At 39.2% G+C, this 72089-nt stretch overlaps 4 protein-coding genes across 4 annotated transcripts in view; 1 reads left to right on the top strand and 3 right to left on the bottom strand.

The window, feature by feature from the left end:
- LOC134302044 (arf-GAP with coiled-coil, ANK repeat and PH domain-containing protein 2-like) overlaps nt 1-1905 on the bottom strand; it is a 4902-nt gene extending 2997 nt beyond the window's left edge. Inside the window, exons 1-6 of the mRNA XM_062987037.1 lie at nt 1864-1905; nt 1660-1760; nt 1461-1563; nt 863-978; nt 601-652; nt 71-171 (exon numbers count right to left, since the gene is read on the bottom strand). Of these exons, the coding sequence (XP_062843107.1) occupies nt 71-171; nt 601-652; nt 863-978; nt 1461-1563; nt 1660-1760; nt 1864-1905 (515 nt within the window). The remainder of the gene's footprint in view (nt 1-70; nt 172-600; nt 653-862; nt 979-1460; nt 1564-1659; nt 1761-1863) is intronic.
- A 7558-nt stretch (nt 1906-9463) lies between these two features.
- On the bottom strand, nt 9464-13655 carry LOC134335128 (NACHT, LRR and PYD domains-containing protein 1a-like). Its single transcript, XM_063017580.1, has 7 exons — nt 13614-13655; nt 13289-13507; nt 12481-12736; nt 11657-11767; nt 11433-11553; nt 10135-10176; nt 9464-9965 (listed from the first exon to the last, which is right to left on the bottom strand). The coding sequence occupies exons 1-7, from the start codon at nt 13643-13645 to the stop codon at nt 9700-9702; spliced, it is 1047 nt and encodes a 348-aa protein (XP_062873650.1). The 5' UTR covers nt 13646-13655; the 3' UTR covers nt 9464-9699.
- An 18721-nt stretch (nt 13656-32376) lies between these two features.
- polr2f (RNA polymerase II, I and III subunit F) lies at nt 32377-39515 on the top strand. The gene is made up of 5 exons (XM_063017749.1): nt 32377-32511; nt 33860-33926; nt 34030-34160; nt 36918-36989; nt 39270-39515. The coding sequence occupies exons 1-5, from the start codon at nt 32492-32494 to the stop codon at nt 39358-39360; spliced, it is 381 nt and encodes a 126-aa protein (XP_062873819.1). The 5' UTR covers nt 32377-32491; the 3' UTR covers nt 39361-39515.
- A 6949-nt stretch (nt 39516-46464) lies between these two features.
- Nucleotides 46465-62079, bottom strand: sox10 (SRY-box transcription factor 10). Its single transcript, XM_063017482.1, has 4 exons — nt 61926-62079; nt 51187-51808; nt 47907-48160; nt 46465-47796 (listed from the first exon to the last, which is right to left on the bottom strand). Exons 2-4 carry the CDS (start codon nt 51606-51608, stop codon nt 47075-47077), a joined length of 1398 nt encoding a protein of 465 aa, XP_062873552.1. The 5' UTR covers nt 51609-51808; nt 61926-62079; the 3' UTR covers nt 46465-47074.
- Nucleotides 62080-72089: the final 10010 nt, after the last annotated feature.

Genomic DNA, 72089 nt, shown 5'->3' with positions numbered 1-72089 from the left:
ATTTAATGTGGCCGCGACGTTTCATAAATACATTAAATTCTGGTCATGGTCCCTGTTCAGCTGGACTCACTTTGTAGGTGTGATGATCTGGAAGCAGCAGCAGCGTCGGGTTTCCTCACACGGTGTAACCAAGCACAGACGCAGATCCTCCACCATCACGGTGGTTTTATTCTGCACACACACACACACACACACACACAGTATTTAATTAAAAGTCTAATTACAGTCTGAAAGAGGACGGGAGCTTAGTTTTATTTGATTCATCATTTAATCGTTTCATTATTAACAGAACTTGCTGTGACAGCATCAGGACGCCAGATCCTTTATATTTAAATCTTATTTTTATTGTGTTTGGGTCGAGCTTTCCATGTACAGCAAACACTTGCTGGTGGAGGTAATAAAACTACACAGTAAGCAGCCAGTGAATGATGGTGTTTAAGGAAACGTGTTTGTTTAAAAGGATTAAAGATGATTTTCTTTACACAAGATGATATTTGAACAGGATGCTGCAGTGTGCAGGAGAGCTTCAGTAAATCTGCTTCATACATTAATATGATTCTTATTTTTTATATCATGAACATGAGGACTTGTTAGACTCACCTTAAACTTGGACTGGTAGAGAATCTGGTGGTTCTTTATGGAGAACCAGCGTCTGCAGAGAAGAAAACACACAGAACTTAAACATCCAAACATCTGCAGGATACTGAACTGAACCCTGAAATCAAGCAGAAATCAAACCCTCTTGTTCTGCTCAGTAAAGACGTTTTAATCACCTACAATCATTTTACCTCAACGATACGATGAAAATCATCCTGATACATATTAAAGTAGAATGAAAAGCTTTTAGTTCTTCTCCACAAACCTGCTCCATGTTTTAAATGCATTAGTGGCTCTCTTGAACAGAAAACCCTCCATCATGATCCCATCTTCAGCCTCCACATCATCATCATCATCATCATCGCTCTTCAGCTCGGCGTCCTGAGGAAACAGTTCAAAGCCACTTCAGTAAAACTCAATAAAACACGTCTACATTTAATGAAACCTCTCATGGTCTAATATCTATAAATATTTCTATTAAACAGTTATAAATCAAGCTTGGTTCTCCGGGAGCTCAGGTCGATGTGCCACGCCCCTCTCTCGAGGAGTACACGTTAGAGGTTGGTCAGTGAAGCTAATGATCCACAGCTGCTCCTCACTGCAGGTGTGATGCTCAGGGCGTTTAAGGGAGCAGCTTTGGATCCTTCAGCGGAGACGAGTTTTGACTTTGTCCTGCTTTTGGTGTAACTACTCATGTTGGTCGACGGCTTCAGGTTAAACATCTCAGATTTAATCCCACATAATCCGTCATTTTATTTTACTTCTGCATTGAAGACAATAAAGGATTTAAAGATCCACCAGCAGAAATGTGATCTTGTGAGAAAGTGATTCTAGTGATCTAAAGTGAATAGAAATACAATCACCTCCTGATCTGATGTGGTGCTGAAGGCTGTGATGATGCTGCTCTGTGTGGCTCTGATCCAATCCTGTCTGATCTTCTCTGAATCAGCCTGGAGCATCCAGGTCCTGATCACACACACACACACACACAGTGGATTATTTTCTAATATATGAATGAAACAAACTCTCATTAGAATGGAATTGCTGCTGAACTGGACTCACTTTGTAGGTGTGATGAGCTGAAAGCAGAAGCAGCGTCTGACATCCTCACACTGTTTAACTGAACACAGACGCAGATCCTGCACCAGCACGTTCACGTTATCCTGTGTACAAACACAAAGCTCACACCAGAACTCATCATCACATCATAACACATCATGACATGTGACTTTAGTCCTCTCAGGCCCTGATTTAATACAGATCTACAACTTCATCACATCTACATTCAGGATTTAAACGTGCAAACATGATGGACATGAAAAAGTGCTTCTGTTCTGACCGGGTGCTAGCATAGCATTAGCTATAGAACTGTATGAATGTTTCTTTAAGAATGAGAGAAGTCAAGGATTGGTGTAGGAACAGATTCTGTGCTGGTGTGAAAATGAGCATTTAAGATCATCTCAGGTAAATAAAAGTCATGTGACTGACGTTTAACTTCTTCCTGTAGACGATCTGGTTGTTCTGAATGGAGAACCAGCGCCTGTAGAGAGAAACAGCACAAATAAAACACCACAATGATACTGAACGCTGGTTTAGAGCTTAAATCTGTCTTTTCTTCTCTGTTAAACTGATTTGTAGGATCATTAATTGCAGGATAAAGAATTAATTGTAGAATAAAACATTCATTTATATTAATAAACTGCTATTAGAGGACAGAACTGTGGCAGCTACTGAAACAGTCGATTCTCCCAGCAGCTCTTTATATACACGACAGATAAACTGATGTTACAATAATCATATTCACTGTATTTTAATTCATCATAATGAAATAAATAAAGTATAATTATTATTATACAGCTGTTGTTCACTATAGAACATCACAGCATGTGGTCGATTTTAGCTTCCTGTTAGCTATACATTTATAATATCGTGTTAATGGATATTTGTAGTAAATCTGAACATTTTATTATTAGATTAACAGTTATAAATAAAAGTAAAAATAGTTTTTAATGATATTCAGCTTCAGTAAGAACATTTGTAACAAACACAGCCTGTAATTTACTGTGAATTTAAAATGTAATTAAATTAAAGTGTATTTTAGATGTTTAAAAAGAAGCTCTTACACTAAATGTGATGTTTAAAGAGAATAATTCTGTTTAAAATCATGAATAAATGTGTTTTAATGTGATGAAGGTAATAAAGTTGAAGTGTACTGAGGTTGTAGCCTGATTTCACTGCTACACAAATAAAACAGATGATTTTCTGATGATTCTGATTTAATAACATTAAACATGATTTACATTCACGTCTACAGTGTTGGCTAAGCCGTGTGATTTTAGCTCAACACAAACCTGCTCCATGTTTTAAAGATGTTGTCCATCCTGATGAACAGATAACCCTGCTTCATGGTACCGTCCTCCACGTCCAGATCATCACCCGAGTCGTCCTGAGGTGAAACTTTATTAGAAACTCGATTAAAGAGTCTGAATATGGCTGAGCTCCTCATTATAGAGGCGTTAGTTTCAGCAGATCTCTTCTCTTGATCCTCCACCATGAGAGAAAAGCAAAATGCTGAAGCTTCATTACAGTCAGACTTTAGAACACGGTAACACAGAGATGATGTCACAATACTCAGCAGCTCAGTTCCACGTCCTTCACTTCCACTCACCTTCACTTCTGTGTGCTTCAGTACATTCAGCTCATTTTCATCAACCGCTTCATCCTGGTCAGGGTCACAGTGGGTCCAGTTCCTCTGGAAAATACCCTGCATAGATCACCAGTCCATCTCATATACCCAACACCCCCCTGTTTTACACCACACACTCAGCTTAATTAGAGTAGCCAGTTATGCATATATTTGAGAGGTGTGAGGACACTGGAGCGTCTAAAGCTCTTCCTGCTCACATAGTAACCTGATGATAATGTAGTCAGGTGGTGCAGCGTGGTGCAGCGGTAAAAACACACGCTGGAACCAGAGCTGGGATCTCGGATGCATCGTATCACGTGAACAACGATTGGCCTGTTGTTCAGATATGGGTGGGACTAACCCGGATGGGGTCTCTCTCTCATGACTGGTGCAATTACAACTTCTGCTGGCTGATTGAGAGTGCTGTCAGGGTGTGTCTCTCTATACACAACGCTGAGCTGCACTGCACTCGTCAAAGTGTAGGTGATAAGATGCATACGGCTGCTGCCCACGTGTCGGAGGGGGCGTGGATTAGCTTCATTCTCCTCAATCAGAGCAGGGATTGGCATTGGTGGAGAGGAAGCATGACATGCTAAAAAGGAGAAAAAGGGGTGAAAATACATCAACAAAATAAAAGAAAAAAAGAAAATAAAATAGTGAACAGCACATTAAACACTGATTCTGTCGACATATTAGCTAATTTTATTGTTTCTCCAAGTCAAACCAGGATGGGTTCAGGTTACGACTTTGACTGGCTGCTACAAAACTTGAATCTGTTTATTATTGTTATTATGTTACTCAGAAGTGAAGTCATGGTTTGGATTATTTATCTATAAATCTTTCAGATCATTAAAGATCATTAAAAGTGCATGTGGTGCATGACTGAAGGAACCAACATGCTGAGGCAGATAGAAACTGAAACTACAAGTTGGGCCATTTATATGGATACACCTAAATAAAATGGGAATGGTTGGTGATATTAACTTCCTGTTTGTGGCACATTAGCATATGGGAGGGGGGAAACTTTTCAAGATGGGTGGTGACCATGGCGGCCATTTTGAAGTCGGCCATTTTGGATCCAACTTTAGTTTTTTCAATGGGAAGAGGGTCATGTGACACATCAAACTTATTGAGAATTTCACAAGAAAAACAATGGTGTGCTTGGTTTTAACATAACTTTATTCTTTCATGAGTTATTTACAAGTTTCTGACCACTTTAAAATGTGTTCAAAGTGCTGCCCATTGTGTTGGATTGTCAATGCAACCCTCTTCTCCCACTCTTCACACACTGATAGCAACAACACAGAAGAAATGCTAGCACAGGCTTCCAGTATCCGTAGTTTCAGGTGCTGCACATCTCGTATCTTCACAGCATAGACAATTGCCTTCAGATGACCCCAAAGATAAAAGTCTAAGGGGGTCAGATCGGGAGACCTTGGGGGCCATTCAACTGGCCCACGACGACCAATCCACTTTCCAGGAAACTGTTCATCTAGGAATGCTCGGACCTGACACCCATAATGTGGTGGTGCACCATCTTGCTGGAAAAACTCAGGGAACGTGCCAGCTTCAGTGCATAAAGAGGGAAACACATCATCATGTAGCAATTTGAAATATCCAGTGGCCTTGAGGTTTCCATTGATGAAGAATGGCCCCACTATCTTTGTACCCCATATACCACACCATACCATCAATTTTTGTGTTCCAACAGTCTTGGAGGGATCTATCCAATGTGGGTTAGTGTCAGACCAATAGCGGTGGTTTTGTTTGTTAACTTCACCATTCACATAAAAGTTTGCCTCATCACTGAACAAAATGTTCAGCAAATCCAACACTGAACCAGTTTCACGAAACTTTGCAAACAGTTTGCTAACTGTAGCATGGGAGATGGGTGGTCTCGTAGGGTGTCTTGCATTGAAATCTGCTGCAATGACCCGGGTACTGCGTTCACCAGACATCAACACAATTTCTATCCGCTCCTCACGTGTTAACCTCTGCGACATGTCAATGGCTGTAAACAAGAAGAAGCTTGTAAATAACTCATGAAAGAATAAAGTTACGTTAAAACCAAGCACACCATTGTTTTTCTTGTGGAATTCTCAATAAGTTCAATGTGTCACATGACCCTCTTTCCATTGAAAAAACTAAAGTTGGATCCAAAATGGCCGACTTCAAAATGGCCGCCATGGTCACCACCCATCTTGAAAAGTTTCCCCCCTCCCATATACTAATGTGCCACAAACAGGAAGTTAATATCACCAACCATTCCCATTTTATTTAGGTGTATCCATATAAATGGCCCACCCTGTACATTTGTTGATGTATAAATCTTCAGCAGAATGATGATGTTACTTAATCAAACTCTATAGTGCAGATCTGGTAAATAAGCACAGTCAGTACTGTACGATGCCGAGCGTTCTAATTATTATGTTCAGGTGTTTCAGTTACAACAATTCACAACACGTGAATAAAATCAATCACATCTAATAGATTCTATTCTACAAACTTTTTGGCAACAGTTTGGGGAAGGCCTGTTTCTATTCCAGTATGATTTTGTCCCTATAAAGACGTGGTTTTATAAGCTTGGTGTAAAGATACTTCAGTGGTCCTGACCTTAACCCTTTAATGGTCTCACCAAGTAAATAATGTTTCAAAAATAATTTCTTTGAATTTCTTAGTTTCTTGGGACTAAACCAACAACATACAAATTCATATTTTTATACTAGTGCCCTCAGTATTTTTAATGAGCCTCGACCAAACAGTTCAGATGATCACAAAAATGATCCAGCTTTCATGGATGATTTTTCAGCTGCAGCTTAACACACGTCAACCAAGGAGTAGATACGGCCCAAACAAGATCATTTTGTGGGAAGCCATTCTAAAGAGGGGAAAGCTGTTATAGTCCCCCCTCAAAAAGGTGTGGGGTGCATCTTAATATTAATGCACATTGTTTTATATAAGATAGGATAGAATCTTATATATCCTATCCAATATAGGATATTGGATAGGATATCCAATGCCTCCCATGGCTTCTCCTACCACTCCTATGCAGATGACACTCAGCTTGTTCTGTCATTTCCTTCTTCAGACACGCAAGTCTCAGCTCGCATCTCAGCATGTCTGCGAGATATCTCACAATGGATGTCAGCTCATCATCTAAAACTTAATCCCAGCAAGACAGAGATGTTGCTCATTCCTGGAGATCTGTCTCCAACCCAGGACCTAGTCATTTCTCTGGATGACTTCCTGATTAGACCATCTGATAAGGTTAGAAGTCTTGGTGTTGTCCTGGATAACCAGCTGACCTTCTCTCCTTATATAGCCAACATGACGAGATCGTGCCGGTTCCTCCTGTACAACATCAGGAAGATTCGGCCATTTCTCTCCAGAGAAGCTACCCAGATTCTGGTGCAATCACTTGTAATCTCTCGGTTGGACTACTGCAACTCCCTCCTGGCAGGAGCTCCCATGGCCACTATTAAACCCTTACAGCTCATTCAAAATGCAGCTGCCCGTCTGGTCTTTAACCAACCCAAACACTGCCACATCACCCCACTGCTGCGTTCTCTTCACTGGCTTCCTGTAGCTGCACGCATTCAGTTTAAAACACTGACGCTCGCCTACAAAGCCAAAAATGGACCAGCCCCAAGCTACCTTCGGGGTCTAATCAAACCCCGCTCTGTACCACGCAACCTCCGAGCCTCTAGTCTAGCTCGACTTGAGCCTCCATCCAGGACTAAAGGAAGACAAGCATCAAGGCTGTTCTCTGTTCTAGCGCCCAAATGGTGGAACGAACTTCCTCTGTCTGTCCGAACAGCTGAGTCTCTTGCTGTCTTTAAAAAACGATTAAAAACACACCTTTTTACTAAACACTTAGGCTGATTTGTACTTATTTACTAACACTTTATTCCAATCTTTTCCAATTAAAAAAAAAAAAAAAAAAAAAAAAAAAAAAAAAAGGCACTTTGGTTCTAACAGGTTTTAGCAGAGTTGTGTTCTTCGACTGTTGTCTATCTAAACTTAAGGAATGAAATGTTCACTATGGAAGCACTTCTGTAAGTCGCTCTGGATAAGAGCGTCTGCTAAATGCTGAAAATGTAAATGTAAATGTAGAATGAGATGAAGTAGGATGAGATAAGATAGGATGAGATGAGATAGAATAGGGTAAGATAAGATAGAATAAGATATGATAAGATAGGATAAGGTAAGAAAGTACAACCCCAATTCCAATGAAGTTGGGACGTTGTGTAAAACATAAATAAAAACAGAATACGATGATTTGCAAATCCTTTTTAACCCATATTCAATTGAATTCACTACAAAGACAAGATATTTAATGTTCAAACAGATAAACTTTATTGTGTTTTGCAAATATTCACTTATTTTGAATTTGATGCCTGCAACACGTTCCAAAGAAGTTGGGACGGGGGCAACAAAAGACTGGGAAAGTTGAGGAATGCTCAAAAAAACACCAGTTTGGAACATTCCACAGGTGAACAGGTTAATTGGAAACAGGTGAGTGTCATGATTGGGTATAAAGGGAGCATCCCCGAAAGGCTCAATCGTTCACAAGCAATGTTCACCACTTTGTGAACAACTACGTGAGCAAATAGTCCAACAGTATAAGAACAACGTTTCTCAACGTGCAATTGCAAGGAATTTAGGGATTTCATCATCTACAGTCCATAATATCATCAAAAGATTCAGAGAATCTGGAGAAATCTGTGCAAGTAAGCGGCAAGGCCTAAAACCAACATTGAATGCCCGTGACCTTCGATCCCTCAGGCGGCACTGCATTAAAAACCGACATCATTCTGTAACGGAAATTACCACATGGGCTCAGGAACACTTCAGAAAACCATCGTCAGTGAACACAGTTCGTCGCTCCATCTACAAGTGCAAGTTAAAACTCTACCATGCAAAGTGAAAGCCATATATCAACAAAACCCAGAAACACCGCCGGCGTCTCTGGGCCCGAGCTCATCTGAGATGGACTGACACAAAGTGGAAAAGTGTCCTGTGGTCTGACGAGTCCACATTTCAAATTGTTTTTGGAAATCATGGACGTCATGTCCTCCGGGCCAAAGAGGAAAAGGACTGTCCGGATTGTTATCAGCGCAAAGTTCAAAAGCCAGCATCTCTGATGGTACGGGGGTGTGTTACTGCCCATGGCATGGGTAACTTGCACATCTGTGAAGGCACCATTAATGCTGAAAGGTACATACAGGTTTTGGAGCAACATATGCTGCCATCCAAGCAACGTCTTTTTCAGGGACGTCCCTGCTTATTTCAGCAAGACAATGCCAAGCCACCTTCTGCACGTGTTACAACAGCGTGGCTGTAGTAAAAGAGAGCGGGTACTAGACTGGCCTGCCTGCAGTCCAGACCTGTCTCCCATTGAAAATGTGTGGCGCATTATGAAGCGCAAAATATGACAACGAAGACCCCGGACTGTTGAGCAACTGAAGTTGTACATCAAGCTAGAATGAGAAAGAATTCCACCTACAAAGCTTCAACAATTAGAGTCCTCAGTTCCCAAACGCTTACTGAGTGTTGTTAAAAGGAAAGGTGATGTGACACAGTGGTAAACATGCCCCTGTCCCAACTTCTTTGGAACGTGTTGCAGACATCAAATTTTAAATGAGTGAATATTTGCAAAAAAAAAACAATAAAGTTTATCCGTTTGAATATTAAATATCTTGTCTTTGTAGCGTATTCAATTGAATATGGGTTGAAAAGGATTTGCAAATCATCGTATTCTGTTTTTATTTATGTTTTACACAACGTCCCAACTTCATTGGAATTGGGGTTGTATGAGATAGGATAAGATAAGATAGGGTGAGATGACATAAATAGATAAGAAATATTAGATATTATACAATGAGATGAGGTAGAATAAGATAGGATGAAATAAGATGAGATGAGATATCATGAGATAAAATAAGATAAAATAGGATACGATGAGAAAAGACGAGATAAGACAAGATAGAATAGGATATGATAAGGTAAGATAGGATAAGATAAGATAAGATGAGATAAAATAGGACAGAATAAGATAGGATACGAAGAGATAAGACAGTATAGAATAAAATAAGGTAAGATAGGATAAGATGAGAAGATAAGATGAGATAAGATAAAATAGCCTTTTATTATCCCACAGGGAGAAATTTGTTACGTTACAGCAGGTTTCAAGAATATACAGATATAAAACGTGTTTATACAGATATAAAAAATAAAAAGAAATACAATCATATAAAAAAGATATATAAAACTATATATATAAAATATCACAAGAGAAATATAAAAATGTCCAACAAACTCATGGCCGGGTATCCACATAGTTTCGGCCATATTCATATTCTGTTTAGGTGATAAATCTCTCTGTGCTGTTTGTATTTTGTGTTTGTGTGTATCTCCTAAGCCCTGCTGGGACCAGACTCCAGATCATCCAATAAGAAAGGTTCCTTCTCCCTGAGAACCCTGTAGAATTCTTCTTTTATAGTTCCTGAGTTGAGAAATGTGTAAAGCTTCCTCATCTGATGCTGAGAGGTTTTATTAGCTTTAATCTCTTCATACGTTTCCTCACTGATCATGTTTTTACTCAGTAATCTGTCTAATATCTCCATCACTGACGTCACTTTCTGAATGAGATTTTCTCTGTGTTTCTCCACAAATTCTGCACCTGAAATAAAGAGAAACATCAGATTTGTACAGTTCAGTGTTTTACAGACTAGTAAGGGAACAGCCTTGTGCAAAAGTTTGGAGTTTCTGTTTGGAATTTACATGGAATTGATATAAACTTTTACACAGGACTGTAGGGATTAAAGCTGGACTAGGTCAGAAAGGTTTACCTGCTGTATTTACAGTTGTTGTGGCTTCTTTTGAGCTATAACCTGATAAAATAGAACAAAAACAAGAATAACTGCTGTGTTATGTTATAAATGTTAGTTACAGCTGAAGTTAAAATATACATACACAGCATAACATGAACTTCTCTTACAACATAAATCATTTTAGTGGAACCACTGATAAATAAAATCCTCTGCCAGCAATTAATCTTCATTTTGAGGAACATCAATCAGATCCAATGGGTTAAAAACTGATTATCCTGCTGCACCACCTGAGCACCCTTAATGTATGTTAGCATACAGCCTCTTTTATTAAGTTATGTTAATACAATTACATATATAAATTATACATACATGCTAACATATATAGATACAACATTTAATACCATATAAAATTAATCCTTTATATAATCCTATACAATTAATCCTATGAATCCGATATATTTAGTAAGTGTACATACACATATTTTATTATGGGTATTTCATATATGTTATAAACTTACATCTACATTTGTAGATGATGTATGTTATATTAATATATCACCTTACAGCTAACATGTGTGGAAAAGTCATTATTGATACAGGGGCATATATGTCATATATTACATTTCAGTGTGGGGATGTTCAGAGCTGTTCAGTTGAAGCAGCCGATGCCGATTCATGAGTCGACTGAGTTGTTCAGTTTGTCGTTTGTGTTTCAGTTTAGAAGTTACGCCATTATTTGCACTCATAGTAAACTGGTCAACTTTAGTGCACCGATTGCATCTAACTAACCACACATTGGGATTCGGATCTAATTGTCAGCAGTTGGGATGTTACACTGGTCACCATAATGTATTTTTAAAATCTGCAATCTAATTCTGACACATTCCAGTGCACAAGTCTTACAAAAAAGCTTCACAGAAGAGGAGATGATATTGAAGCTAAAGGTAAAAGGAAGCTATTCTATATAGATGCCTATGGTTTAGCAAAACAGGTGTCCCAATACTTTTGTCCATTTAGTGTTTGTTTAGAGAAAAATATATTTAAGCCCAATAGCTCTGTACTGACCTTTTATTTTCTCTTTAATACAAAGAAGATTGTTGAGATTGTTGGGTTTTGCTTCATCACTATTTTAGATTATCTTGTTTTTAACTTTCTTCTTTAAGTTTGAGTACTTTTGATATGATAAACCTTATAACCTGCTCATGAGTAAAGTTTCACTTGAGTTTTATTCATCAGAAAATAATGATTTACTCAGGTGTGAATAGTTTAACCTCTACAGCTCAATGCACACAAACACAACAAAAACACTTGTGTACCTGTAAGAAAGACCCAACGTGGCCTCCACACCATCAGACCATCTTCTTCTAAAAGACCTAGTCTGATATTTTTGACTTTGTCTTTAATCAGCACCTCAAAAGTGGGGTGAAATATCTCAACCTGCAGAAACCACAGACAGCTATAAACCTGATCCCAGAATATAACAGATCAGCCTGTTGCAGTGTTAATGATTATTCATCAGTTTAATGCACTGGAATTTTACCTCTGGCTGGAATTCATGGGGCTCACATGATGGTCTGTATTTTTTACCTGGGGTCAGGTGACATTTGGAACTTGCCGTAATGTACCTGATGCCTTGATGTCGTTTTTGCACCTTCAAGGGTGAAAACAAAATTTAATTATTTTAAAACCACCATAAAAAGCCAGGTTACAGTTTGCAACATCACATGGGAACAAAGATCCTACTTCCTGAAAAAAATGTCCTCTGGTCTAATAAAAAATGGAACTATTTAGCCATAATGACCATTTTTATGTATGAAAGAAAAAGCTAAAGAGCACCATCTCAACCGTGAAGCAAGAGGTGGCAGCAGCATGTTGTGGGGGCGCTCTGCTGCAGGAGGGACTGGTGCACTTCACAAAACAGACGGCATAATGAGGAAGCAAATTATGTAGAGATACTGAAGTAACATCTGAAGACATCAGCCAGAAAGATAAAGGTATATTTGGGTCCTCCAAATAGACAATGAACCCAAGCATACTTGTGTTGTTGGCTTAATGTGGATAAATGGATTGAGGAGAACAAAGTAATGGAGAGGTAATCACAAAAACCTGACCTGACCTAAATTCCATGAAAAAATATGGGCAGAACTGAAGAATGGGGGGGCCAAAATATTTGTGGAAGGCTAACCGAAATGTTCAACAATGTAACAGGCAATGCTACCACATACAAAGAACATGAATGTAAACTTATGGAGCTACTAAGAATATGATAAAATAATTATCACCTTTTTCATTACTGTATAAGCAAGCAAAACTGTCTGTTTTACCAAAGAAATAAAGTATAAAAAATAAACAAAGGTGTTTTACCTCCTCCACTGGAACATTTCCTGGGAGTAAATGCATGTTCAGTTTATTTATTTCTATATCAGGCATTTCTTCACAGAAGAGAAGGATTTGTGCAGTGATGGGACTAGCAGAGAAAATTAGATTAATTATGACACCGAAGAGGGAGAGATCCTGGACGTCTATCACCACATGTGTGTTCGTCACTTCTCGTGGCTGGATGATCTCTAAATTACTGCCAGTAACATGTGCCACAGCCAGTCCAGTCTGGTTTTGCCCTGTAACATCTGGAGCACAAAATCTATTCAGATCAACAATTTACAAACCTAGATTGTTATATGAGCCATGAGTGAAGACAACATACACATCTACATACACATCTAAGAATGTATGTAATAGAAAGAATCTTTCTTCAGATCAGAACACTTACGTCTTTGTACAAAAGACTGATGACTTCCCAGTGCCCATATAAATAATGGGGCAAAATATCTGCGCCCATTAAGAAGGTGAATTGTTTGGTAAGTCAGTGCTGTGCAGCTTTAAGGTAGATAGAAGGTAGATATACACTTGGTAAATATTAAAGCTTTCTATTTGTAAACCTGTGTGGATCCCAGTTCATATTAAGCCATTTTAGATCCTACACTGGCTCCTCGTGTATTTTAAGAACACATTATTTACTGCATTAACTATTTTATATTAACACAGTTTGGACACTTTATAAAGGTTTGAAGACCAAAAATAATGTAATTATATTATGATCAGATGTAACTAAACAACTAGTTTATCACATTTTAAAGAAAATAACATATTGTGAATGTTAATCAAAATAAATGTACCAAGTATCTGGCAGTGTGGGAGGTGCAGACGACTTATTGAACCTTCAAAGCAATCGATACTGTACAGGGGTCCAGCAGGCTGCATTTGGCATAAACCCTCCAGAAAGCTGTTATCCCAGGACACCATTTTGTACAGCACCTCTCCTTTACCTTCCATCTCAAACACCAGGTTGGTAATTTCACACTGAAACAGTCCAGCATGACGGCAACAGAATCTACAGTCCAATAAACCCGAACAAAATGTCAGTAAGTATATCTGACTGTTGTACAGTTAAATACATCATTTATTTAAACAAGTGAATAAAATAACAGAAATGGTACCTGTAAGCATCACCCACTTCAGGAGAGAACATGTTTTTACCTGCTGAAAGCTGTTAACAGAAGAACAAAAGGAGAAAACATGAGTCTTCTCTGGGATGGAGGCATTAGCATTAGGTCTTACTAGCATAAATCCACTTTAGGTGGGAGTCCTTCTATATATCACAGTTTGCTGGTTCCTTGGTTGTAAAACGTTTTCTCTGAAACTGTGATAACAGACCCAGTGGCCCAGTGTTTCCACCAGCGTACAATAGCAGCACATTTCTTTCTTTCTGGAAATTACCCAGCTTTAGGTCTCTAGTTGGCACTCCCAGACGGCGCTTTAGGTCTCTAGTTGGCACTCCCAGACGGCGCTTTAGGTCTCTCATTGCCGCTCCCAGACGGCGCTTTAGGTCTCTCAGTGGTTCTCCTCGATAGCGCTTCAGGTCTCTCGTTGGCGTTCCCCAACTGCCCTTCAGGCGCTCCCAGACGACGCTTCAGGAATCTTGTCGGCGCCCCCAGAGGGTGCTTCTGGTCTCAAGTCAGAGCCCCCGAAGGGCACTTCAGATCGCTCGTTGGCACCCACAGATGGGTCTTTAGGTCTCAAATTGGCACCTCAAGCTGGTGCTTCAGGCTCCTCGTCAGCGCCCCCAGAAGGCGCTCAAGGTCTTGTTTGCGCTCCTAGGCGGTGCTTCAGGTCTCCTGCCAGCAGCCTGTATTCAAGCACTCTTGTCATGCCTGCCTCAGGGTCCAGCACCTCCTTTTTGTTTTCTTTTTATTGTTTTTTTATTTAGGCACGTCAGCAGTTATGCCTACAGGGGGCACTACTGTCACGATTGGAGCTTCTGTGCTCTGGAGGGACTTGTTCAGGTGCAACGCCCACCTCTCTGGGAGCACTATCTCCTGCAATGCCTCATACATGATTGGTCCCTTCGGCTAATTAGCTTCAGCTGCCCCTATTTAAGAGGAGAGCTGGAGAACAGATGTTGGTTTCTGTGACTCTGACTTTGGATTTGTTCTGGTTTGCCTTTGCCATTGTTTCCTAGCTCTGTTTGTATTCTTTGATCTGGTTTGTCCTTGTTTTTGCCTTTGTCTTTCAGTTTAGTTCTGTTTAGTCCAGTGGTTCCCAAACTTTTTCTGTCACGCCCCCCTTTGGAAGATGAAAATCTGTCATCCCCCCCCCCCCACGTCCCAACAAAATGTTGACAAAAATAGGCAAGTTTTCACTTTTTTGATATAACTTCAAAGATCATGAATGTTCCTTTCACCTTTATTTCAGTCATTTCTGTTGTACTTGACTTTATCAAACCACTTTTTGACATCACTGGACTGCTCCTTCAATCAGTTTGCTGTTTCAAAAATAAAAAAAAATGAAATAAAATTTGCAAACACTTTGCAAAAAAGATAAAGTTCAATCTGTGCCAATTTGTGAGAGTTCAAGTCTTATCAGTGTATTAGTGGCTGTTTTTCTTTTTATCACCGTCAAATACCTCTTCATTCTATACATCTAGACCAGGGGTTTACACACTTTCATGGCTTGAGATCTACTGTTTCAGTCTTAAGGTCATCACCATCTACTTTTTACAGTCCCCTCATCATTTTTCAAAAAAGCTTTGAAGCTTTTTGAAATGCGCTTTAGTTTCTGTAGTGATACAGGGGGCCAAAAAGTATTTAGTCAGCCACTGATTGTGCAGGTTCTCCTACTTAGAAAGATGAGAGAGGTCTGTAATTTTCATCATAGATACACTTCAACTATGAGAGACAAAATGAGAAAAAAAAATCCAGGAAATCACATTGTAGGATTTTTAAAGAATTTATTTGTAAATTATGGTGGAAAATAAGTATTTGGTCAATAACAAAAGTTCAACTCAATACTTTGTAACATAACCTTTGTTGGCAATGACAGAGGTCAAACGTTTCTTGTAAGTCTTCACCAGGTTTGCACACACTGTAGCTGGTATTTTGGCCCATTCCTCCATGCAGATCTCCTCTAGAGCAGTGATGTTTTGGGGCTGTCGCTGGGCAACTTGGACTCCACAAATTTTCTATGGGGTTGAGGTCTGGAGACTGGCTAGGCCACTCCAGAACCTTGAAATGCTTTTTACGGAGCCACTCCTTCGTTGCCCGAGCGGTGTGTTTGGGATCATTGTCATGCTGGAAGACCCAGCCACGTTCCATCTTCAATGCTCTCACTGATGGAAGGAGGTTTTGGCTTAAAATCTCACGATACATGGCCCCGTTCATTCTTCCCTTAACACGGATCAGTCGTCCTGTCCCCTTTGCAGAAAAACAGCCCCAAAGCATGATGTTTCCACCCCCATGCTTCACAGTAGGTATGTTGTTCTTGGGTTCTTCTTCTTCCTCCAAACACGACGAGTTGAGTTTTTACCAAAAAGTTTCATTTTGGTTTCATCTGACCACATGATATTCTCCTAATCCTCTTCTGGATCATCCATATGCTCTCTGGCAAACTTCAGACGGGCCTGGACATGTACTGGCTTAAGCAGGGGGACACGCCTGGCACTGCAGGATTTGAGTCCCTCTCGGCGTAGTGTGTTACTGATGGTAGCCTTTGTTACTTTGGTCCCAGCTCTCTGCAGGTCATTCATCAGGTCCCTCCGTGTAGTTCTGGGATTTTTGCTCACCGTTCTCATGATCATTTTGACCCCACGGGATGAGATCTTGACCCCAAGGGAGATTATCAATGGTCTTGTATGTCTTCCATTTTCTTACAATTGCTCCCACAGTTGATTTATTTACACCAACCTGCTTGCCTATTGTAGATTCACTCTTCCCAGCCTGGTGCAGGTCTACAATTTTCTTCCTGGTGTCCTTCGACAGCTCTTTGGTCTTGGCCATGGTTGAGTTTGGAGTCTGACTGTTTGAGGCTGTGGACAGGTGTCTTTTATACAGATAACGAGGTCAAACAGGTGCCATTAATACAGGTAACGAGTGGAGGACAGAAGAGCTTCTTAAAGAAGAAGTTACAGGTCTGTGAGAGCCAGAAATCTTGCTTGTTTGTGGGTGACCAAATACTTATTTTCCACCATAATTTACAAATAAATTCTTTTAAAATCCTACAATGTGATTTCCTGGATTTTTTTTCTCATTTTGTCTCTCATAGTTGAAGTGTACCTATGATGAAAATTACAGACCTCTCTCATCTTTCTAAGCAGGAGAACCTGCACAATCAGTGGCTGACTAAATACTTTTTGACCCCACTGTATTCAGCTCTACAGAGCAAGTGACTGATAAATCACACTGACCTTATTCTGATGATTTGCTCTAAACAGTATCAGTCAGGTTTATGTATCTGAACAGGAGCTGCTGATGCTCAAGCAGTTTTTCAGGTGTTTATCAGTAAGGATGGACCCATAGTTAGGGCAAAGGCTGATTCAGCTGTCAATCATGTGGAAGTTCCAAACTGTCCAGCAGAGGCCCTCGACTTCATATAAATGTCAGATTGTAGAGTTAAAATTACAAGAAAACATTATAGATGCTTTATGCGGACTGAGGTGTAGTTATGGTAACAACCCGCAAATTAAACAAACAGTGACATTTCATGTTAGTCACGCTGACCTGTTTGAATGAGGAACGATGTACCAGCGTGTACTGAGCAATTAATGTATTGGGCTCCCCGATCTAGACTCTCTGTCAGAATGAATCCTGACACACCTGAAAACACGGTTTGTTTATCGTCCACCATAAAAAAAATCCGCTTAATTTCAGTCAGATGCGCCCCTTTGTTGTGCCCCACACTTTGGGAACCGCTGTTCAGTCTGTTCAGTCCTGTTTTAGTCTGTTTACCCTGTTTAGCCTGCTTGTCTAATTCAAGACATGTCTAGTTCTTGTTTAGCTTAGCTTAGGGTTTAGGTTCATGTTTCATGTGTTTAGGTAAGTGGTTAGCATTAGCATAGGTTTCTTGTATGTTTAGATAAGTGTTTAGATTTAGCGTTAGCATTTATCTTAGTTTCTCTGTGTTTAGCCTTTAGCTTAGCATAGTTAACTTGTTTGCGTCTTGTCTTGTTATAACCTCTCTTGTGTTTGAACCAGTCTCGTGATTCCCTGTCGTGTCTGTTATTATTTTTAAACTATTGTGGTTCATTTACATCTCTGCGTGTGTCCGCCCCTTTCTTGTCCTGTCATAGCCCAGCGTTACAATGTGGTCAATTAAATACTTGTAATAAACTATTTACAAGTCAGGAGGCACATAAAGATTTTTACACATAACAAAGATTTACATCAGTATGAGACTTGAGTCAAGACATAGACTTTTCTGTACTGGGTGTTAGCATGAACGACTCTTACATTTACAGACGCAGGACTCGATGTACTTTGTGTCATCCAGTCTTTAGTCAAATTGTCTATGTAAAGAATAAAAAATACAGTTAAACACGTTTAATCTCTTGGTGAAAGAGAATTTGCTATTTTTTACAATTATTTTGTATTAATTTTATTTTATTAATTTGCTACAGTTGCTATTTACTTTTATAATCACACTTATAATGCACATATTTCATTTGTCGAAGTCATTTGTTCATAACTTACCTTTTTGTCTTAATCTTGGTGCTGCTCCTGCTGCTCCTGAGTATCTGATTTTGAAAATGTCAGTGTTGTCCAATATATTTGCATGATTTATACATGATTAATGTAAGGCTAAGAGGAGTTTGTGAATGTAACTCTATATTGTGGTGTTAAACAAAAGTTTGCTAATATAATTTGCCCACATGGTTCTATCAGCCATCAGCTGCCTGAGGGAACAAGATCATGGTTGTTCAGCTTAAGATTGCGCCCATGCCCTTTTATATACTAAAATACCTCCTGATTCCTTGAAGGGTTTAGTGATATTCTGCACTGTAGAGGAAAAATATGAGAATCTTTGTTAATTGTTCTTTGACTTTCATTGTTTTTTTTTTTGCATTTTCTTTATGCATTTTATCCCCCTTTCCTACTTTTTTAGCGCATACAATGGCCCATCCGGTTTAGTCCCATCCATTTCTGAACAACAGGCTAATCGCTGTTCATGTGGCCGTGCAGCCTTAGCCGGTTCCAGCTTGTGTGTGTGTGTGTGTGTGTGTGTGTGTATATATATATACGTGTATATATATATATATTGCACATCCCAAAGATTCGCAATGGGGTTCAGGTCTGGACTCTGCGGTGGCCAATCCATGTGTGAAAATGATGTCTCATGCTCCCTGAACCACTCTTTCATAATTTGAGCCCGATGAATCCTGGCATTGTCATCTTGGAATATGCCCGTGCCATCAGGGAAGAAAAAATCCATTGATGGAATAACCTGGTGGTTCAGTATATTCAGGTAGTCAGCTGACCTCATTCTTTGGGCACATAATGTTGCTGAACCTAGACCTGACCAACTGCAGCAACCCCAGATCATAGCACTGCCCCCACAGGCTTGTACGGTAGGCACTAGGCATGATGGGTGCATCACTTCAGCCACCTCTCTTCCTACCCTGATGTGCCCATCACTCTGGAACAGGGTAAATATGGACTCATCAGACCACATGACCTTCTTCCATTGCTCCAGAGTCCAATCTTTATGCTCCCTAGCAAATTGAAGCCACTTTTGCCGGTTAGCCTCACTGACAAGTGGTTTTCTTAAGGCTACACAGCTGTTTAGTCCCAATCCCTTGAGTTCCCTTCACATTGTGCGTGTGGAAATGCTCTTCAGTCAGAGAGTCAGAGAGGTTTTATTGTCATTTCAGCTACATACAAGTACATATTGAAACGAAACAGCGTTCCTCTAGGATCACGGTGTAACACGGTACAAAAAGTGCAAGACAATACAAAAACAGTGTAAATACAACAATAAATACAAAAAATCCTATAATAAATAACTACAAAAGATATTCCTAATTATCCCTAATCTAAACAAGTAATTAGAAGACAGGACTAGAGACAAGTGTTAGTACATGATGGTGAATAGATGGTACAATGGTTCATGAGGTAGTGACATGTACATTAGCAGCGTAAAATTGGCAATGCCGATAAGGTGCCTAAAAAGTAAATAAGGTGCAAAAATACAAGTAAGGTGCAGAAATTACTTGTGCAGTTCCAGGAGGTGTGCAAAAATTGCAAGTAACATAGTCAATACAGTTCAGTGTGTGGCAGCAGAAAATTTCCGGAGGAAATTGTTATAGTACTGAATTGAGGAGTCTGATTGCCTGAGGGATAAAACTGTTACACAGTCTGGTTGTGTTAGTCCGGATGCTGCAGTATCGTCTCCCAGACGGGAGCAGAGTAAAAAGTCCATGTGATGGATGGGTTGGATCGTCCACAATGCTGAGAGCTTTGCGGATGCAGCGGGTGTTAAAAATGTCCGTGAGAGATGGAAGAGCGACCCCGATGATCTTTTCAGCTGTCCTCACTACTCGCTGGAGAGTTTTGCGGTCCGACGCAGTACAATTTCCGAACCAGACAGTGATGCAGCCGCTCAGGATGCTCTCGATTGTTCCTCTGTAGAACGTGGTGAGAATGGGGGGTGGCAGATGAGCTTTCCTTAGTCTTCTCAAAAAGTAGAGACGCTGCTGGGCTTTCTTGGTGATAGAACTGGTGTTGAGGGTCCAGGTGAGATTCTCTTCCAGATGAACACCGAGAAATTTGGTGCTCTTGACGATCTCAACAGATGAGCCGTCGATGTGCAGTGGGGAGTGGTCCCTTAGTGTCTTTCTAAAGTCAATGACCATCTCTTTGGTTTTATCCACGTTCAGAGACAGGTTGTTGACTTGGCACCAGTCCGTTAGATGTTGTATCTCCTCTCTGTACGCTGACTCATCGTTGCTGCTGATGAGTCCCACCACAGTTGTGTCGCCTGCAAACTTAACGATGGAATTCGAGCTGTGCATTGCTGTACAGTCGTGCGTAAGCAGAGTAAACAGCAGTGGACTGAGCACACAGCCTTGGGGAGCGCCGGTGCTCAGTGTGGTGGTGCTGGAGGTGTTCTTACCGATCCGGACGGACTGAGGTCTCAGTCAAGAAATCCAGGATCCAGTTGCAGAGAGAGGTGTTCAGGCCCAGCGTGCTCAGCTTTCCAATTAGATGCTGAGGAATGATGGTGTTGAATGCTGAGCTAAAGTCTATGAACAGCATCCTGACGTAAGTGTTCTTTCTGTCCAGGTGTGTAGAAGCCAGGTGAAGTGTAGTGGATATGGCGTCGTCCGTTGAGCGGTTAGGACGGTACGCAAACTGCAGTGGGTCCATGGTGGGAGGCAGTAGGGTTTTAATATGCCTCATGACTAGTTTCTCGAAGCACTTCATGATGATAGGCGTGAGTGCTACGGGACGATAGTCGTTGAAGCATGACACAGATGACTTATTTGGCACGGGTACGATGGTGGTCGTCTTGAGGCACGTTGGAACGATGGCGCTGCTCAGGGAGATGTTGAAGATGTCAGTGAATACATCTGCCAGCTGGTCTGCACATCCTTTGAGCACTCGGCCAGGAATGTTGTCTGGTCCAGAAGCTTTCCGTGGGTTGACTCTGTGCAGAGTTCTCCTCACGTCCGCTGTGGTGAGACGAAGCACCTGGTCGTCACAAGGTGGGATCATCTTCCTCGCCAACATGTTGTTCTGCGCCTCGAACCGAGCGTAGAAGTCATTCAGCGCATCTGGAAGGGAGGCATCACTGTCACAGACGGGTGGAGTCGTCCTGTAGTTGGTGATGGCCTGGATGCCCTGCCACAAGCGCCGTGTGTCACCGCTGTTCTGGAAGTGGCTGTGGATGTTCTGGCCATGTGCGCGCTTTGCTTCTCGGATTGCCCGGGACAGTCTTACTCTCACTATTAAACATCCCTGAGTTCTACTGGAGTTTTTCTACTATTTGATTTCACCAAACGTTTAAGTGATCGCCGATCACAATCATTCAAGATTTTTTCGGCTGGCTGGCTGGCTGGCTGGCTGTATGTACAGTGTATCACAAAAGTGAGTACACCCCTCACATTTCTGCAGATATTTAAGTATATCTTTTCATGGGACAACACTGGCAAAATGACACTTTGACACAATGAAAAGTAGTCTGTGTGCAGCTTATATAACAGTGTAAATTTATTCTTCCCTCAAAATAACTCAATATACAGCCATTAATGTCTAAACCACCGGCAACAAAAGTGAGTACACCCCTAAGAGACTACACCCCTAAATGTCCAAATTGAGCACTGCTTGTCATTTTCCCTCCAAAATGTCATGTGATTTGTTAGTGTTACTAGGTCTCAGGTGTGCATAGGGAGCAGGTGTGTTCAATTTAGTAGTACAGCTCTCACACTCTCTCATACTGGTCACTGAAAGTTCCAACATGGCACCTCATGGCAAAGAACTCTCTGAGGATCTTAAAAGACGAATTGTTGCGCTACATGAAGATGGCCAAGGCTACAAGAAGATTGCCAACACCCTGAAACTGAGCTGCAGCACAGTGGCCAAGATCATCCAGCGTTTTAAAAGAGCAGGGTCCACTCAGAACAGACCTCGCGTTGGTCGTCCAAAGAAGCTGAGTGCACGTGCTCAGCGTCACATCCAACTGCTGTCTTTGAAAGATAGGCGCAGGAGTGCTGTCAGCATTGCTGCAGAGATTGAAAAGGTGGGGGGTCAGCCTGTCAGTGCTCAGACCATACGCCGCACACTACATTAAATTGGTCTGCATGGCTGTCACCCCAGAAGGAAGCCTCTTCTGAAGTCTCTACACAAGAAAGCCCGCAAACAGTTTGCTGAAGACATGTCAACAAAGGACATGGATTACTGGAACCATGTCCTATGGTCTGATGAGACCAAGATTAATTTGTTTGGTTCAGATGGTCTCAAGCATGTGTGGCGGCAATCAGGTGAGGAGTACAAAGATAAGTGTGTCATGCCTACAGTCAAGCATGGTGGTGGGAATGCCATGGTCTGGGGCTGCATGAGTGCAGCAGGTGTTGGGGAGTTACATTTCATTGAGGGACACATGAACTCCAATATGTACTGTGAAATACTGAAGCAGAGCATGATCCCCTCCCTCCGGAAACTGGGTCGCAGGGCAGTGTTCCAGCATGATAATGACCCCAAACACACCTCTAAGACGACCACTGCTTTATTGAAGAGGCTGAGGGTAAAGGTGATGGACTGGCCAAGCATGTCTCCAGACCTAAACCCAATAGAACATCTTTGGGGCATCCTCAAGCGGAAGGTGGAGGAGCGCAAAGTCTCGAATATCCGCCAGCTCCGTGATGTCGTCATGGAGGAGTGGAAAAGCATTCCAGTGGCAACCTGTGAAGCTCTGGTAAACTCCATGCCCAGGAGAGTTAAGGCAGTTCTGGGAAATAATGGTGGCCACACAAAATATTGACACTTCAGGAACTTTCACTAAGGGGTGTACTCACTTTTGTTGCCGGTGGTTTAGACATTAATGGCTGTATATTGAGTTATTTTGAGGGAAGAATAAATTTACACTGTTATATAAGCTGCACACAGACTACTTTTCATTGTGTCAAAGTGTCATTTTGTCAGTGTTGTCCCATGAAAAGATATACTTAAATATCTGCAGAAATGTGAGGGGTGTACTCACTTTTGTGATACACTGTATATGTATATATATATATATATTCATCATTGGATGCACATATATATATATATATATATATATATATATATATATATATATATATATAATATTAGTAAATATTACAAATTTACTTCTTTATTCTCTTAGTTAATCTATTGTAGTTCCTCTTAAAAAAATTAGTTTTTTCCATTTTTACTTCTGTACCTCTTTTGAGCCTATTGGTTTTAACCCACCTGAGTTGAGACAACTTCTATAGCGCCTGCTTGGCTGAGTGGTCGAGTGTTTGGCCAGTAATGCACTCTGAAAGTTTCTTAGTTAATTATCTGTCCCATGAAGTCTGGTAGCTCTCCCAGTTGAGGCACCTGTGTGATACACAGGGGTTCGGTGTTCAAATCCCCCATCAGGCGAGCACCATTACAGAAAGACCCAGCTTAGCAGTCTGATCTGGATTAGGTAAAGGCTGCCTTAACCAACCAGGGAGCAGCCGTTGGGAGGCATGAACAGGAACCCTGCAACAAATCATGTAGCCATTGCCCAGGCTATCTCCTGAGGTGTCTGAACCCTGAGATACAGGAGGCAGCATTGGTAGCTGCAGCAGGCCCTGCCCCTTGACCAGAACCACACTTGCCTGCCCCAGAGCGCTATACAGGTGAATAAGGTGCTTTCTCCTGCAGTGCTTGTTAACGTGCTTGTTAACTTTGTTGTTAGCAAGTTGGGCTTGCCCTGAAATGACTGGGTCTTCATTCCCTACCCATACATCTGGAGTGTTCTTTCACACCATCCTCTTGTGGGGGACCTCAGAGAAACATCTAGGAGCCTTTGTGGACTCTGGGACCGCAGGAAATTTTGTGAACCTTGCACTAGCCAGAGAATTGGGTCTAGTCTTGGTTAATCTAGAGGAGATACTGCCTATCTCTGCTATAGGTGGGCAATCCCTTGAACTAGGGGTGGTCACAATACAGACCTCAGCTCTAAGGAAAACATGCTAACTCTGGGTTGGCAGAACAACCAGACACTTTCATCCCTAAAGAATACAGGGACCTTCTCAATGTTTTTAGTAAAGTAAAGGCCCAGGTCTTGTCTCGCCATCATTCCTTCAATATGGCCACTGAACCCTTTTCAGACACTAGTACAAAAAACGGTACTTTCTGCCCCTCATGACCTTAGCCTTTGAGGCACTGCAGCAGGTGTTCTTCTTCACCAAGTTGGACCTGCACAGTGGCTACAACTTGGTGCGTATCTGGGAGTGTGATGAGAGGAAGACCACGTTCATTAATCCATTGGGCCATTATGAATACTTGGTCATGCCCTTCAGATTGATGAATGCACCAGCCATCTTCCACCAGCTCGTCAACAAGGTCTTGAGGGAGGATCTTGTCTTGTTTATCTAAATGACATCCTGATCTACAGCAGGACAATGTACGAACATGTAGCCCACATCAGATGAGTTCTCCAACTGCTGCTGGAGAATCACTTGTATGTGAAGCTGGAAAAGTCACAGTTTCATGCCTGGTCCATCTCTTTCTTAGGGTTTGTGGTTTTCTATAACCACTTGGGCATGGACCCATACAAAATGTGGGCTGTGGTGGACTGGCCCCGCCCAGCGTTGTTGAAATTTGTACAACACTTCCTGGGCTTTGCAAACTTTTTCAGAAGATTTGTGAAGAACTTCAGTTCTGTAGCTGCACCTTAGCTGGCCCTCACTCGTAAAGCCCCTGGGTGGTTTCCGTGGATCACGTAGGCTCAGGAGACATTTGAGGCCCTCTACTCGTCTGTTAGGAGGTAAAGCCTTTTGATATAATTTCCTCTGTTCCTTATAAATCTTGAGGTACCCAGTGTTTCCCCGGCAGTCTTTTGTTTTCCCACTCAAACATTTCCCCAAAATGGGTGTTTTTTTGTATTTTCCTTCTAAACCTCTTTTGAGCCTACTGGTTTTAACCCACCTGAGTTAACACCTTCTATAGAGCCTGCTTGACTTGGGTGCTTGGAGTGTTTGGCCAGTAACACAGAGGTCTGTGTTCGAGTACCACTCAGAAAGTCTTTGTTTTTGAGTTTAGTTATCTGCCCCACAATCAGACTCCTAAGCATTTAGGTCCTACTCCTAGCTAGTCAGGTCTCTCACCTAGTTAATTCACCTGTGTGGTATGCAGGGTTTTGGTGTTCAAATCCCCCATCAGATCATTACAGTAAATGTATTTGCATTTTCTGTGCTTTCCCAACTTTTTCTGATTTGGTGTTGTAAACTCGTGCTAATAATGAACACTGTTGGTTAGTGAAGTGTAATTCTAGTCAGTTGTTTATAACTTACCCAAATCTCTTAACCCTCATCCTGCTCCCGAGTATCTGAAAGTGAAGTGAAAGTGTTGTCAAATATATTTGCATGATTTAAACGTGGTTAATGTGAGGATACTTTTTTTTAAACAGTTTTAAATGGAATTTGTGAATGTAAAAAGTTAAAATCAGGGCTGGTCGGTTGTTTTAAAGTCTTTGAGTTTTAAGGTATTTTTTCCCATAAGGACGTTTGGGAAACCTGTTAATGAGTCCATAGTCCTGTGGACTTGCATATATTTTAGGCTCATGTAATATAATGAGATTGTTTTTGACACTAATACACACTAATACAAAATCAGTTAAAATAAAAAAATACAATAAAAGCTGCACTTTAGCTTTTCTTCTTTATTGTTACTTTATGCCTCTTAATAACAAAGATGCTTGGAATGGTGAATGCAAAGATCTTGCAATGGTGCTGAACAAAGCTGTTTATTGTTAATTAAATAATACAATTAAATAAATGAATTTTTAAAAAAGCTAAACATGTTTCATTTAAGAGAAACATTGAGTTAAAGGGAACTAACTTCTCCACAAAGTGCCTCAAGTTTCAAAATTTTTGAGTTTACAACGTTGAGTTAGAAGGTTCCACTATATTATTTTTTATTATTATTATTATAATAATTATTTATTTATCATACAAATCCCTTCTAAAAAAAGTGAAACATTTTAGCAAAAGCAATAAAACAAGAAAATGTGATTTATTAACCAAATGTGCTGGTTCCCCTTCAAAAAACAAAAGAGAGGCAGTCAGAATCTCAAAGCTTTTTAAAACCAGGACTGTTTTACTATAACTATCCACTAATTACACTAATGATGATTACTGTGTGTGTGTGTGTGTGTGTGTGTAAGTTACTGAATCAGTTTCGCTTTGGTTACCTGGATTAGGCCTGTTTCATCATCAACATCTTCAGAATCAGAACTGCAACAACAAGCATCACGTTTCATTCGATTATTCACACACAGAAACAGAAAAATATACTGGATACTCCTCTAAAAAATTTGATGAATGAAAACAGACAGATGTCAATTTCATTACCTTTTGCAATGAACTGGAACATTAATTGAGGCTTTCTCGACCATCATCAGTGCCCAGCAAAACAAAGTCATTTTAAATGAATGGGCTCAAATTCCCACAGACATAAAATCTTGTGAGAAGCTTCTCAGAAAAGTAGCTGTTGTTACAGCTGAAAGATCACATAGAGGTCACTCTGTTTTAATACAGTTTATTTTTGTAATGGGATGTACAACAAGCACATGGTTAAATGTCCAAATACTTTTGGCCATATAGTGTATTTTAGAAATGGGTGTGCAGCCAACATTTGTATATGTATGAGGGAGAGACACTTGATTTGAAACTGTGTTGCACATTTTATTCATTGTAAATATTTATTATCAATTTCTTAATCATTTACTTTGTATTTGACATTGTTGATATGCAGTATACATTTAGTACTAAAAACATGAATAATTGGAACAGCTTACCTGGATATACTGCTTACTCCAAGATTACTCCAAGGAGAGATCCTTTCTGTGTGGATCAGATTGCTAGATCAGTTATTCTCCATCAGTGATGTGTTTATAACACAGTGGTGGACATTTGAACTCTGGTGGCTGTGTGAATGCGCTGGACTTCCAGGCTAAAAGTTGTGGGTTACATTTTTGGGTCTGCCAAACAGATTCTGTGAGGCTTTTAAGTAAGTTAATGCCCTTAACTAAAAGTGTCACTTATTTTAATTCTGATTTAGCATTGTTAGTATTTCCTCTTAATGTAGTCATATGCAATTCCCAAACCGCTTCTTTGCTGCACCCAGCAGGTCAATAACACGACTGACGGCTCGAGATCTTAGCATTGGTGCACCTCTGCGTCTTTATATCCAACACTGAGACATTTCTAATGTTCTCTAATGTTGGTTCCATCTCTAATCAGAAGCTAAAAGCTGCTTCTCCAGGTTTAGAGTTTATCTTCAGAACCATTAACTGATTAGTTCAGAGTGATCTAAGAGCTCTGCTGTGGTTTATACTGTTTCAGAATGTCAGACAGATCTAGAGCTCTCCTGCATTTTATGAAAGTATATCATGAGAGAAACCCCAGGGCCCATGCCAAGGACAGTATCACAGGTCCATTGAGCAGTTTATTGTGTTTGATTGACACAGAAATGTGGGGCAAGATTGAAAAATACACTAAAGCAGAAGCTGAACGAAATAATAGTAAGTACAAACTGAAAGCTGATGAACTAAAGCATTTATGTGGCTCTTTAATTTAAGATTAAACCAGATAAATACCGTCTGCTGACCTGAGAAATTTCATTTTTATAAAGACAATGTCTCCACAGTAATTTGGAGATAACATGTATTATCTGCACAATTTAAAAGTAAAAACAGTTTACTGAAAGGAAATGATTGATGCTCTGGTAAATGGTGTACGTTTCTTTTATTTACTGTTGCAATCAGAAATATTCACCCCTTTCACCACAACTTTTTGGACATCAGTGTTGTGCTTCATGGAGAGCAGCCATGAAGTTCTTGGTTGTTAAGTAATCTTCTGATGGTTACCACTGACACACACATCTCAGCCAATCATCGGGTCAAATTTCGGGCTTTTCTCCCACAGCCAGACAGGTTTGCTTCTGCGCCATAAGTATGGAACTTCTACACTATACTTCCAATGGTATCTCTAGGAATGTTTCACCTATTTATAACTGTCACCTTTCAGGTGTTACCCTACCAAAAGAAAATACTGAATTGTGCGATGATTAAATGACTGTTGTGATAACTATGGGTGGGAGAAGGATTTAAATGTTAGAAGTAAACACTAGATGTCAGTGTTTCAAAACTTTATGATAGTTCCCAATTAATTTGATGACAAGAACATGAGGGACTCGGTCACTGTCAGTCTGCTTCAAAATAATAAAACTTGCCATGGTCCAGTCATCATGGACTTCGTCAGGTAATGGAAGGAGTCCAATTGTTACAGGTTATGAATAAAGACGCGAAGACGTAGCTGCGTGAACATGCTGCTGTATTCCATAAACATAAAACGAAAACTACCGAAGCCCCCGACAACAACATGGATGCTTTCTGTATCATAATAAATGTCCACAGCCATGGCTTGCACTTTAAAACAGGCATTCACCTAACACCACCCTTCCGCTGAATATATCTAAAACCAACTGTTTTGGACCTGAGGCTGTAGATTAAATAATAAAAACTAGGGTAGCACTGTCGCCTCACAGCAAGAAGGTCCTGGGTTCGATCCCCAGGCGAGGCGATCTGGGTTCTTTCTGTGCTAAGTTCGAACGTTTTTCCTGTGTCTGTGTGGGTTTCCTCTGGGAGCTTCAGACAATGAATTGGAGACAATGAATTGCCCTATAGGTGAATGTATGTGTATGTGTGTGTCTGCTCTGCAATGGACTGGCGTACCGTCCAGGGTGTTACTGTGTGCCTTGCGGCCACTGAATAGCTAGGATAAGCACCCGGAGCGCGACTAATTGGATAAGCGGATAAGAAAATGAATGAATGAACTAGAGTCTGTTCAAAAACAAGACACGTCCTCCACAGGGAATGTGAGACTCTTTATAGTCTTCTAATATTTTAAACACAGTGAATGTTTGGAATGATTTACTCTTGCACTTACCCCTGTTCCTTGTTTGCATCTGTTTTATCTTTTCTTCTCTTCTTCTCGGCTGTTTGGCCTCTAAAATCTTTGGTTCCATTTCAAAGTGGACGCCACTGTTTTCTGCCACCATCTCATCAATCTTCTCCAGCAGCTCAGTGACTTGTGTTTCATCGTAACTCCTCTCAGTGTTGAGGAAGTGATACCTGTTTCCACATTTTTCAGCCAGCCACTGCAGAGCGTTTCCTTCACGCTTAATCTTCTGCTCTACGGTTCTGACTTCAAGCAAGTCTCCAAACCAGTCTCCATGGGTGAACAGAACTATAGTGTAACTCCAGACTTTCTCACCAAAGAGCATCAGGTATCCAGTTAATATTTCTTTATCTTTCTCTGTGAATGTACAGTCTGCATTCACCTCCACTATTACAGCGTGAGGTCCTGGAGGACACAGAGTAACACTGTGGACCATCTCAGGTTTAAATAACTCATTTCTCTTCTCTACAGGTACATCAATGTTCAATTCTGGAGCTTCAACCAGAGTGATCTTCCTTCCTGCTACTTCAGTCACTTTCTTCACACTTTGCCCAGTTCTCTCAAACTCAAGTGTTTTACTGCCCAGGATGTTGGTTTCTATTGATCTCCTCCATGTGGGAGTATTTCCCATAAAGAAAATCCTCAGCTCTGGTAGATGATGCTTTAAACCTGCAAAGAAAAAATAATTTCATGTCAGAACTGGTCAAGGTCTACACAAGTCATGTCATTTTGACCACAAATAAATTAATAGGAAACCTTTTAACCTTTAATAGGAAACACCTATTTATAGCTGTCACCTTTCAGGTGTTACCCTACCAAAAGAAAATACTGAATTACGTGATGATTAAATGACTGTTGTGATAACTATGGGTGGGCAAATGATTTAAATCAGAGGTCTCTAACAGGCGGACCGCGATCCAGGTCCGGACCCAGAAGCTGTCCCATACAGACCCGGACCAACATCCAGAACAGAAGGTTATGATTTTAAATCTGACGGGGTGCTTCTATTTTAACCGACGCAGATTTTGTAGTCTTTGCTGTAGAGGTTTAGTACAGACGAATTGCCACGTGAGACCACTCAGCCAATCAAGTCTGTGCATTCCGGCCGGTAAACACTGTGACTCTGCAGTGCAGACTGATAAAAGACTTAGAGGCAAGTTACATGTGAAAACACGGTAGAGAGAAAAATAAAGATAGCAGACGTAGAAAAAACGAAGGAAGAGATACAGACGACTGCGCCGGAGAAAGTTGAGAAGAAGACGAGTGAGACAAAAATGGAGAGAAAAATAAGGAACAAATGGCGCTCTCCAAAAAAACAAAAGTGGACAGCGAAAACAGAGCATTTCATCTGGAATAGACTCATTTCTGTTCTTACTTCCCAATTTTTTTTATTTTCTCTTATTTTGATAAGAGAAAGGTTTGATAGGATGGGGCAGTCCAGGTCCTCCCTGTGTGGAGTTTGCATGTTCTCTCCGTGCCCGCATGGGGTTTCCTCCGGTTCTCCGGTTTCGTCCCAAATTCCAAAGACGTGCAAGTGAGGTGAATTGGAGATACAATATTGTCCATGACTGTGTTTGGGGGGGGGGGTTGATAATCTGAATTTGTCGAACTGTAAGTATGACAAAAAAGCAAAAAAACAAAGAAATCTGTAAGGGGCAAATACTTTTTCACAGCACTGTATATATTTGGGCAGTACGGTGGCTAGTGGGTAGCACTGTCGCCTCACAGCAAGAAGGACCTGAGTTTGATCCCCAGGTGGGGCGGTCCGGGTCCTTTCGGTGTGGAGTTTGCATGTTCTCACCGTGTCTGCGTGGGTTTCCTCCGGGAGCTCCGGTTTCCTCCCACAGTCCGAAGACGTGCAAGTCAGGTGAATTGGATATACTACATTGTGTAATGAGTAACTACTATTTCTGTCAGGAATGTAGCCAAAGTGTACAACATGATTCACAATCATAATTCATAATATGTACAATAGTATTTATATTTTCACAAGCATTTAAATCAGATGTAAAACATGCAGATATGAGGCGGTAATAAGACACAACCTTTGGATTTTGGAAGGAAGGATCTGTTCTATAGTCATTTTTTCCTTTGGGTATTTCTAGAACATCCAGTCATGTCCTATAATATCTGAAACATCATCTACAATATACAGAACACTAAATTACCACGATGATGATGAAAATGTACTGCTCAATATCATAATAGATCTAACAAACTAAACTATAACAGTTTTATAACATTTAGAAACGGAGCCTAAATCAGCATTTCTAATCGTATGTGTGTAAAAAGATCATGTTCAATATAAAACTAACAATTCCAGGGTTTAAAGTGAACTAGAGTAAAATGTGGTATTTGTACCTGAAAACGACATTTGGACTCTTTACTGAGAGCTGATGAGAGAGAACACGATGCAGTAAAATCCTTCAGCACAACTTTCAGTTTCAGCTTGCCTATGCATCACAAAAGCACCTCATACTAAAAACTACCATCTGCATTGTGTTGTAACATCTGTGGGTTTTTTTTCTTTTTGGGTAAAGGAAGAAACTGGTCTGTTACAGTATACACCTTTTAAAGTGACAGTAGCAACAATCTGTTGATTCATGGTATTCAATGTATATTATTGGAAAATTATGTCTCAATACCAGTTTACAGAAGGAAGAAACCAGTTTAACAAAGAGTATTATTATTATTATTATTATTATTATTATTATTATTGTTGTTGTTGTTGTTATTGTTGTTATTATTATCATTATTATTGTTATTGTTGTTATATTATTATTATTATTATTGTTGTTGTTATTATTATTGTTATTGTTATCATTACTATTAACATTATTATTATTATTATTATTATTATTATTACTATTAACATTTTTAACATTTTATTATTATTATTATTATTATTATAATTTTATTAGTAGTATTATTATTATTACTATTATTAATTATTTTTATTATTGTTCATTTTACTATTATTATTATTATTATTATTGTTATTATTATTATTGTCATTATTAATATTGTTATTATTATTATCATTACTATTATTATTGTTGTTGTTTTATTATTATTATTTTATTTATTAGTAGTAGTAGTAGTAGTAGTAGTAGTAGTGTTATTATTATTATTATTATTATTATTATTATTATTATTATTATTATTATTAAAGTCTGAGCGTGTATCAGCTTGTATTATATTACAGGTAGGAACTGTAGTGTAGAAGCGCGACTTCCTACACGGAGGTTTTAAAAGTGAGCCACACGGGAAGTTTAGTGTGAGGAGTGTGTGTGTGAGCGGGAGGCTTTATGAGATATTTATTGTGATTTTTATTGTGATTTATAAAGGTTTAAGTGCTGCTATACGGTGAGAAGAATGTCTGATAATGAAGATAAGTGAGTATCTGCTGCTGTGTTGTGTGTATATGAGGTGAATAAGAGAGCATGTTGATGTTGTGAGGTTGAAACACGCTGAGCTGTGCTGATGTTTTATACACTGTAATTATTATTATATTATTCTCTCCTGTTTATCATTATAATAAAGGATTTAGATCTGTTAGTGACTCTACACTGATCTGTGCTGATTCAGCCTGAATAGAAAGGATATAAATCAGCTGTAAATAGGTGGATGTTGCTGATAAGTGATTCACAGCCTTGGTGTGGAGCTGGTGTGTATGATGTGTTATGTCACACTGGCATTCTGATAATTTACACTAAACCTTGTTTCTACACTCACTGTCCATTTTATCAGCTCCACTTACCATATAGAAGCACTTTGTAGTTCTACAATTACTGACTGTAGTCCATCTATTTCTCTGCATACCTTTTTTAACCTGCTTTCACCCCGTTCTTCAATGGTCAGGACCACCACAGAGCAGGTATTATTTAGGTGGTGGATCATTCTCAGCACTGCAGTGACACTGACATGGTGGTGGTGTGTTAGTGTGTGTTGTGCTGGTATGAGTGTAGTTTTTAAACACCGTGTCCACTCACTGTCCACTCTATTAGACACTCCTACCTAGTTGGTCCACCTTGTAGATGTAAAGTCAGAGACGATCGCTCATCTATTGCTGCTGTTTGAGTGGGTCATCTTCTAGACCTTCATCAGTGGTCACAGGACGCTGCCCACGGGGCACTGTTGGCTGGATATTTTTGGTTGGTGGACGATTCTCAGTCCAGCAGTGACAGTGAGGTGTTTAAAAACTCCAGCAGCGCTGCTGTGTCTGATCCACTCATACCAGCACAACACACACTAACACACCACCACCATGTCAGTGTCACTGCAGTGCTGAGAATCATCCACCACCTAAATAATACCTGCTCAGTGGTGGTCCTGTGGGGGTCCTGACCATTGAAGAACAGGGTGAAAGGGGGTTACAAAGCATGTAGAGAAACAGATGGACTACAGTCAGTAATTGTAGAACTACAAAGTGCTTCTATATAGTAAGTGGAGCTGATAAAATGGACAGTGAGTGTAGAAACAAGGAGGTGGTTGATCAGTGTATGTAGTCTGGACTGTAGCTGCAGATGCCAGTTCCAAGTTGTGAATGTGCTGTGAATGTTCTTTGCAGCATTGAGGAGGAAACCAGTAACACACAGTGAGACTGTAGTGTAGTGAACACCGTATCTGCTTCTCTGCTGACGGAAAATCAAACGCTGTGTACCTGAGGTGTTACGTATATGACGTTTTCCTTTATTTATGAGTGTAAACAATCTAATCCATGGTGCCGCGTGTGGTTGACAGTTTCGACGGAGATTTCGATGACGCGGAGGAAGACGAGGGTCTGGACGACCTGGAGAACGTAGAAGATGTAAGACCGTTAATAAAACCAGCCTGGCTGTTGTGTGGATGAGACGTGCTGGTGTAGAAGGTGGATTGAACGGTTTCTGTATCGTGTGTGTGTGTGTGTGTAGGAGGATCAGGAGAACGTACAGATTCTACCTGCAGGTGAGGGACAGCAGGCCAATCAGAAGAGGATCACCACACCCTACATGACCAAGTATGAGCGAGCGCGAGTACTGGGAACCAGAGCGCTGCAGATTGCGTAAGTCACACACACTCTTACACTCACTCTCTCTCTCACACACTCACTCACTCACACACACACACACACACACTCACACACATACAGTGTATCACAAAAGTGAGTACACCCCTCACATTTCTGCAAATATTTTATTATATCTTTTCATGGGACAAGACTATAGAAATAAAACTTGGATATAACTTAGAGTAGTCAGTGTACAGCTTGTATAGCGGTATAGATTTACTGTCTTCTGAAAATAACTCGACACACAGCCATTAATGTCTAAATAGCTGCAACATAAGTGAGTACACCCCACAGTGAACATGTCCAAATTGTGCCCAAATGTGTCAATATTTTGTGTGACCACCATTATTATCCAGCACTGCCTTAACCCTCCTGGGCATGGAATTCACCAGAGCTGCACAGGTTGCTACTGGAATCCTCTTCCACTCCTCCATGATGACATCACGGAGCTGGTGGATGTTAGACACCTTGAACTCCTCCACCTTCCACTTGAGGATGCGCCACAGGTGCTCAATTGGGTTTAGTCCATCACCTTTACCTTCAGCTTCCTCAGCAAGGCAGTTGTCATCTTGGAGGTTGTGTTTGGGGTCGTTATCCTGTTGGAAAACTGCCATGAGGCCCAGTTTTCGAAGGGAGGGGATCATGCTCTGTTTCAGAATGTCACAGTACATGTTGGAATTCATGTTTCCCTCAATGAACTGCAGCTCCCCAGTGCCAGCAACACTTATGCAGCCCAAGACCATGATGCTACCACCACCATGCTTGACTGTAGGCAAGATACAGTTGTCTTGGTACTTCTCACCAGGGCGCCGCCACACATGCTGGACACCATCTGAGCCAAACAAGTTTATCTTGGTCTTGTCAGACCACAGGGCATTCCAGTAATCCATGTTCTTGGACTGCTTGTCTTCAGCAAACTGTTTGTGGGCTTTCTTGTGCGTCAGCTTCCTTCTGGGATGACGACCATGCAGACCGAGTTGATGCAGTGTGCGGCGTATGGTCTGAGCACTGACAGGCTGACCTCCCACGTCTTCAACCTCTGCAGCAATGCTGGCAGCACTCATGTGTCTATTTTTTAAAGCCAACCTCTGGATATGACGCCGAACACGTGGACTCAACTTCTTTGGTCGACCCTGGCGAAGCCTGTTCCGAGTGGAACCTGTCCTGGAAAACCGCTGTATGACCTTGGCCACCATGCTGTAGCTCAGTTTCAGGGTGTTAGCAATCTTCTTATAGCCCAGGCCATCTTTGTGGAGAGCAACAATTCTATTTCTCACATCCTCAGAGAGTTCTTTGCCATGTTGAATATCCAGTGGCCAGTATGAGAGAATTGTACCCAAAACACCAAATTTAACAGCCCTGCTCCCCATTTACACCTGGGACCTTGACACATGACACCAGGGAGGGACAACGACACATTTGGGCACAATTTGGACATGTTCACTGTGGGGTGTACTCACTTATGTTGCCAGCTATTTAGACATTAATGGCTGTGTGTTGAGTTGTTTTCAGAAGACAGTAAATCTACACTGCTATACAAGTTGTACACTGACTACTCTAAGTTATATCCAAGTTTCATGTCTATAGTGTTGTCCCATGAAAAGATATAATGAAATATTTGCAGAAATGTGAGGGGTGTACTCACTTTTGTGATACACTGTACTTACACACACACACTCACACACACACTCATACACTCTTACACACACACACTCAAACTAAAAATAAAACTCAAAAGAAGCTTTATTGGCATGACAAATAAGGACATTCACAAACACTTATACACACACACTTACACTCACTCACACTCTCTCTCTCACACACACACACACACACACACTTACACTCACTCTCACACACAGGGCGGCACGGTGGCTAAGTGGGTAGTACTGTCACCTCACAGCAAGAAGGTCCTGGGTTTGATCCCCAGGTGGGGTGGTCCGGGTTCTTTCTGTGTGGAGTTTGCATGTTCTCCCCGTGGGTTTGCTTCGGTTTCCTCCCACAGTCTAAAGACGTGCAAGTGAGGTGAATTGGAGATGCTAAATTGTCCAGGACTGTGTTTGATAGAACCTTGTGAACTGATGAACCTTGTGTAATGAATAACTACCGTTCCTGTCATGAATGTAACCAAAGTGTAAAACATGATGTTACAATCCTAATAAACAAACAAACACACACACACGCACATTAATTATCATTATTGTAATTAGTCGATTGTTAAGGCACCGAGGAAACCAAGCTACCAACTTTTATTTTGGAATGTGCTGATGTTTGTTTGTTTGTTTATTAGGATTATAACGTCATGTTTTACACTTTGGTTACATTCATGACAGGAACGGTAGTTACTCATTACACAAGATTCATCAGTTCACAAGGTTATATCAAACACAGTCCTGGACAATTTAGTGTCTCTAATTCACCTCACTTGCACGTCATTGTACTGTGGAAGGAAACCGGAGCACCCGGAGGAAAGCACGTTAATTACACTCTCCAATTAGTGTTCAGTTTCCGTTCCCATCTTTAGATTAGCCTCTAGATTAGTTTAGATCGTAGCAGCCCATCGAACAAGGGTACGCGAGGTAAGATGTAAAAGCTGGTGCTTCAGGAGGATGAAAGAACTGAGGTGGCTTCTCATAACCCTCCCAAAATTAGCAGCTACAACAATCTGCACTATTTATTTCCCACATTGCTTTGTTAATCTCATTAAGCTCGCAAGTGCTGGTTAAGTAACATCACCTTCTGTCCTGACAGGATGTGTGCACCAGTGATGGTGGAGCTGGAAGGTGAGACGGACCCGCTGCAGATCGCCATGAAGGAGCTGAAGTACGTCCCTCACACACAAGTTAATATAGTTCTAGTATTAGTATCGACTGTACATTCACACACACACACACACACACACACACACACACACACACACACACACACACACACACAAAGTCTTGACTTTGTACTTATTTATACATGAATATAAACAAACGTGCTTGTGTGGTGCAGCGGCCTGTTATGTTAGCCCACCAACGCTTCAGAGTTCCAGAGTTCCAATATCAGTGGTGCTATTGACCGGCAAAGCACCAAACCTGTGAAGTTTGAGAGAATTGGGACATTGAATGGAACATTTATGTACCTGTAGAGAAGATAATTGAGTTATTCAAATGTGAGATGGTCCACAGTGGTGCCTTACTGGCTTTTGGGAATTCCTGCAGTGGTGAATCGAAATCTGTTGTGGGTGTCTACATTGTTTTTGACAGATCTAACCCTCACCACCAGAGGGCAGACTTACCCAACTGTTTCACTCTGTAGCATTAGTGTTGAATCCGGGTTTGAAAAGTATGTGGACAGTCATAAAACCATGAGCTGTCATATAGAGTTGGCTTTGTAGCACATCCCAAGGTCTTCCACAAAACTTTGGAACATGTCTGTGAGATCTTGTGCCCATTCAATCAGGTACTGATGGTAAACCAGAAGACATGGCTTTCAATTGTTCTCTCTCTGTTCAAAAAACTTGGGGTTAAGGTCGGGGCTCTGTTAAGTCCACTGGAGTTTATCTACACCAAGTTTATGAATCCATGTCTTCCTAAACCTCGCTTCTTAAACCACAAGGGTACAGTCATGCTGGAATTGACCCTCGAAATGACCCTCCCCAAATTGTTGCCCTGAACTTCGCTTCATAACCACAAGGGTACAGTCATGCTGGAATTGACCCTCGAAATGACCCTCCCCAAATTGTTGCCCTGAACTTCGCTTCATAAAGCACAAGGGTACAGTCATGCTGGAATTGACCCTCGAAATGACCCTCCCCAAATTGTTGCCCTGAACCTTGCTTCATAACCACAAACGGTCATGCTGGAATTGACCCTCGAAATGACCCTCCCCAAAATGTTGCCCTGAACCTCACTTCATAACCACAAGGGTACAGTCATGCTGGAATCGATATGACCCGCCCCAAAATGTTGAAAGAACTTGAAAGCATGTAATTACTGTTATATAATTGAATTGATACGCCTGGTAGCATTGGGTGTGGCTAAAACACACAAACTCAGTCATTACAGAGGGGCGTCCACATACTTTTAGCCATAAAGAGACAGATTAAGAAATATAAAGAATCATTTACATGAATCATCTTTGTACAGCATTTTTGAACACGAGTTCCTATTTCATGAGGGGTTTGGTGATGGTGTGTGGTCTCTTTTAACATGATAAGTCACATATGAACAATCCTAAAATTAAGAACGACCACGCCCAGCCTCTCAGGTGGCGCAGCGGTAAAAACTCACGCTGCAACCAGAGCTGAATTTAGCTCTGCCTTAGTCGAGGCTGGGCGGTTATATGAACAACGATTGGCCCTAAGGCCTGATGTGGGTCTCTCTCTGTCAGAATGGTGCAGTTACGACCTCTGCCAGCTGATTAGAGGCGCCTACACAGAGATGAGGAAGGAGTGCTGTTAGGGTGTGGCTCTCCGCACACAATGCTAAGTGGCACAACCTCTAAGTAATAAAATGCAGGTGGCTGCTGCTCACGTTTCGGTGGGGATGTGGGGTCAGGGTAGGGATCGGCAGAGGCAGAGAGGAAGCATGATGCAATCGGGCAGAAATTGGACACTCTAAATGGGGAGAAAAAGGGGAGAAAATGCAATAAAAAAAAGAATGACCACACCCATAGTTTTTATTTAAAAATAACACGCACAAAAGTCTTAAACTTCAGTAAAGTGAAGATTTTAGAAATAGACCTACCATTTGATCTAGTTCTCTTGGAGGGGTCGGGGTGCACTGTTGTACCGTTTTGAAGCCTGAATCAGGAGTACTAGTGCAGCGTTCTTCACTTTTTAGCTCCTGTTCAGATTTCTCAGTGTAAGAGACCACTTCACACCGTTCGTAGTACACTAGACATACTGTTTGGTACTGGCAAAGTGATTTGGGACACAGCCACCTTTGAGTTAAGCGGCTCATGTGGCATTGTTCCCATCCACCTTTAATCCAAAATCTTTCACATTCTCTAGTCTACAGTAGACTGTCTCTGGTATTGAGACACTGGCTGATTCGTTAAGTTTGAATGGTTGTTGCTTGTGTATCTAATTTATCCTTTAATGTGTGTTTCTTTTAGGGGCAGGAAAATCCCCATCATTATTCGCAGGTACCTCCCTGATGGGAGTTACGAGGACTGGGGCTGTGACGAGCTCATCATCACTGACTAACATGTACAGGAGACCAACAGTGAAATATTAATGTACATTTCTCTCCACTAGAGGGAGCTAAAGGGCACGTTCACATCCTCCAGCCTTATTCTTTATTGTGTAATTACTTTTACTTTCTTTTATTCTTGGACACATTAAACCTTTTGTAATAAACAGTGCTTGTAGTGAGTGTGTTTTAATAATTTTTAATGTTTTTTTTTTTTTTTTTTTTTATTTAACGTAGAGGTGTGGGGTGGCACGGTGGCTAAGTGAGTAGCACTGTCACCTCACAGCAAGAAGGTCCTGGGTTCCATCCCCAGGTGGGGCGGTCTGGGTCCTTTCTGTGTGGAGTTTGCATGTTCTCCCTGTGTCTGCATGGGTTTAGTCCGGGTGCTCCGGTTTCCTCCCACAGTCCAAAGACGTGCAAGTGAGGTGAACTGGAGACACTAAATTGTCCAGGACTGTGTTTAATATAAACTTGTGAACTGATGAATCTTGTGTAATGAGTAACTACCGTTTCTGTCATGAATGTAACCAAAGTGTAAAACATGACGTTACAATCCTTATAAACAAGCAAACGTAGAGACCTTAAAACTTTTTGAAAATGAAACAGTTTTATTTGTTTTTCATGTTTTATTATAAAAAGGGTGTGTTCTACTTTTCCAAACTAATATTGGTCAAGCTAAATTACACATGAACCTCATATAAACTGTGACGTCCAGCCGGTTACGTATTAGGTTGTAACAGGGTGGACCATAACAGGGTGGACATTCTGACATAAAATTAGCCATTAGCTAGCGAGTGAGCAAAACCATGCTAACATAAAAGTGAATTCAGACAAAGAATTCTCTGCTTTTTTGTGTGGTTATTTTTCAAATGATCAAATCCTTTTGCTTTTTCTCATATATCCCATAACAGGATGGACATGTTATCATGTTATGGTCGACCGTATTAAGACTTTTAGGATAAAATGTGGAAAAAACAACATTAAAATGAGGAGTTTAATAAGCCGCTCATCTTCCACAGTCGTTTTCCCTTCAAAACAACATATAACAATATATATATAGAGAGAGAGATGGTTGGAGTCAACTTGTTCGTGACGTCACGTGTTTCACGAATTTCTGTTCGTAATCCGAAATTTGTTTGTACTTTAAGTTGAAAAAGATCGTTCGTGACTCGAAATGTTCGTATGGTAAAACGTTCGTAACTCGAGGGTCTACTGTAATTTAATCAAGTCTGATGGGTTTTAACTGAAATTCCAAACTGTGGAGCAGATTCCTTTTCTCCTGATGTCAAAGAAAAATGTCCTTGTCCCAAACATTATGGACGGTGCTGTATTTCATTCTCTTTTGTTCTCTTTTAATCCTGCTCTCTTGCATTTGCATCTTATTCTCACACATTCTTCATGTCCTTGTTTTCACATATTTACTCACTTTCAATGTATTTTTCACTTTTTGCAATTGTTTTGTCCTTGCTCTGTTGTTCTCTAGCTCTCTCTCTCTGTCTCTCTCGCTCTCTCCGAGCTGAATGAGTCTCTTTGTTTGGGATAAAGTATCACACTGCTGATTAAAGAGGGAATTTAGGAATCGGACTTAGCCTGCAGCACACACACACACACACATTTGTTAGGCGGAATGTGTGTATGAAGTGTATAAGTCGGAGTGGTGGTGTAACCCTGTGATGTCTCTGTGTGTCTGCACTAGCATGGCTGCTGTTTACATCATTACTGCAGCAAATTCTCTGGATCGACCTCTCTGATACGAATGAGTTTTGACCGTGTTGGAGAACACCCATGAACTAGATCCTCATGTGTTGTGTTCTTAAATAATGTGATGATCGAATGATGTTCTCATCACCTGAGTGTTACAGAAGTGCATCAGGATTTGCTGCATGTGATCTCTTGGCACTAAGTTTGCCAAACTAATCCTGCAGTTTGATAAAAACCCAACCCAGCGCCTACAGAACATGAACTAGCTACTAAACATTAGCTAGCTAAATACAACAGCCTAAAGAGTTCTCTTGTTCTCTTGTCCACCTCCTTCAATAGTCTTCAATGGTCAGGACTCCCACAGGTATTATTTAGGTGGTGGATCTTTCTCAGCACTGCAGTGACATTGACATGGTGGTGGTGTGTTAGTGTGTGTTGTGCTGGTATGAGTGGATCAGACACAGCAGCGCTGCTGGAGTTTTTAAACACCTCGCTGTCACTGCTGGACTGAGAATAGTCCATCAACCAAAAATATCCAGCCAACAGCACCCTGTGGGCAGCGTCCTGTGACTGCTGATGAAGGTCTAGAAGATGATCAACTCAAACATAGATCAGCAATCGTCTCTGACTTTACATCTACAAGGTGGACCGACTAGGTAGGAGTGTCTAATAGAGTGGACAGTGAGTGGACACGGTATTTAAAAACTCCAGCAGCACTGCTGTGTCTGATCCATTAATACCAGCACAACACACACTAACACACCACCACATGCTCTGTGGTGGTCCTGTGGGGGTCCTGACCATTGAAGAACAGGGTGAAACCAGGCTAAAAAGGTATGTAGAGAAACAGATGGACTACAGTCAGTAATTGTAGAACTACAAAGTACTTTTATGTGGTAAGGGGAGCTGATAAAATGGACAGTGATTGTAGAAACAAGAAGGTGGTTTTAATGTTATGGCTGATCGGTGTATGTTCCAGTGAAGCTATAAGATCTTTTTGTGCTCTTTAAGATTGATTTAAATGCTTATATACTCCTACATGGCACCATTAACCTTAGTAACAAGTGCATTTTGTATTAGTGGTGATGCACTAATACAAAAAAAAACATTTATTGTTTTATAATAATAATAATAATAAAAATAAAGTGTGGTTTGAATGTTATTAACGCTGGAAGAAGCTGGACTAAGCGCAGAAGGGGCGGGGCTTACATATGTCATGATCCAGTAATGATGCCGTTAACTTTTCAAATCAGCCAATCAGCAGCCTAGAATCTACCGTCTCTGACCAATTGAATGATGTTGCTAGGCAGAATTGAGACCTTGCTGCGACTCTGTAGGGTGAATATACTGTACATGGCGCTTTAGCAAACAATGGAGACCAAACACAGTTTTTAGAGAAAATTCGACACATAGAGAACATTAAATGTTAGATGTTTAGTCAGAATTTTATCAGAATGAGGTAAAATACACTGGCAGCGAGGATGTGCTTGGTAAAAAGATGTTTTTATAGGTATAACAGGTATGAGTGTTCATGGTGTGGTGTTCACTCTTCTAGATTACCTTCAGTTTGTTGACGGTATTTATTAATTACTCATTTAATTACTAATTAAACACTAAGATGACAAACGTGACAAAGTTATAAGGAAACATGAAGAATTTCATGTCTTAGCTATAAAGAAACACCATTATTTCACAAAATCTTTAATTATGGCACTTAGTCAGTATAATAGAGGTGATGTGAAGCACAGACCTCTTGAGCATTTTTCCTCATTAGGATATATCCTACATTTACATGTTTGGCATTTAGCAGACACTTTTATCCGAAGTGACTTACAATACTGTGACAGTATATTGTCTGATTAATCAAGGGTTAAGGGCCTTGCTCAAGGGCCCAACAGTGGCAATCTGGCAGTGGTGGGGCTTAAACCAGCGACCTTTCGATGACTAGTCCAGCAGCTTAACCACTAGGCTACAACTGCTAGTATCTTAACATCTGAGGTCATTTCATGGTTTCATTATGTGTCCTTTTTGTCTTTCTATGTCAGTTTTATGTCACATTTGTGTCATCTTAAATCTTCCCCCTGTTTTGCTGAAATTTTTCTCAAATTTAACTATTTTTATCCAATTCCTTCTCTTAAAAATGCTAACCCTACGTGATATACAACAGGACTTATTAAAGTAATGGTGAATTAAGGTGTGTTATACAGGGTGTCCCAAAATGAACTGGCATTTTAAATTGCTGTCATTAGTAAACGTTGAGGTTAAATCATGAAAAGGTACACAATCGAACAACGTGTAGAAATTGTAAAAATTCACATTAAAAATGGTGATGTCAATTGGCCGCCAAGATAATTTACATTTACATTTTAGGCATTTAGCAGACGCTTTTATCCAAAGTGACTTACAGTACTTTGACAGTGTATTGTCTAAGCAATTGAGGGCTAATGGCCTTGCTCAAGGGCCCAACAGTGGCAACCTGGCAGTGAAGAATTTCATGTCTTTGAACCAGCAACCTTTGGATTACAAGTCCAGTACCTTAACCACTAGGCTACAACTGCCCTGATCATGTGCCACAAGATCATGTGACTTGATGCCATTAGACTTCTTTCTTTGGGGTTATCTTAAGGATGAAGTGTACACCAGCAAACCACAATCCATTGAGGACCTCAAAGAAGAAATTCGACACAATATTGCTGAAATTTATCAGCAATTATGTCAACGTGTCATGGAAAATTTCATCGAAAGAGTGAACAAGTGCTGCCACGGTCAAGGGGGTCATACATAACCTCCATGTCTTCACTTTTAAAAATAGCAAAAACATTATTAATGTTCAAATAAAAAATGTGTTTTTATTAAAAATTCAAATGTCAGTTTATTTTGGGACACCCTGTATAAAAATAAGGGGCACTTTATGCACATGGAACTGATTACATAGTACATTATTTAAATAAATATGGACCAATATTTTTTATTTAGTTTATCAGTGTTTGACCTTTCTGCACAGGTAGATACACGTAGATGAAATAATGGATGGGTGCTCCAGTTCCTCCCACAGTCCAAAGACGTGCAATTGATCGGAATTAAAGATACTAAATTGTCCATGACTGTGTTTGATATAACCTTTGTGTGACCTGATGAACCTTGTGTAATGAGTAACTACCGTTCCTGTCATGAATGTAACCAAAGTGTAAAACATGACGTAACAATCCTAATAAACAAACAGGAAGGCCAGTATTTGGGTCAAGAACATCTTCAGTTTTTCTCTGAATGCTTTTATGATGTAGAAGAAAGTTTTGTGATAAAACATTTTTCTACAAGCTTCTTTAAAATGAAAATTTCCAATTTCCAGTAGAAGATGGTGTTCTACTTTACAGTAGGCACTCAAAAACCATGTGTTGGATTTTAATGGTGTTTAAATCTGGTAAATGGGAGAACATAGAGAACTGAACTTCATCCATCAACCAGTCTTTAACAATTATAGCACTATGAACAGGGGTATTGCAGCAGTTGCGGCAGAACATTGTGGGTTGAAAATATCCTTGGCTTTCTTCAAATATAAATCCATTGTGAGGGTGAAATTTGATTTTTAGACTATATTGTTTATATTGTTTTTCTGTTGCAAAGGCTTTATGCTTTGTACACCAAGTTATGTGTCTGCACGCACTGGACTTTGACTTTAATCCCGGCTCTGTGAAACATTTTCTTTGTAGCTGTGCTACGCAGATATTTAGTAACAACCCTGTAAAGTGACATGTGTCTTTTCCTGTCAGTAGGCTTCCATTTAGTTCCATTATTTAGTTTGTGTACACAGTATTTGTGTTTAATGCATCTGCAGTTTGGGTACACACATTATTCTTTTAAACTCATGGCTAGCTATACAACTGTGATTGTAAATGTCCAACACATATATATATATATATATATACATTTATTAAAATGTGCACAAACATTTACCAGTGTTCTAGGATAACAGTAAATGCAATTCTAACTATTACTTTTTATATCTAACTCTAATTACTTTTTGCAGTGCAATTGAAAACAGGAAGCACATTTATTTTGTATAAAAGCAAAACGAGCTTTATTTAGTGTGAGTTGTTAGTCTCTACTGAAACACATTAAAAAAACATTTCACACAAATATTTGCTTCAAAGAAAAGCAGTAAATAAAACAATATAAATAGTACCGGGATATAGAACAAAGTTCCGTCTATTGTTCTCTAAACTCACCTTTTCTATCGTTTTGTATATTTTTATATATAATACTACATAATACAGACAAATACGACAAGAATAATAAAATAAGAAGGAAACAAGAACAAAAGAAATATTAACAAATTGGAACATTTGTCTGTTAATAGATCATGTTGTTTGTATTCGGTGAACAGCACCGTCGTGTTGGCCGAGGAACAAAAGTGGATTGTTATAATAAAGACCAAAAGGGCGGGGCTACTGTATATCACATGAGTTTTAACCCCGCCCCATGTGGGTTCTGATTCTTTTGTAAAGAGTTTTCCAGTATAAAAAACATAACATATAAAACATGAAGGAATCATTTCACAATTGGCATCTAACAAACATTATGAAAGTCTTTTTCAGGCACGTGTGGTTGGCTTACGCTAATACAATGCAGAAAAAAATACGTATGTAATTGTTACAGTATTGTTATATCTACACGTCGATCCACCACGATACTATTTACACAAACTCGTTCAGTTCCAGAAACTGCATTCCAGTGGTGGTGGCAATAGCAATGACCATCAGCAGTAAATATTATAACATAAAACAGGTTTTAATACGAACAAAATGGCCTCGTTTTGGTTAATAGGAAAGAATTATTAATTTGTAATAATAATAATAATAACAATAATAATAGAAAACAAGATCAAGGTTTAAATGTGCAGTAAAGACTGTCCTTCATTTTATATCAAGTCCTTGAGAAACACCGCTACCGCTTTGTTGATCAGAATCCACTGAATGAACTTATGTTCTATAAACAGTTGGTAGATGGCTAACAGGTCCAGGCTAACTGTGCTTTTGTGAGATTTTGGTGTCCAGACTTTGGTCGGGTCTCTTCACACATTTTCTGCTCCATAAATAAAACTCGGATGTCATTATTAAGCAGACATTTTTATATCCAAAGTGACCAAATACTATGCAAGCTAAGCTACTGAAGTTTAGGAACCTTGATTGAAGCCCAGCAGTGGGGTCTTGGTTGGTCTTTAACCTGCAACATTTTGATCCATAGTTCTTTAGGTGCTGAGCCACCATCGCCAATGTAGGAAGAGAAAAAAGTAGAAGTGTGTTGAGGGAAGTCTGAAGAATTTTGGCGAATGAGTGAATGAGTTTGCTGTGATGAAAACATTTCTACAAAATTCATACAAAAATACACAAATCTTTAAAGATCAAATCTGCATCTCCTCGAAATGGAAATTAATACTAATACCATTTTATATTTGACAGATTGGGCATCTACCTGCAGCCGCACAGACCAACCCCAATGCTGGCCAAGGCCTCAGGTCAGGCAAGCGGGTTTTAATTCGGACAGAAGAACCTCCAGACTTGGCAGAAAAAGCTCAAGGTTTGGCACAACAAGCATTAGGTTTGGTTTTTAGAGCAAAGGATCTCAGTTGGTCTGAAGACGCTCCTGTAGTTTTCGTACTAGATGAGCGGTGGGCCTGGATCTGCTGGCTTTGCTCTGTCTCTAGTGATATTGAGCACAGATCTTGAGTCAGTAAGTTGTGGTCCAGATTTAATGCACTTTGGCTCTAGATTTTAGATCTGAAGGTTCCCAAACAGGGTTCATCTAAGCAGTTTAGTGCCTAATATTGTTGGTTTGCAAGGTAGAAATTACAAATCAACAACTGAGTGTGTCTCTAGTAGTGTGTGTGTGTGTTGATGATGATATATAAACTTCTTGGCGGAGTCAGTTAAATATTGTTTAGCCGTTAAGGTATAATTTGTGTGTTTGAATGACGGACAAAATCGTCATCATCATCTTAATGTCTTTGTCTCTGGTGTTGTGTATCTGTTACGGCCGGGTCAGGGTGGTGTACACGGGCTGTTCCCAGTGGGTGGGGCTATTTCCAGAAGCAGGGTCAGTGATGGCAGTGTAAATAGGCCTCTGGGCGGAGCTCATGTAGGAGAAGGCGGAGTAAAGCCCAGACTGACCCGAGTGTGTGTAGTATGATCCAGATGCCTGATGATCCCCATACTCGGCGAATGGTGCCGCCCTGGAGGCCAGAGAAGGGAAGGCAGAGCCGTAGTGAGGCAGGCTGAGAGGCGTGTACGTGACGTGAGCCGATGCCCCGCCTCCGGACACAGAAGCTCCTCCCACCGCAGGATCGCTGCTGTTGGAGAAATGCGACTCGCTCTTGATCTGCGTCTTCACGCTATCTGAGCTCAGCTGCTGCTTCGAGAGCCAATAGGAGTAAGGAGAGGGTGATGGGGCAGGGCAGGAGGTGGAGCCTGAGCCGGACGGGTGGTGCCCATTGGGTGGCAGGTACTGGTCGAATTCGTTCACGTCAAACGGCTCCATGTTGGCCATTACCTCGTGGCTGATATCGCCGATGTCCACATTTACGAAGTCCAGGTGTGGTTTTGAGGAGGAGGAGGAAGAAGAAGAGGCAGAACTTCCATCTGGACCCATCCCCATCCCTCTGGCCCCGCCATCTCTTTTTCCCTCACCTGATTTGCCACCCTGGAGCTCTGTTTTTGGGGTGGTGGGTGGAGTCGGGGGACTGTGAGCTGAGCCTGAAGATGGAAAGAGTACATTTATAAACGTTAGTGATTTGTCCATTTTAATTAGCTAACTTAATATAACCTGACAGATAATGTAGTGAACTACTCGTTTAGTGTCTCACCTGCAGGGTGTGAGTGGTGTCCATCAGAGAGAGGTGACCCTGCACCATGCCCCTCCAGGTGTAAGCTCTTGTAATGTGATTGGCTGTGGGTAACGTCGTTCTCAGAGTGAGCATCGCTGTCAGTGCTGGAACCCGGTTTACCGTTCTTTCTCCGGCGTGGTTGATACTTGTATTCAGGATAATCCTTCTTATGCTGCTTCCTCAGACGTTCAGCCTCCTCGATAAATGGTCTCTTATCGTTTTCATTCAGCAGCCTGTGGTAAACACACATACACACTCATGTTTAAGTCAAATAAAACTACTCTGTTGAAAAAGGTAAATTACTTCTGCAAAGAAATTCAACTACTGCTGCCAGTAACAATAAACTGCACAGTTGGAATAAATGTAAACTGCTTCAGAAATGTGAACTACGCTTCAAAAAATGTAAACAAATCCTACCACTGTAAGAAAAAAACTAATTATAAGAAATCCATGTATTATATACCTCCACATAGATTAAAATACTACTAAGGATTTAAGAAAAGATAATGTTAAACCCCAAACGACTCCTAATGTCTATAACACAAACCCTATTTTCAGAATAAGTTGGGACACTTTTTAAAAATGTTATAAAAATTAAAAACTTATATTGCTTGAACTTTTATTTTTCTTGATAAAAGTACAAAAAATATTTGTATTGTTTCTACTGATAAATCTAAATGTATTTTGTAAATATAACACCTTCAAAACACTAAAAAAGTGTTTGGACAGAGGGGAAATAAAACTAAGGTTATAGAAGTAACACTATTCTGGAAGGTTTCACAATTAGCAGTTAACTGGTAACTAGTGACGTCATCAAGATTTAGTTCCACCAAAAGATTGGTCTTTGCAAGCGAGGATGAATCGACTTTGTGCCAAACTCTGAGAGAATTGTGAGTCAGTTCTACAGTCTACAGTTCATAATATCATGAAAAGATTTAGGGAGTCGGAGGAAATCTTGCTGTGTAAAGAACAAGGATGGAAACTGCTTCTGAGTGTGTGTGACCATTAAGCCCTCAGGTGGTACTGTTTGAGAAACGGCATATTACCGTGATGGATATAACCACATGGGTTGGGGAGTACTCTGGAAAATCATTGTCACTTAACACAGTCCATCACTGCATCATGAAATGATTTGAGCTTGTCGAGTGTGTGTGCTTGACTGGCCTGCCTGCAGTCCAGATGTCTCCTATTGAAAGTGTATGGTGCATCATGAAGAGCCTGAATGGTCAAAAATTCCACTTAGAAAACTGGAACAATTAGTGTTCTTAGCTCCCATACAATTAAAAAGTATAATTAAAAAAGGTGATATGACCCAGTGGTATCAATTTCTACATTTGTTTATGTTTAACAAATATAATTTGCTTTGTCATTGAATACACTAACATTTTGTCTTTGCCCTTTTGTCTGTTAAAGGACCGAGTAAATTAACAAATGGCAGATTTAACCTTTTATTGCATTCTTAGCAAGTGTTTCAACATTTCTGGAAATGGGGTTTGTATGTTTGGGTTCCAAAAAGACGCAATACGATTATTTAACAAATGTAATCTACATTGTTTGAAATGTAATGAACCTGAGAGATTAAGGTTTAAAAAAAATCAAAACTAAGACTAGAATACAATAATATGAGAACATATATTGTTAGAATGACTACCGCTGGTTCAGCTTCACTTAATAAATCATAGTTTTTAATGATTAGGGTGTACGTTCATGTACAGTATATTAGGAATGTAAGAAAAAATAACTAGCATAGTATGAAGCACAGAGGTAATGAAATTACCAGATTGTGAGAGCATTAAGGTTTTGCACTCTGACCCAGTTTGGTTTCTTTAATCTAATAAGCTGAAAGTTCTTAAGGTATTAAACCAGGTATTAAACCAGCGTTTAACAAGACAAACACCTTTCTAATACACACACATTCATCTGTAGTATCAAATTGCAGCTCAATACATGATGTTAAATCTAACATAGACTGAATAGGCGGCCTGTTTAAGGCACAAGATACTAAGTACCAAAAGCCATGGTACCAGAAACCCAAGTACAGCACCTTAAAGTCACTTGCAGTTGAGATAGAAATCATTTGAAGCAACTGAGGGTTAATTAGATCAATAACCCAACAGTGGTAGCTTGGTGATGGTGGGGCCTGAACCCTTGGCAGGAGATCAGAAGATCAGCAGTCCAGTACCTCAACCACTGAGCCACCACTGCTGCTGAACTACAACTGGACCAGTACCAATATAGTGAGAATACACTCTTCGGGACTGGATCAAGAAGTACCAAAACTTTGATCCAACATTTACCAATACTAATATATTTTCATGAGCTAGTCAGTCAGTATTTTTAGCTGAATCAGGTATGCTACAGCAGGAAAAAACAGTAACAGGGCTCAATTTAAATAACAACAAGAAGCCTATTGTTTTTAGGAAGTTCCACTCAGAGCTCCAGAACAGCAGGCTAATATGCAGCTCATGCTGACTGACCCTAGAACAGTGCTGTGTTATAGTGAACAGAGGGGGAAGACACTAATCAGTTTGACCCCTAACCCTGCCAGAGGCTAATCGTCCAGGGATTAATGAATATTCCCAAGGTGTTTCCTTACAGAGATACAATGTGGCTGTGTTAATGTTCTCAACCATGAGAAATAGATGGATGGATGGATGGAAGTGGGTAATCAGCTCAGTGCATTTCAGTCTTTTCATCAAGACTGCAGGACAACTGCCATTCCCAGTCAACTGTAAGTCTAGTTGTTGTGAAGTAGGGACATCTAGGAGCAAAGTAGTTTTGTCATAAAATCACACAAGCTTTATGAATGTGTGTTTGAGAACTGCTTGGACCCGGACTGCACAAAGCCTTGCCTCAACCTCATCAAACATTTTTGGGTTGAACTGGAACACAGACTTTGAGCCAGGTCTTATAAACCAGCAACACGTTTACATTTCTGGCATTTGGCAGACACTTTTATCCATAGTTACTTACATAAAAGTAGACAGTCTAAGCAACTTAGGGTTAAGGGCCTTTTTTCAAGCACTGGCAACCTGGAAGCTGTAGGGATTGAACCAGTTACCTTGTAATTACTAGTCCTGTACCTTAACCACTAAGCTTCGACTGCCCACCAAAACAAATATATGGAGTTCTGTTTCAAAATATGTTAGAAATATGATGTGTCCAGAAATCTTTGGCCATACAATGTATATAGATAAAATATAGACATATACATAGATGTATGGATATATAGACAAGAAAGAGACAGACATCTCCTCACCTCCAGAGTTTCCCCAGAGTCTTGCTGAGCTCGGCATTGTGCAGGTGGGGGTACTGATCGGCGAGTTTGCGTCGTGCCGCCTGGGCCCACACCATAAACGCATTCATGGGCCTCTTCACATGTGGTTTGTTCTTGTTGCCAGTGTTGACACGCACTGGCATCGGCACCAGCGTCCAGTCGTAGCCGTTCAGCACCTGGCTGACCGCCTCCCGGATCCCGATGGGGAAGCGATCGTCGTCCTCCTCCGATTTAACCGAGACCCCGGCGTGCGATAATCCAGCCGCCTCGTCATCTGGCCCACCTCCTGATCCTGACTGAGAGTCTCCTGCGTGCACCACGTGACCTGGCGATGCCGAGCCACCGTCGTCCGACACCCCGGGACTCAACTCCACATCCGACAGACTCTGTTCTTCACCGGACATGTTCACTTCAAACCTGTCAAACTCCAGTATGGATGGATTTATGTGCTGTAGTGACTGTGGGATTAGTAATTGAATGTTGCCCTTAAAGTAATTAAGTGTCTACTGGGTGGCTTTTGCCATTTGGGCAACTTAGAAAGCTTCTTCCTTCAGATTTTCTTCTTTTTGAGTTTCTTCTTGGGTTTCTCTCCAGTAAGAAAAACCTGCAAAAGATTAGAAACAACACAATGAAGTAAAGTTGCAATTCAAATAGTCAGAATATATAAATACATCATTTAAATAATTTATTTATATACCAACATGATTACAGTACAACACACATTCTCCATAGACAATTAATGGTAGTACCATGGTAAAAAGGACACTGTCTTTCATAGTACTTAATCTTGATGCTGGGATGCCAAGAACTAAACCATATATGTTACAAACGTTATCTGAACCATCTCAAAAAATGACATCAGTACAAGTACTGTTCATCAGACTGTATTGGTGTAAAGCACACAGCTAATGGACTCTGTAACAGACACATCTGGAATAAAGAGTCATGCTTTTCCATCTGGTTTGGAAACATGACAATGTGAACAAAGTGAGGTCCACAAAGAAATGGAAATTTGTGTGGAAGAACATGACTGGTCCGGACATCAACCCCACCCAACACCTTTGGGATGAATTGGGATTACGAACCATGAGCCAGACCTTGGTGCTTAACATTAGTGCCCACGCTCACCAATGGTCACCAATGGTCCAAGATCAGTGACGACTGTCATAGCAGTAAATGTTAACCAACAACATTAACAATGATCTCTGTTAGTGGGGCTGGATGTGAAGTTTTACGGACAGCGTCTACATACTTTTGGTAATGTGTTGGCTAAAGGAAACTGAAAATACAGCTGGAAAGTATGTGGCACAATTAAGTTTATTAGTAAGGCACTATTTTAGCTACATGTTTATACCAAGCTATAGATGAGGCTGAGCTGTTCATCATTCATGTGGAGTTTTTAGGGCAGTCCTGTACACGCTGGCGTCAACCTGTCACTGTGTGTCTGCGTATGTGTGTGTGTGTGTGCGTGTGCGTGTAGGTGTGTGCGTGTGTGTAGGCTACTGTTTAAGGTTTAGTGGTTATTTTAGGTTCCCCAGAGAGCATGAGCAGCACAGCACTCCACTTCATCACAACCTGGCTGAATAAATATACTCACACCACACACAAACACACGCACACACACACGTACAGGGGTGTGTGCATGTGGAATTACACCTCTCAATCGGTCAGTGTTCACAGGTAGAGCAAAGATGTACAACTCAGTGTTTCCCCTGCTGCCGCTCTAGTTAAAGAGCCTAAATACACATTTAAAATGACTATAACACACACACACACACACACACACACAGATACACAATGGTACAGCCACCGTAACTTCACCAAGAACTCCTAACACACACACTCACACACAAATACATACAGGTACAGCCACCATAACTTCACCAAGAACTCCTTACACACTAACACACACTCACACACAGATACACACTGCCGCACAGCCACTGCAGTTTTAATACCAGTAGCTCCAAGGTCTAGTACCAATGGGTGAAGTTTAACTACCTAATATATTTTTATCCATAGATAATGGTTTCTGTTCCAAAACATTCTGTTCTGGTACCAAACTCCAGTTTCATTATCAAAGTTTCAGCACAGGTACAAAGAACAAAGTGCACAATTTAGTCCCCCTCAGATATGCTTCAGTGTTTCCCAATTATATATGGCTAACAATAGATGCTGTACGGCATTGGTCCCCAACAACCGGGCCGCTGACCGGTACCGGTGTGTGGATCATTTATTACCGGGCAGCACAGAAAGAATAAATAATTAGAGATAGCTGAAAAAGCAATAGCATTTCCAACACACTTCAGGTGTTATTGTCTCCTGTCACCCCTAGGTGGGAGCAGCGTCTCGTTGCAGTGAAAAAACTCAGGCTTTCCACTGATTTTCCATCATTTATGAGTAGTATTGTTAAACCATTTTTCAATCCTCCAGCCCCTGCCGGTCCGAGAAATAATATCTTACATAAAACCAGTTCGTGGTGCAAAAATGTTGAGAACCGCTGCTGTACGGAACTGTGTTTACTGATGAGGGTTTTCCGAAGTATTCCCAAATCCATGATTACGTAACATCATTACAGAAGCATGTTGGTTTTTAATCCTGTGTGGTCTGAGGGATCAAACGTCACAGTGTCGACACAGACTGTAGATGGTTTTATTTCATTTTGAAATATCCAGACATAGCCAACAATTTCTGTGTAGATGCCTGGCTGGCAGTTGTAGCCCCTGAGCAAGGCCCTTAACCCTCAGTTCTGAATCCCATTAGCAAGTTGCCACTGTTGGGCCTTTGAGCAAGGATCTTAATCATTAATCGGTTTCACTTTAATTAGCTACAACTGTTGTCTTTGTGTATAAAAGCATCTGCTAAATGCCAAAGATGTCAAACATCATCCCATGTATCAATACTATGTTATTTAACTGAGTTATTTAAATGAAAGTAAGATATAAAACTCCTGGTAAGAACGCTGGATGGAGCTCGATGTGAATAAGTGATCGGTAAACACATGAGTTTCTAATCTGTAATCAGTCATTAGTAACAGCAACAGTTTCTCATCCATTCACCATGTGTTACTTTGATGCAAGACTGATCAGGGTTCAGGTTACTACTGCTCATTCTCCACCTGGAGAGTGAAGTGGGATGTGTTAGGATGGAATAGCAAGATGGATTGGCATAGAACTTTATCCAAAGCGACTTACATTACAGTTACAGTATACTGATTACTAGTCGTGTACCTTAACCACCAGGCTTCAGCTTGCCCTACTACATTATGGGATGTATTGATGGGATGTTTTGGGATGGGTATGAGATGGGATAGACGAATGCTGGGATAAGTAATAAGATAAGATGACAGAATGACATTACCTGAAATAGAATGAATTTGGGTAGGATTAGATGGATTGGCATGATATGATGGGATTACACGGTGGGTGAGAAAATGGAATAGAATTTTATACTGTGTAATGGGATGATGCGAAAGGGTGATGGGAAGAGAATCCAATAGTGTCATATTTTAATGAAAAACTTCAACCCCTAACTATCCTCAAACCCAGTTAATATTTGGACTATCATAAATGAACTATAAATAAGAACAGGTTTATAATGGGTTTCATTTGGACCAATCACACTAATGTTTATCAGTAGACTGTAGGTACCACTTAATAATTAGCAAAAATATGCGACCACCCTTAATAGAAACAGAAAACTACATCAGTGGCCCTCAACCCTTGAATTATCTAGGCCACAATTCCATGTGGATATTGTCCATATCGTCCATATTTTTACATGAGAAGATACATCAGTCTACCTTAAACTTAAACATACACCGACCAGGCATAACAGTATGAGCACTGACAGGTGAAGTGATGTGACAGGCACCTGTTAGTGGGGGGGGGGTATATTAGGCAGCAAATTAACATTTTACCCTCAGAGTTGATGTTAGAAGCAGGAAAAATGGGCGAGCATGATGATTTGAGCGAGTTTGACGAGGGCCAAATTGTGATGGTTAGAAGACTGGGTCAGAGCATCTCCAAAACTGCAGGTCTTATGGGGTGTTCCCGGTCTGCAGTGGTCCATGAAAGAAAAGGTGGTAAACCGGCGACAGGGTCATGGGCGGCCAAGGCTCATTGATGCATGTGGGGAGCGAAGGCTGGCCCGTGTGGTCTGATCCAACAGACAAGCTACTGTAGCTCAAACTGCTGAAGAAGTTAATGCTGGTTCTGATAGAAAGGTGTCAGAATACACAGTGCAGCACAGTTGCAGGGCTGTTTTGGCAGCAAAAGGGTGACCAACACAATATTAGGAAGGTGGTCATAATGTTATGCCTAATCTGTGTATATTTAGAGCACATAAGTATTGTCCCATAGAACAAGATACAGAAATGTCCAAAAGGTTTACTCTTAAATGTTCCACCCTTATAACAACCAGTGGTACATTTCAGTACCTTTATTTTTAAGAGTGTACACAAACATTATACACTAGAAATAAGCTCGGGGTGTTGCAGGGAAGGAAACACACCACAGTGCAAGACCACATATCCAAATCTGCTAAATGATTATTTTGGGCTTGACCTGGACGCCGAGCCAACGACTCTACCCTTAATGATTTCTATCTTAACGTAAGTGTTTGCTTGAGCGAGCTCACACAAGACTTTGTTCTCCATGCAGAGCTGTGTGTGTTTTTCTTTTTTTTATTCCTGGTTCCTCGGTAGAATTTTCCAGCGCTAACACACCCAGTTTAGGCTTTTAATGAGGTGATTAGTAAATCAGGAGAATTAGCGCTGGATAAACATGAAAATACGCTAAACAGAGCTACTGCAGGACCAGGCATGATGAATACTTAGAGACTAAGAAATCGTTGTCTTTAAATCAGTGTTTGTTTTTCTGTTACAGTTAGATCATGTGGCTGATATACTACGTTTATATACTAAAGATTCAGTGTGTTTTAGGAGAGTCTTACACATTCATTCATTTATTGTCTGTTTTACCATCAGGTTTATCCTGGTTGAGGTCTGATTTATTGGTCGTAAGGCAGAAAACAACTTGGACAAGTCGCCATTCCATCATAGGGCACACACACACACACACTTACGGCAAAGTTTAAAAGTTCCAGTTGACCTGACTGCATGTCTTTGGACTTGGAAACCGGAGCTCCCGGAGGAAACTAACAGACACAGAAAAGACCCTGGCTTACACCGACTAGGCATAACATTATGACCACTGACAGGTGAAGTTAATAACACTGATTATCTCTTCATCACGGCACCTGTTAGTGGGGGGATATATTAGGCAGCACGTGAACATTTTATCCTCAAAATTGATGTGTTAGAAGCAGAATGCAGTGGTCAGTATTTATCAAAAGTGGTCCAAGAAAGGAACAGTGGTAAACCGGCAACAGGGTCATGGGCGGCCAAGGCTCATTGATGCACGTGGAGAGCGAAGGCTGGCCCGTGTGGTCTGATCCAACAGACGAGCTGCTGTAGCTCAGAAAGGTTTTAGACTTTATGCCTCGATGGGTCAGGGCTGTTTTGGCAGCAAAAGGGAGACCAGCACAATATTAGGAAGGTGGTCATAATGTTATGCCTGATTGGTGTAGTTGCACTGCTGATATAAACAGTGCATATAGACTTTCTAATCTGAATTCACGTTGCCACCCTCCATCTTCATTAATTTATTTAGGTCATGCAGAAATAAAGAATGAATGATGCTTCAGCAAAAACAACAGACTGGGCTAGCAAGTTAGCTGTTCACGCTGTTTTTTTTTGGGGGGGGGGGGGGGGGGGGGGGGGGTGGATACTGATCCAGCTTAAATCGGGGGCTTTGATGCTGGGCAGGCTGGTGCTAGCTGGTCGGAATGAAAGACCACATAAAACAGCCCAAAACAGCTACAACTTCTATTAACTTTTTTATGAAGCTTACTTTTCATTGGCCTAGGATCAGCACCAGTTTATTCTAACATTAGGCTCTACTTGACTACTTGATCCTCATTATAGTGCAGTGGTCGCTAAGTGGTTAAGATACTGGACTAGCAATCAGAAGGTTGTCGGTTCAAGCTCCAACCCCGCCAAGTTGCCACTGTTGAGCCCCTGAGCAAGGCTCTTAACCCTCAATAGCTCAAATCCTGTTCAGTCATAACTGTAAGTTTCTTCAGAGTTTTTTGCTCTGGACAACTGATGTTGCTTGTGACAGGCCATATTTCTAACAGGGAGAGTCATCATCATAATTCACTATTAACCAATTTAAAATAGCTGTGGGACATTTTTGCTACCTAACAGATTTAGTAAACCATAGAAGTGACAAAACGGTTGATAGGTGAATAGGTAGGTAGGAAGATAGATAGACGGACGGACAGAAAGACGGATAGATGGATAGATAGATAGATAGATAGATAGATAGATAGATAGATAGATAGATAGATAGATAGATAGATAGATAGATAGATAGATAACAGCATGTGTAAATTGTGCATTTGGTACATGTAATAGAAGCAGTAGTGTATCTATTCTTATAAACAACATATACAGATATATAAGAATAAATATAGAAAAAAAGATATTTGTTATAAAAAAAAAAGATATTTTGTTAAGATATTTGTTATAGCTATAAATATATACAATGTATTGGTTATATATATGTATATATATATATATATATATATATATATATATATATATATAAAATATAAATATAATTATATATATATATAAAATATAACGTGAATAGACTGTGTATCAGATATAAAATATATCAGACATAGGTATGAATGAGTATAATATAATAATATATATGGATAATAATAATAATATATGGATAATAATAATAGCAATATATGTAGATAAAATAATATAGATTATAACCGATATACACATACAGGTATAGAGAATTTAAATATAAAGAAGGAATATGTAGTCTTGGAAATGGCAGCACAAATGTGTGTTTGAGTTTGTTAATTCGGTTTAGCTAGAAAACAACTAGGAAACAGTTAGGAACAGTTAGGAAACCCTCCACACTGTTAAACCACGCTAAATCATACCAAACCTAACCTCTTCATCCTAAAAATAATTCTGACAGTTTTACCATCAAATACGCATACATGTGCGCATGCGCCTGCACCGGTACTGCACGCGTGGGTATGAGTGGTGCTCGCACTCCCGCCCTCGGTTCCCTCGGTTCCAGAACAGAGCCCCTCTTGTGCCTTCATAAACTTACACTCGTCCTTTTTTCCTCCTCAATGCGCACATTTCAGCACAAAGCGCCCATTTTTCCAGCCCGAGCGCCCGCTTTAGCGCAAAACGCGCAACTAACAATCCGTGTGCACCCCAAACAGCAAACACGGGACCAACGTGGAACAGTGTAGAGATATCTCAGGTTTTATTCATATCATGTATCAGAGTTACTGCTTTGTACTGATATTAATCACTGTTTGTGTGCGGACTTCATCATCAGCGCTGTTTGTCCTCGTTTATTTTTACGCTCCGCTGCACAATAATTTGCCCCTAATTCCCTTATACCACACACACACACACACACACACACACACACACACACACACACACCTAGTTCTGAAGAAATGCTGTTATGTTCCACTTAGGGAATTTAAATGTCCATCCACAGGTTATGCATCAATAATCGTTTATGTGATACTGTACCAAAATATAACCACTTCCCATTGCAGTATTATATTGTATATTGAAGAAGTATATTGAAGTATTATATATAAATTCACTCATTCATTACGTCTACTATTCTGTTGGGGCTTTATCCTAATCAGGGTGGCGGTGGGTCCAAACCAGGGTGTACACACAGCTCCAACTTCAGGACATCACACATTTACATGTTAGGCATTTATCGACCTACAGTACAGTTACAGTATACAATCTAAGCAATTGAAGGTTAAGGGCCTTGCTCAAGGGCCCAACAGTAGCAACCTGGCAGTAGTGGGGCTTCTGATTACTTGTCTAGTGCCTTAACCGCTAGGCTACAACTTTTTTATTTTTTGTCCTCATTTTTTGTACTGCAAAACTCATAATTTAAGTAACTGAAGTATTTATGTATAAATTCACTCATTCATTACGTCTTCTATTCCATTGGGGCTTTATCCTAATCAGGGTGGCGGTGGGTCCAAACCTGGGTGTACAGTGGCAACCTGCCATGTGGGCTTGAACCAGCGACCTTCTGCAGTCCAGTACCTTAACCGCTAGGCTACAGCTGCCTTTTTATTTATTGTCCTCATTTTTTGTACTGCAAAACTCATAATAAATAAAGTATTATAATTAAAGTAATTGAAGTATTTATATATAAATTCACTAATTCATTACGTCTTCTATTCCATTGGGGCTTTATCCTAATCAGGGTGGCGGTGGGTCCAAACCAGGGTGTACACACAGCTACATTTACATGTTAGGCATTTAACAGACGCCTTTATCCAAAGTGACTTACAGTACTGTGACAGTATACAGTCTAAGGGTTAAGGACCTTGCTCAAGGGCCCAACAGTGGCTACCTGGCAGTAGTGGGACTTGAACCAGTAACCGTCTGATTACCAGTCCAGTACCTTAACCGCTAGGCTACAACTGCCTTTTTATTTATTGTCCTCATTTTTTGTACAGCAAAACTCATAATTGAAGTAATTGAAGTATTTATATATAAATACACTCATTCATTACGTCTTCTATTCTGTTGGGGCTTTATCCTAATCAGGGTGGCGGTGGGTCCAAACTCTGAGTTTCCAGGGTGTTCACACCATAAACACAACCCCAACTGCAGGACATCACACAATCACTCATTCACACCTTCCTCAATTTATAGTGGTCGGAAAATGTCTTAGCTGGTACAGACAGCCTGGACATTAGTATAGAACCCTCTTCACTGGAGCTGGGTGTCATTAACACTAGTAAATATACAAAAATACCTCTCATTATAAAACCGTGACACAAGGTTTGATAAGTATCGTGATGTCAAAATGTAGTTTATTAAAACATAAATGTATCAGGTTTGTTCTTCACAAATCACTGAGTGATTTATTTAGAATTTAAAGCATTATTTATTTATTTATGTATTTAATTATTATGTTGCATAACGTTTATTGAAACCCTGATATTAAGTCTATGTAAAGAAACCAGTGCCCTCATGTTTATTAAAACTGATCATTCTTTTCTCACGTATTTCTAAAAACAATTAACAATTTTAACAGCTCACATAACGCAACTAATTACGTTTTATTCTGCATTAAATAATTAAAATACAAAAAAAAGTTTCACTCATGAAGGTAAAACGACAGTATCCGATCCGGTGTTTTAATTATTGTGCATTCTTCTAATAAAAAGGTCTTTTATTATTAGGTGAACAAATATGTGCAATAAATAAATAGATCTGTCAAAAAGGCATATAATTATTAGCAATTAAATTTTAAGAGTGTAATTCTTTAACCAATGTTACTTGTAATGAATTACTGGCTTAAATGACGATACAAATAAATATATTATTGAATAAATATTTATAAAATAATATTTAAAGTGTGAATACAGTTCAGAACTACAAAACTCTGTCAACATCTCGCTGAAAACCACAGATTCTCATGTGTTAAAATGATTATTATTATTATTATTATTAAACACTCTTAAAAACTAAATTACATGGTGATCTGTGAGTGGTTTCTTTTCTAAATAGTTCTTTAGTTCATGGCTCTACTGCAAAACTAAATTAAAGTAATTAAAGTAAGTATTTATATATAAACTTCATTGGGGTTTTATCCTAATCAGGGTGATGGTGGGTCCAAACTCTTATTTTCCAGGGTGTTCACCTATAGCTCCAACTTCAGGACATCACACAATCACTCATTTAGTCAATTTATAGTAGATACTCTGGTCAGAAAATGTCTTAGTTGTTACAGACAACTAGAGGATTATTATTATTATTATTATTATTATTATTATTATTATTATACGCTCTTAAAAACTAAATTACATGGTGATCTGTGAGTGGTTCCTTTCCTTAATAGTTCTTTAGTTCATGGTATTTATTGGCGTTCCAATGAAAAAAAGTTCTCATGAAGCTTCATAGTGGCAAACAATTCATCATTTTGGTGTTATGTATTATTATTATAATAATTATTATTAATATTACTATTATTAAACACAGTTAAAAACTAAATTACATGGTGATGTGTGAGTGGTTCCTTTCCTAACTAGTTCTTTATTTCATGGTTCTTATTGCCGTTCCAATGAAAAAAAGTTCTCATGAAGCTTCTTGGCAAACAATTCATCATTTTGGTGTAATGTATTATTATTATTATTATTATTATTATTATTACAAGTTTCTTTAAGCATACACAGTCCAGTCTGAATGAAGTGAATTAAGTTCCCTCTAATAAATTAAAGAAAAACGAACAACAAGCGTCGGCGTGTGTGGAAATTTATAGAATTGGATATATTAGAAAAGCATCCAAGCTGATAATACAAATTGGTTTTAAACCAACATATAATAATAATGAACTACATTATAAGATAGATTTGTTTGAGCATTGTTGCTTACTGAATGTCTTCATGTCTTTCATATTTACTTTAACACTTCAAATAAAGAAAATAAAGCAACAAACCCTACAAAACAAGGTGTGTCCGAACTTGTATTGATAAAGCAGGCGGTTCTAACTTAGTCTGACATTTGTACGGTTTATAAAAGAAAATGAAACACAGATTATGAATATAAAAGTGAATATGAAATGTCTTACTGTTAGTCAGGGCGCTGATTCGGAGCAGCTCTCAGTGATAAAAATCAACGCTCTCTCTCTCTCTCTCTTTCTCTCTCTCTCTCTCTCTCGGGTGTCTCAGTATGTCTCAATGTCTCTCTCTCAATCTGTCTCACTGTCTGTCTGTCTGTCTGTCTGTCTCTCCGCTCGCACTGATGCTGCTGCTGCTGCTGAGGATGAATGGCTGCTCTGTGTGGAGCAGAGCAACTTAAAGAGCCCGTTGTATGAGGAGAGAGAGAGAGAGAGAGAGAGAGAGAGAGAGAGAGAGAGAGAGAGAGAGAGAGAGAGAGAGAGAGAGAGAGAGAGAGAGAGAGAGAGAGAGAGAGAGAGAGAGAAATATTCCAGTGAAAGAAAAAAACACGCACCGTGCGCTGATTGGTTGTTTCTCTGTGCTGCCAACCAACCAGAGAGACGCATTTTTCTGCAAAACATCATCGAAATCAGTCAACGTCGATTTTGTAAATAAATGAGCACTAATCAATTGTTTTGCGTTTAGATTTAAATTTATGGTTTTTATTTTCGTGAACGTTCACGCCACAATGTCATAATTTCACACAAACCTTAGAAAACAAAGTGTTTTATCAGTTTATACAAATCTCCAACAATATTTGGAGACACGTTTAACTCTTTGGATAGATAAATTCTGGTGTTTGGTATTTGAATTTGAATAAGTAGGGTGTTTATTATATTTTTCTATTCACAAAATCGCATTACAGAAGTATTGTGTGTATAATAAAACAGACCGAATAAATTGAACAGCTTATTCTAAAACCCTGATAGTTAATATAATTCCTTCTTCTGTGGCGGGGTGTTTTTGTAAGACTAAGTTTATTTAAAAAAAAATAAAAAAAAATAAAGCAAACTGTAATAACTTAAATTTATAATTTTTGCACTAGCCCTTGTAGTTAAAGAACCCAATAAATAATAAATACATTAAATTGCATGTAAACTCTGTCACCCTGGGCTTGCTCAATAGGGGTTTTTGGTCTGGTGGTCCTGAATTCTGTAAAGTGGATTTGAGACAATGTTCATTGTAAAAAGCACTAAATAATTTTTTTTTTTTTTTTAACTTGATACACTTATTCTGTACGATACTTGCACATATGGCCATCATAACATTATTATAATTCTAAATTGAAACGTTATATGCTGGAATAATACTGTACTTGAAACATTTACATTAACGGACTCACAGTAGATTATTCTTTAATGCTGTATATGTGCATTCATAGCTTTACATGTATATATTGAACAGATGGTGCTAGTTTTATGTAGATTTATGTAAGCAAATGTGTGTTTTGTATTTAATGTGTGTTTAAACCTGTGTTAATGTGACGTGACAATAAAAATACAAGTAAAACTGAAGTAAACTCAAGATTTATTGTCATTTCAGCTTTTTAGAAGTACATACTGAAACAAAACAGCGTTCATCCAGGACCAAGACCAGGGTGCAACACAAAACACAGGTGTAAACAACACAATATACAACAGTGCAGACATAGGCATTTCTAGTGTTTATAGGCTAATAAAACACACACAGTATTTGTTTTCTAATTCTGAACACGTTAGCTGTGAAATATAAACCACTGTACTAAACTACACATATTCATATATGTTTTAGAAAACGATCATTTTCTAATATGAACCAATTTGACTTTCGAGTTCGTGTTCCAGTTTGGTTCGTTGATTTTGCACTTAATAAACATTTAAAATAAATATTGAGAAAAAAAACCATTTTAACACGACGATGCTGTACAGGTACCAAAAGTGTTGTTTGCAATGTTGTAGAAATACTGTTAGAATGTTAGAATGAAACACTGTTGGATGTTGTTTGTTTGTTTATTAGGATTTAAATGTCATGTTTTACACTTTTGGTTACATTCATAACAGGAACGGTAGTTACTCATTACACAAGATTCATCAGTTCACAAGTTTATTATCAAACACAGTCATGAACAATTTAGTATTTCCAATTTACCTCACTTGCACGTCTTTGGACTGTGGGAGGAAACCGGAGCGCCCGGAGGAAACCCACACGGACACGGGGAGAACATGCAAACTCCACACAGAAAGGACCCGGACCGCCCCACCTGGGGATCAAACCCAGGACGTTTTTGCCTGTTGGATGTTGTAACAAAGGTGTTGTGTTGCAGTATTTATTAACCTCCCAACAACGATTCCAATCTGCTTTCTCACCGCGGTATTGTTCAAATCTTAGTACTGTTTATTGGTGTAGTTTTGTAATTGTTGCATTGTTTCTCAATCATTTCTCAGTTAAGATCAGTGTAAAATAATGTCCCAACAAATTGTCATACGTATGACTAGAAATGTCTGTAATTAAAAATTTTTTTTTTTTTTATATATATATATATATATATATATAAATACGATTTAATAAAAATTGGGCAGCTGTAGTCTAGCGGTAAGGTTCTGGACTAGTAATCAGAAGGTTGCCGGTTCAAGCCCCACCACTGTTGGGCCCTTGAGCAAGTCTCTTAACCATCAATTGCTTAGACTGTACACTGTCACAACTGTAAGTCGCTTTGAATAAAAAAAGTGCTGCAGTAGTAATGTCATGTAAAAAAAAAAATATTAATAAATGTAACCGTCACCAATCTATAGACCTACTTCTCTACTTCTCTACTCAAAATACGATTAAATGTTTAGTTTTATATGATTTTCAAGCAATTTAATAGCAGTCACGAAATCAATGAAATCAATCATAAGTCGGAATAGCAGCCAGTCTGTTCAATGTCCATTTATATGTGTAACCGCAATAAACCAAACTAAAACCTGAAAACAAAAAGGCTACACAACTTACAGGACTGGTACATTTATCTACAAGCTGGTATAAAGAAAAAACAATATTATGTTACTCCAACATGAATGTGATAGATTGTAAATAACTGGATGTTCAGTAATGTTAGCATCATCACAACATTGTGTTGAGGTTTGTGTTTGCTGGAGACCAAGAAAAACAGACGACGACCTGAACATAATTATATGAAGTTATAACTTAAGGTTTCAATTTTACATTTACATTAGCAGACACTTTAATCCAGAGCGACATGCAGTACTGTGACAGTATAAGCATTAGGATTAAGGGCCTTGCTCAAGGGCCCAACAGTAGCAACCTGGCAGTGATAGGGCTTGAACCAGTGACTTTTCTAGTCCACTACTACAACTGCCCAATTTTCAACTGTTCATTAGATTTCAAAAGAATACAAAACCATTTTATTGTGTTAAACTGTTAAAACATAAAGTGGCAAACGCATCCAACACAACTGTGTTTTAAACAAAATTCTTAGTTTATTCGCAGATGTTTAAATTTTAGTAAGCTCCATAAATATTACTTAATAATACATTATTTACAGATTCCCTTTAATAAAGACTTCATATACAGGAATATACACTTATTAAATCAGGTTATAAAACATGGTAAATGTGTATTCATTACAATAGAACATATTTTGTGTATTTAAGCTAATTTACTTTTAAATGTGTTTTATTATTGTTATTATATGTGGTATATTTATCTGTAATGATAACTTTTGACTGAAATGCATGCAGGCCACGTTAAGTATAAATAACTTTGGATTTTTGAATACTTACTTGTACTAATATTTTAATGGAATATTTGTACAAATGCGTCTGTTTCTTTGGATTAGTAAGTTTTATTCGTTTTTTACATTTTTCACATTTGTGTAAAAGCGACCAGTGTATCAGATCTATCAATATATTTATATTTATAAGTAAAATTAAAAGTTTGTTGTTTTAGAATAGGCTTATCTTTTTTTTTTTTTTTTTTTTTTTTTTAGTTGATGGATTTTCCAGTGATCGGATGTGGTCAATCCATTCCCAAAATTCTTTGCTGCGATTAGAACTGTTGGATGTAGTCGCCCTCCTTTGAAGTGTTTCTCTGTTTTATCTCCCTGAAGGGTCACGTGGGGAGGGGGGGGGGGGGGGGGGGCATTTAAGGGGCTGTGTTGAGGAGGGGGGAGGGGTTGTATGTGATACCGGGTCTCGAACCCAGAGGCTAAATCCCGCTGCGCACCTGCTGAGAGCTGATGGCGCTTTATTGTTTTATATCTGGGAAATGACTTTACAGCCTTGTTTCTGCACTGAGGGGAAATCACATTTATTACTTTCATTAATTTAATTTAATTTTATTATTATTAATTTCCATATTTCGTTTATGTTCGAGAATTAATTTAGTATCAAAGTTTTCGACACAACGATAATTTAGAGATGGATGGATGGATGGATGGATGGATGGATGGATGGATGGATGGATGGATGGATGGATGGATGGATGGATGGATAGATAGATAGATAGATAGATAGATAGATAGATAGATAGATAGATAGATAGATAGATAGATAGATAGACTGTAAAAAGGACACTGTGAAATGTACAGTAACTTGCTGGCAGCAATTAGCCGGTAAGTTGCTGTAATAAATTTTACAGTACGCATACTGCTAAATTAATTACAATAACTATAAAATACTGTAATATTTATTACAGTAATAATCACAGTACGGTAGCTCTTATTACAGTAATTTCACATTACTGTAACATATTACAGCAGTAATGCAGTCTTTTAATTACAGCAAATATCAGACTACTTTAAAGACATTACAGCATTTAACACTAAAATAATATTCGAAAAATAACTATACATTGTAAAAATTAAGACACTGCATTTGTAACAAAAATCATTTATTGAATTTCAACATTTTAAAACAGGTTTTTGAAAATACATAGATAATTAAATAAATAAATTCATATTTTTGTAAACACTGCTGTTTTGAACAAAACCATAAAAATGTGCAAGTGCTTTTACATTTGCTGGAATCCACATCTTGGGCTAAAGTTTTCTTTCCTGCACTGTAAAGATAAAACAAGGAATTACTGTTACTGCTGTAGAAATTTATATACAAGACTGGAGACTATGACAGTTTTGTTAATTCCTAACCTCCCATTAGAGATATTACATTAATAAACACATTCTACTAATAAAAATGTGCTGTTTCAAATTCTTACCTGTTTTGGTAATGTTATGCACACTGGCTCTCTAATGTATCACTTTTGGCTAGACCATTAGCTAGTTGTTTATCAACTGGCCGATTAGTTCTATGTTTAGCGAGCTAGCTCGCTTTCTGTCTTAATAGCGTTTTAAAAGAGTAGGTGACTATTATCAAGTAATTCTAATTTCTGTACCTGTTACTGATGATATAAAGATGTCTTTCTGTCTGAGTGATAAAAAAAACTAGTATTTGTGTTAGATATAATGCAAACTGTACTATTACCAAAGACGGATTATTGTTTAAACTGACAGAAAAGAAAAATCCCGCTTAAACTTACTGTATTGTGATTCACAGCAGAAATATGCTTACTGTAGAATTCGTTCACCACTGAAACTTGACCATGATCCTTTGCAGATCTACAGTAAAATGCTGTGTACAGGTTCTACAGTAAGAATTTTATCATTCTACAGTAGTAATACTGTAAAAACTACAGAAATTTGTTACAGTGTAGATAATAGATAGATAGATAGATAGATAGATAGATAGATAGATAGATAGATAGATAGATAGATAGATAGATAGATAGATAGATAGATAGATAGAGGATGGATAGATAGTATATGGAATTATACTGTATATACATGGTACTATATACATAATAGCAATAATAATAATAAGCATATAAATAAAATGGGATTAGTTAGGTGTATATTAAATAATAACAGTTTAGTTGTTAAAAGATTAGTTAGGTATGTATTATAGTGATAACAGTAATAATAATAATAAAATATGTTTAAATAGATAACTATACAACTGTAACTGTAACTATATATGGACGTTGCTAAATAATTATAACTATACATATACAGTATATGTAAAAGCAGTTGTGTAAAGTGCAGGTGCAAATGCTAAATAATACATAAATAATAACTATTAATAATTTAATACCTTAGTGTGAATAAAGATCAGATTTTCAACATGCAAACCTCTTTTTTTATATTATATATATATTCGTTTTTTATATTGTTACACTGAAACATCCAGACTTGTGGATCTCTGGTTGTTTATTGTTGTTATTACTAAGTTTATTTCGGCTTTTACTCGACTTATTACTGTTGTTTTTTATTCTTATAACTTAATACTATAAAATACGAAGGCGGTTGTAGGAAGAATTCTGGGGTGCTGATGAACCAGAGCTAACAAACCTGCGAATTAAACCAGATAATATTGAATTACTTAATTGTTTTGGGATCATGTTTGTTCTTGTGCTTAGAAGCAAACCCCAAAAGTTTCCTCAAAGAACAGAGCTGAGTATATCCAGATAAACATTTTAATGTCTATTCTGTCCTAAAAGCGATAGTTTTCATTCCATTATTGTCTATAATTTTCCATTTATTCATAGTTTAGAAACTGTGGAGACATGAAGAAATTGGTATAAATGTATGTAACTAACCTAAGGTAAGTCTTCGTTTTAGATCAGCTGACTCAGGGTAGCTAGTGCCCCTATCTTGACCTAAATACCCTCCCCTGAAACACACACATTTATTATACACTTCACCATGATTTTACTGCGTTACTCGTTCGTTTTTTCGTTTAAACTTCACTTCTTACACTTTTAAAATATTGAAACCAAACGAGTTTTCTTTAAATGAGTATTAAGCTTCTCTTCTAACTAGTGTGTAGATTCTGTTTAGATGTGCAAGACTTTTTATATCTTTTTACGCTTGTAGTTACTCTTAGGCAACTATTTTGAAGAACATTAATACTAAGCATTTATGAATTAAATTAATAAATCAACACACTATAAAAAGTCCACCAAATCACGCTTCATAACATATCGTTGTTCGATGTGTAACCCAACTTTAAGAAAATGTTATTAACATTGAATTGGATTGAAGTGGGTAGCATTGTCGCCGAACAGCAAGAAGGTCCTGGGTTCGATCCCCAGGTGGGGCGGTCCGGGTCCTTTCTGTGTGGAGTTTGCATGTTCTCCCCGTGTCCTCCGGGCGCTCCGGTTTCCTCCCACAGTCCAAAGACGTGCAAGTGAGGTGTGTTTGATATAACCTGGAGAACTGATGAATCTTGTGTAATGAGTAACTACCGTTCCTGTCATGAATGTAAGTGTAAAACATGATGTTAAATCCTAATAAACAAACAAACATTTATCAGGTTGAGTGGAGTTAAAAGTGGTCACTGCTCAATATCTGTTTAATTTGAACTATCTTCATTAAGGTGTTTATTAAATAGGTTCTGGTTGGTTGTGATCCTTATAGCATTTCTTTCTTTTTAGGTATTTCTAGTGCCCAGTCAATGTTTTGACCAGTGTGCTTCAAGAACATCTATAGGTACATGCAGTCAGACCCCCAGCGAGGCGGCACGGTGGCTCAGTGGGTAGCACTGTAACCTCACAGGGTTCGGTCCGGGTCCCTTCTGTGTTCAGTTTGCATGTTCTCCTCGTGTCTGCGTGCATGGGTTTCCTCCCACAGGACAAAGACGTGCAAGTGAGGTGAACTGGAGATACTAAATTGTCCAAGATTAATCTTGTGTAACGAATAACTACCATTTCTTTCTTAATAAATAAACAGACCCCCAGCAGAACAGGTGAACCCAGCCTGACCACGCCTTTAAACGAATCTAGAAGCACCACAGTTCAACTCTTGCGATTTTTAGGATGTTTTGCAGGAGATGCTGGAAACGAGAGACGCGCTGCACCACTGTTCACCCTCCAACAATAGAGCTCTGTGTCGGTATGTGGCGACGTTCCTCCACCCTCTTCCCCCCTCTCTGTTCGACCAAAAAATCAGTGGCTTTTTCATTCTGCATGAATGTTGACTCTGATAAGGGAATCCCGACCATGAGTGCATCTCTTTCTCTTGCCTCCGTCTCTGTGCGTCCTTTGTTTTATCTCAGGTGAATTGTAATCATGTGATCAAACGAACAAACCCCCCTCTCACAGTTCCATTAGCCCCTTAAATGAAAAAATGAGGAACAAAAAGCAGTTTTGTGTGTGTTTATAAAAAAAAGAGAGAAAAGAGAGACAAAAAGACGTGTGTCTGAGTGTCTGGCGCTGAGTGTCTTTATTTCCCCCCGGTGTCCCGGTGCAAACGCGTGCGAATCCGCTGCAGAAACCGGTGCTTCTGATACCGGTGTCCATACATCATCATACATCATACATGATCATACATCCTGCACCTTTCCCTGTGCGCTAAACCTCTCCACATGCGCATCTCTTCATCCGGATATCGACTCTTCAATGTGAGTGTTTTTACTCTAATATAGATCATGCAGCACGAACCCAGCATCAGGTGCACACAGAAACATATAGATTCTATACTGTAGTGTTGTTGTGTGGGGAGCGCAGGCTGAACATGGTACATCAGCAGGTGCGTTACCTGTCAGGTGTGGTACAGGTGAACAGGTGTGAACTGCAGCATCACTCATGCTGATGGGTCACACATCTGACAGCTTCATTTTACAGAAAATGTCTTTTAAAGGTTTTTATGATCATATTATTTTGCTTTTAGAAACAAGCATTTCAAGAATTCTATGGAGATCTTGGGCTAGAGCTGTAATTAGATAGATAGACAGACAGATAGATAGATGGATAGATCACTTTATTAATCCCAAAGGGAAAGTCAAGCATTACAGCAACTCAAGCTACATTAAAAAAAAATATATTAAGTAGGTAAGTGTACAATACTTGAAGGTAATAAGGAAGATTTGTAATCTTAATATTATATGTAAAACGTAATATTATATGTAGATGTAAAAACGTGTTCATGTTGACATTTATCAAGTTCATGCTATTTAAAATGCTTTATTTATTACTGATGTTAGCAAATTCAATATTCTTAAAATATTTTGCTGTATATTATAATTTAATTCTAGGCTTTACGCAGCTGGCAGAACTTAAAAAGCGTAAAACCTTGCGTTACTGTAAAATTGTCATCTAAATGTTATTATTATTTATTTATTTATTAGGATTTTAACGTCATGTTTTACACACTTTGGTTACATTTATATTATCAGTTCACAGGTTTAATGTCAAACACAGACAGTCATGGACAAATTTGTATCTCCAGTTCACCACTTGCATGGTTTTGGACTGTCATCTAAATGCATAGCCTGTAAATAAACAATAGAAAATATATATATAACTATGCCAACATTAAAAAACTATTGTAACAAAACTAAAATATATATTATATTGTCATAAATCAGGGGTGTATTTGACAGCCGTCGGAAAGAAGAATATTCGTTTTGTTGCGGTTTTTATTAATGTATTATTTTGTGTATAATTATATATATATATATACACCATTTTCAAAGCCAGTTTGAACTTTTCCTGCTGTCATAACTGAGGTAAATTTGTCCTTGGTACACAGAACATGATTGTGTATTTAATTATTATTATTATTATTATTATTATTATTATTATTATTATTATTATTATGTATATTTAACTTATTTCATTTTTAACAATAAAAGAGAATAGAATTAGACTATATGTATAGTATACATATTTTGTACATGTAAAGTCAATTTAAAGTGTAACACTAATGAACATTTCTGATGATCAGTCAGTATGATCATTGGGACATGGAACGGATCTATATGCATCTAAAATATATTATGCCAAGATATTAAATAAATAAATTAAATAATTAATGATTGAATTACTACAGATTAAAAAAAATGCTTTAAATGCATGACTAATAAATAATAACAAAATATTTAATAAAACACTATGTAGTATTTACCACTTCGCTACTTTACTATGGGTATCTATTTATTTACTCATTTATTTTATAAAGAAATCTTTTAGTTAAATCCCTTTATACACATGTGTGTATATACGTATATGCGTGTATACAGTTTAATATATATGTGTGTACATGTATATAATATTCACAACTCTCATAGCATTATGTTGCACAATTTATGTTCACTGTTATGTTCAGTTTCTGCACAACATTGTCACTTTGTCACTTTTGCACACTTGGTTCACTTGAAACTGCTTCTATTTTTTAATTATATTTATATAATTATATAAATCAAATTTCTACAATTTTTACATTTAAAAACATTTCTATTTTTAATATAAATGTATATTTTGTC

This window comes from Trichomycterus rosablanca, chromosome 2, assembly GCF_030014385.1.
Source record: "Trichomycterus rosablanca isolate fTriRos1 chromosome 2, fTriRos1.hap1, whole genome shotgun sequence".
NCBI classification, from domain to species: Eukaryota; Metazoa; Chordata; class Actinopteri; order Siluriformes; family Trichomycteridae; genus Trichomycterus; species Trichomycterus rosablanca.
This window is presented reverse-complemented; position numbering and strand designations above follow the sequence as displayed.

What these genes read in the sequence shown, in the direction of transcription:
- polr2f (XM_063017749.1), top strand. Translation starts at nt 32,492, where the DNA reads ATGTCTGATAATGAAGATAA. An exon ending in ACCTGGAGAACGTAGAAGAT is followed by an intron (nt 33,927 to 34,029) that starts GTAAGACCGTTA and finishes GTGTGTGTGTAG; the next exon opens with GAGGATCAGGAGAACGTACA. An exon ending in ATCGCCATGAAGGAGCTGAA is followed by an intron (nt 36,990 to 39,269) that starts GTACGTCCCTCA and finishes TGTTTCTTTTAG; the next exon opens with GGGCAGGAAAATCCCCATCA.
- sox10 (XM_063017482.1), bottom strand. Translation starts at nt 51,608, where the DNA reads ATGTCCGGTGAAGAACAGAGTCTGTCGGATGTGGAGTTGAGTCCCGGG. An exon ending in ACTCTGGGGAAACTCTGGAG is followed by an intron (nt 48,161 to 51,186) that starts GTGAGGAGATGT and finishes TGTTTACCACAG; the next exon opens with GCTGCTGAATGAAAACGATA. An exon ending in ACACCACTCACACCCTGCAG is followed by an intron (nt 47,797 to 47,906) that starts GTGAGACACTAA and finishes TTCCATCTTCAG; the next exon opens with GCTCAGCTCACAGTCCCCCG.
- LOC134335128 (XM_063017580.1), bottom strand. Translation starts at nt 13,645, where the DNA reads ATGTTCTCTCCTGAAGTGGGTGATGCTTACAG. An exon ending in CACTGCCAGATACTTGGTAC is followed by an intron (nt 12,737 to 13,288) that starts ATTTATTTTGAT and finishes TCCAGATGTTAC; the next exon opens with AGGGCAAAACCAGACTGGAC. An exon ending in CCCATGAATTCCAGCCAGAG is followed by an intron (nt 11,554 to 11,656) that starts GTAAAATTCCAG and finishes TGGTTTCTGCAG; the next exon opens with GTTGAGATATTTCACCCCAC.